This window comes from Zingiber officinale, chromosome 8A (genome assembly GCF_018446385.1).
Source record: "Zingiber officinale cultivar Zhangliang chromosome 8A, Zo_v1.1, whole genome shotgun sequence".
In the NCBI taxonomy this organism is placed as follows: Eukaryota; Viridiplantae; Streptophyta; class Magnoliopsida; order Zingiberales; family Zingiberaceae; genus Zingiber; species Zingiber officinale.
In genome coordinates this window covers 124,094,534-124,166,622 of record NC_056000.1, presented here as the reverse complement: position 1 = coordinate 124,166,622, position 72,089 = coordinate 124,094,534, and the positions used below count along the sequence as shown (strand labels likewise).

Below are 72,089 nucleotides of genomic sequence, written 5' to 3'. Positions count from 1 at the left end.
ATCAGATAGGGGCAATAGTAAGTCTACATCAGGCTATGTATTTACTTTAGGAGGTGGAGTCATTGCATGGAGGAGTGTTAAGCAGAAATACGTTTCAGACTCAACCATGGAAGCTGAGTATGTGGCAACCTCTAAGACAGCCAAAGAAACAGTATGGATTAGGAACTTCCTAGTGGACTTAGATGTGATTCCTCCTTTGCCCAAAATCATCACAATTTATTGTGATAATAGCGGTGCAGTTGCAAACTCGAAAGAACCACGAGCCCATAAGGCGAGTAAACATATAGAGTGCAAGTACCACCTGATACGAGACATCGTGAAGCGAGGAGAAGTTGTCGTCGCCAAGATTGTATCAACAGATAACCTGGCAGATCCTTTCACTAAGGCCCTTCCGGCGAAAGCTTTTGATCGATATGTGGAGGGGATGAGAATCAGATGTATGGCAGCAGATATGGCAGCTTAGACTTTTAGTATAAGTGGGAGATTGTTAGAGTGTATACTAAAAGTCTAGCTTTTGTAAACATTTATTTTGAAATAAAGAATCACATTGGTCAAAAATGTCTACATTTATATGCAGTTGTTCAATTAATTTATATTGTAGATAACATGGTATGTGGCGTCACACATAGAAAATTATGTTATCAGTTCTTTATAAATTATAAACAGTAGCTCACAACTACGATGGAGAGGAACAAACAATTGGAATAGTCGTAGTGTAATTAGATATTAGTTTATCTTGACTAATAAATTATACTAGTACACTCTGAGTGTATTGAGCAGGATCATTTAAGGTAAGTTCTTTTTGTACTGACTTTATAAAAGAACAAGACCTTAGTTATTATGGAAGTGTGTGCTCTTAATCCTAATATAATAACAAGCACATATATTTAGTATTTATTTCTTTGACTTATCAAAGGGTGAGATTTAGTTCGATAAATCAAAAGACCCGATAAGTTGGGAAATGATATTACTTATAGTGTGTGTTGTTGATTATAAAAGGAAACTGTGTCCTAGTAATCTAGGTTGATAATGCCCCCAAGAGGAGCTCATAAGGATTGTTATGTTAAATCCTGCAGGTGGACTTAGTCCGACATGACGATAAGGTTGAGTGGTACTACTCTTGGACTAAGATATTAATTAAAGAGAGTTGTCAGTAACTCATTTAATTAGTGGGCATTCGACATCTTAAACACGGGGAGAATAACACACTCATGATAAGAAGGAACCCATAATATAATTTGGGATTTGTGCGGTAGTGCAATAATAACTCTCTAGTGAAATGAGTTATTATTGATGAACTTGAGTTGTGTGTTCGGGGTGAACATGGGATACTCGAGTTCGTCAGAAGATCAAAACCAATTTCTCCTCTAGGTCCCTGTCGTAACCTCATTAATGCCTCATATTCACCCATATAAAGTTCATCTTGGTGTCTAAGAAGGGGTCGGCCCATGGCTTGGTGACCAAGCCAAAGGGGTCGGTCATGTTCTCCTTAAGGTGGCCGACAATATGCTTCATGAAGGGGTCGGCAACATAATTCAAATTAAGAGGGATGTTTTGAATTTTTTAAATCTTCTCTTTGTAGACATCTACAAGTTTTTAAAAGATAGATTTTAAAATTATAAAACTTTCTTTATTTGAATTAGGCCACATGGTTTAAAAGTTAGTTTTAAAAGTTTTAAAACTTTCTTTTTTTAACCATCCTCATGGTTTTTAAATGAGAGTTTTAAATTTTGAAACATTCCTTTTTTGTAATCATGTTAAAAAAGAAAATTTTAGAAAAGATGTTTTAAATTTTAAAACTTAGTTTTAATTTTTAGAACTTTCCTTTTTTAAAATCCACATTAGAAAATTAGAAGAGAGTTTGTAAAAGTTTTTAAGAGCTTTCTTTCTTTGCTTATAAAATTTTTACAAAATATTTCTTTCTTCTTTTAAGGGTCGGCCACCCTTGCTTGGTGCCCAAGCAAGGGGGCTGGCCATTCAATCAATTATAAGGAGAAAAGGAAAACAAGAGAAAGATTTTAATTTTTGTAAAAAATCTATCTTTATTTGCCTTGGGCAAGTATTATAAAAGAAGGAGAGGAGAGACCTCATGAGGTATCAATTCTTATTTTATTGCTTGTGCTCTCTCTTGTGCCTGGACCTCTCCCTTTTCCTTTCCCCTTGCTCTCTTTTTCCTTGGTGGTGGTGGTGGCCGAATATTAGAGAAAAGGAAAGAGCTTTTGGGTGGTGTTTATCTTGGAGAATCGTCGCCAACATGATGTCCAAGAGGAGGCGAAGAATACGGCAGAAGACCTCGAGCTTATTAGCATACAAAGAAAATGTATAACTAGTAATTATTTTCCGTATCATGCTAGTTTTTCTTTATATGAATTCCAAACACAAGAGGCATATGATTCTAGAGTTTCAAATTTGTGATTCGAGTTTGTGTTTTTTCTGTTTTTCGAATTTGTGATTCGATTGTTTTTTTTTTGTTAAACCTAGAGTTATATAAGGAAATTAAATATTAGTTTTCCTTAAAAGGCTTTGTCTAGGCGGTGGTGGATGATCTCATACCCAAGAAGGATTAGTGCCTCGCCATGCAGTCCTGGAAGCCAATTTTAGAAATTAATATTTAATTAAATTTATAACATAGGTGGATTTGAATCAATAATGTTAAGCATCATTTGTGATCCAAATCTAAACCATTAAGAACAGATAAGTTAAATTTGGAATCAATAATGTTAATTTCCGTTTGTGATTCCTAATATAATTTCGAAAGAACACAATAGGTTGTTTAGGAAAGGTTCAACACTTGTACAAAATTTTTGTACAGTGGAGCCGGTTTGCCTCTGTGTGTTTGGTTTTCAATTTAATTATGCACATGTCATACATAATTTAGGCAGGGTAATAGTAGGATGTGCTAACTCTGTGGTTGCAGACTCCAACTATTATGGCTTACAGATATTGTGTGTGATTGGACCCTTGGACATGTCAATGTATTTTTGTGTGTGCATGATTGTATATATTAAATACAGCAGGAGCTGTATTAGTTTTAGGATTTTACATTTTTGTTTCGATCTAGATTACATGTACATTCCTTTATGGAATATAGGATCGATATATGTAAAATTCTATTTTTTGTTGCGGATAGTATCCTTGCAAGGCATGATACTATTGGAGGACCAGAAGTGCAGCGGAAAAAGGAAGCTCGATGGACCCGACAGCATGAACACTAGGGTTGGCAGCACGTAAAGGACAGTGATGGAAAAGGCCATAATAGTTGGAAAATAATTTCCATATTTATTGTTTTTATTTACTGTTATGTGTGTGATGTGTGCTTACTAGGTCAAAATTCTTCACTTTAAATAACTAAGTGGGAAAGAGATTTTTTAATAAATTCCACATTCTCCATTACTGGTTTGTAAGTGATGCAAACAAACTTGCGCGTTGGCTCTGAGTGCCTTCCTCCATATCGGATGAGTTTGTTTGTGGATCACTATATCAAACTTTCATTTTGGATGACTATAGGAAATTAATTAGGAGTGTGTGATCTTCCCCATCGGAAGAGGTACAAGCTTATTTAATGGACTAAGTGTCAAGTAATGGTATACACTTAGGCACACCTAATAGTATCCTCCTCATCGGAGTCACTGCTATTATTTGTGTGACTAAAGGAAAAGCAACTATTAATTTTATTTGTCATAAAGTTAGGTTGACAAGAATAAAATTAATAGGTAAAACCTCCTCTTACAAATGTTTGATTTTGTATGCGTCCACACTATCGTGGCATGCAAAATTCACGGTGATTTGAAGTGTTGGTTAATTTAAATACTATTGTTTGAGGAATCAATATTATTTTAAATTTAGAGTCTTGACCAAAGTTTATTTTGTGATTCTTAGGATGACTTTCAACCCACTGGCCATCATACTGAAAGAGAACAAACTTACTGGTCCCAATTATATAGATTGGAAAAGAAACCTGGACATTGTCCTAACTGCTGAGGGTTATAAGTTTGTACTGTCATATGAGTGCCCTAATGTGCCTAATGGTGAGTCTACCCAAGAGGAGATTGAGAATCATAGGAAATGGGTAAAGGCAGATGAGATGGAGCGGTGTTACTTTTTGGCTTCAATGTCAAATGTACTGCAACATCAGCATCAGGATTTATGAACAGCTTATGATATAATGAACAATTTCAAGGATCTCTTTGGTCACCAGGATCGGGCCGCTAGGCAAGAAGCTATGAGAAAGTTAATGACAGCCACCATGACAGAGGGGACTCCCGTAAGAGATTATATCCTAAATATGATGGCTTATTTGAACGAAATACAAATCCTTGGAGGAGAAATCGATGGAGAAACCCAGATCGATATCATTCTCTAAATGCTACCTAGAAGTTTTGAGCATTTCCGCCTGAACTATAATATGAATAAAAGGATGTATTCATTGGCGGAACTGCTGACAGAACTTCAGGCAGCAGAAGGGCTATTTCGTCACAATTCTCGGATTAATTATGCTGAAAATTGTTCTATTTCTAAGTCGAAAGGCAAGAAGAAGAAGAAACAGATTGTTTCAGCAAAGAAGGTGAATAAACCTCAAGGTACAGGACAAAAAGCTGGAATAAATAAGTCGAAGGGCAAGTGTTTCATCTGCAAGCAGTCAGGACATTGGAAGGCAGACTGTCCTTGTAGAAAAGAGAACAATAAAGGTATATCTCATTCTCTAGTTGTTGAAACATGTTTGGCGGTGTTATCTACCAGCACCTGGTGTGTAGATATGGGAGCCACTGATCATGTCTGCAACTCTTTGCAGGGGCTCCAGGAAACCCGACGACTATTTGAAGGAGAAATAACTGTCTACATGGGCAATACTACTAAGGTGGTGGTTGTTGCAGTGTGAGACGTCTACTTATCTTTTGATAGGAATAGAAATTTGGTTTTAAGAAATTGTCTTTATGTACCCAGTTTTAGAAAGAATTTAATTTCAGTTTCTAAACTGTATTTGGATGGATATTTTGTTTCTTTTAATAACAATATGGTTATAATGAGAAATAGGGTTATTATCTGTTCTGGTGCATTAGTTGGCAATTTATATACTTTAAATCCAATTTCTTCCACAAAGCAAAAATGAAAATTAATAACACATCTTCTAATTCCAATAAGAGAAAGGAACCTTCGGAGATGAACCAAACATATCTTTGACATCTAAGGCTTGGTCATATTAACTTAAGTAGGATTCAAAGGCTTATAGCTGATGGACTCTTGGGTTCATTAGTGGTGGAAAATTTTTCAACCTGTGAATCTTGCTTAGAAGGTAAAATGACCAAGAGACCTTTTAAGGTCAAGGGGTATAGAGCCAAAGATATGTTAGAACTGGTTCATTCTGATTTGTGTGGTCCTCCAGGCAAGAGGCGGTTTCGAATATTTTGTCTCCTTTATAGACAATTATTCGAGATACGGATACATTTACTTGATGCGCCGCAAGTCTGAGTGCTTTGATAAGTTCAAAGAGTACAAGTCTGATGTGGAGAAACGTCTTGGTAAAAATATCAAAACTCTACGGTCTGATCGTGGTGGCGAATACCTCTTAGGAGAGTTTAGGAATTATTTATCAGAGGTCGGGATTCAATCCCAGTTGTCCACACCTAGTACACTCTAACATAATGGTGTGGCAGAATGAAGGAATATGACTCTTATAGAGATGGTTAGGTCGATGATGAGTTATTCAGAATTACCAAATTCGTTTTGGGGATACACTCTGGAAACAACAACGCACATTCTGAACCTGGTACCTTTTAAATCAGTACTCTCTACTCCCACAGAATTATAGAATGAGCATAAGTCCAATCTAAGACATATTCTGATTTGGGGTAGTCCAGCACATGTGCTGAAAGTAGATGCTGATAAGTTAGAATCTCGTATAGAAGTTCGCGTGTTTGTGGTTTATCCTAGAGAAATGAAAGGTGGTTTATTTTACAGTCTTAAAGACCAGAAGGTCATTGTTAGCACCAATGCCCAATTTTTAGAAGAAGACTATGTAATGGATCACAAGCCCAAAAGTAAAATTGTTCTAGAAGAAATGAGAGAGAACACGTATACTTTAGTACCAACAGTACAAGATGAAGTACCACAAGAAACTGTAACACGTGTTACAAATAATGCACAGTTACAGACAATGTCTCGTCGTAGTGGGAAGGTTGTTAGGCAACCTGAGATATTCATGTTTTTGGGAGAATCTTCGGACTATCTCCTGCTCGGTCGATAACACACGACTATCTCCCGCCCGTCTAAACAGCAAAACAATGGACAGAATCTAGTCTAATCAGTCAGTCACGAGCCTTCTTCAACTAGATTTGAATGAGAGGTTTGTGATACAGGGAATACCGAGTGACCCCAGAAATAGTGCGGGGAGGACAGTCAAAGATGACAGGGCAATCCAAAGTCAAGAGCAGGTGGCAGTCAAATTCAGGGACTACACGTCCAAGCAAGCCACTCCCATTCTCCCAGCCAGCTCCAAGCCATTCGGACCCCGAGGGTTTAGTCCCCTCATGGCATGGTTTCCAGTTTTCTCCTGGCCAGATATACGTCGATCGCACACTAAGGCCTCAGTCCTCTCATGGCATGGTTCCCAGTTTTCTCCTAGTCAAATATATGTCGATCGAACACTAAGGGCTCAATCCCCTCATAGCATGTTTCCCAGTTTTCTCTCGACCGACTATACGTCGATCGGACCTAATGGCTCAATCCTCACATTTCTCCTGAGCATATCTTCCTGCCTAAGCCCGATCAACTCCACGTCGGATAGACATTATTCTACTTTGCATAGCTCCCAGTTTATGTCTAGCCAGCACAATTCCGGATGGACTATTGCTAGGAGACAACATTGTCAGGGAATCGCAACCATTTGTCAGAGAATAACGACTGTTCGTCAGGGAATATTCTGAGGCTCTATTGTCTGTATCAAACTGAACCTTTCTCCACCTAATGGGAGTTCCTCGTACATCTTCTATTACCCGACATACCCTGACACTCGACATTCTCTGATGTCTAATGATTGTTGAAGTTACCAAAGACAGGATAAAAAGGGAGGTCCTCTCCGTTGGTCAGGTACACGTACACGCTCGCTCATACACACGTATTACTATCATTCCACTTTCATACTTTTTCTGCTTGACTTCTTTCTAACTTGAGTGTCAGAATACCTGTGCCAGGACTTCTTCCCTAATTCTTACTCTAATGCTTTGAGTGTTTGATCTGTGGTATTTGTAGGATCGTGAATATCATTAACTATCATCCCCCTCTTACCTTCGTCGATCCAAGGCCTAGGTTTTCTCCTGTCAACGCTCTCACCCTCATCATCTCCATCCGCCTCAACTTTCAGATGGAATCAGATTATATTAGTAGATGTTTGTAAATTCTGTAATCAAGATAGGTATAAGACAATCAGAAGGAGTCAACAACGACGTAAATCATACAGCCAGTTGTTTTATTTACCTTTAACTCCTAGATTACAAAGACTGTATGCATCAAAGGCAACAGCAGAACACATGACTTGGCATGCAACTCATAAAACAGAAGAGGGGCTCATGTGTCATCCATCAGATGCAGATGCGTGGAAAAATTTTGATAGAACATATCTAGATTTTGCAAAGGAGACTCGAAACATTAGATTATGTCTATGTGCTGATGGATTTGCTCCATTTGGTAAATCAGGAAGAAATTATTCTTGTTGGCCAGTTATCTTAACGCCATATAATCTTCCACCTGGGATGTGCATGAAAACACCTTATATGTTTTTAACATTGGTTGTACCTGGGCCGCAAAATCCAAAGAAGTTGATAGATATTTATATGCAACCCCTGATAGCAGAACTTAAACAACTATGGGATGAAGGTGTTCCTACATACGATGTTAATTCTAACCAGATGTTTATAATGAAGGATGCTCTTCTTTGGACCATAAATGACTTTCCAGCCTACGGTATGCTATCAGGTTGGAGTACTGCTGGGATCTTGGGATGCCCCATATGTATGGAGAGATCAAAGTCAATCAGATTGAAACATGGGAAGAAACCGAGTTATTTTGATTGTCATAGGCAATTTTTACCAACAAATCATAATTTCAGAAGGAATAAAGATGAATTCACTAAAAATAGGATTGAACGAACACTTCCGCCTTTGAGATTAACAGGTCTAGATATTTGGTACAGAGTGCTTCACTTTCCATCTGTTATTGAAAACCCTCATGGTACAACATATGATTATGGGCATACACATAAATGGACTAAACGGAGTATATTTTGGGATTTGCCATATTGGTTTAGTCATTTGATACATCATAATCTCGATGTAATGCATATTGAGAAGAATGTTTTTGATAATATGATAAATACAGTGATGGATATCAATGGAAAAACAAAAGACAATCTCAATGCAAGAAAAGATATGCGACTCATTTGTAAAAGACCCACTCTTGATGTCAATGAAAATAGTAGGGGTCCAAAGCCAAAGGTAGTTTATACATTAAATAAGGATCAACGACGTGTCCTATGTGAATGGTTGAAATCTTTGAAATTTCCAGATGGGTATGTCTCTAATCTTGGAAGATGTGTTGATATCAAAGAATGCAAATTATTTGGCTTGAAAAGTCATGATAGTCATATAATAATGCAAAGATTGATTCCTATTGCTTTTAAGGAACTCTTACCACAATTTGTATGGGGAGCGATTACGGAGTTAAGTATTTTCCTACATGATATTTGCTCAACAGTTTTGAGACGTTCACACATGGAGAAGTTAGAGAGAGACATTCCAATCATTTTGTGCAATTTGGAAAAGATATTTCCACCCTCTTTTTTTTATTCCATGGAACATCTTTTGGTTCACTTGCCATATGAGGCTAAAGTTGGAGGACCCGTCCATTTTCGGTGGATGTATCCATTTGAAAGGTAGAATTTCTTTTTTCCTATACTTTAACTCTTTGAATGGAAAAATATTACTAATTATGCTGGATTATGTATTAATAGTTAACATAATTTATTAAATTTTCAACAGATTCTTATATCATTTGAAGAAAAAAGTGAAAAATAAAGCATGTGTTGAAGCCTCTATTGTTAATGCATACATTGTGGAGGAAGTAACAACTTTTGCATCATATTATTTTGAATCTCATGTCCCTAGCAAAAAGCGAAAAGCGGGCAGAAATGATGAGGGTCCTATTGATCCAAATGTCAATTCATTTTCAATCTTTAACTACCTTGGTCGACCAAGTGGACCATGTAAACAAAGATATTTAACTGGTAAAGAATGGCGGGCAGCCCAAACCTATATTTTACTAAATTGTCCAGAAGTATCGTCGTATTACGAGTAAGTATATATTTATATTTTAATTCTTTTTATGTCGTAAATTGGTTGTGTAATAATATGTTTTTTTTTAAGTAGGATATTTCAAAACTTATATTCTGAATTGTCGCCGCAAGAGTTCGATAGATTTTGTGAAGAAGAATTTGCTGCATGGTTCAAATCATATGTAAGTAAATAATATCTATTTGGTTGAATCATATGCATATGTTTAACAATTGGTGTTTTGACCTTAGGTTCAAGGTAATCAAGCTCACCTTGAGCAAGAATGGTTAATACATCTGTCATGGGGTCCAAAATCATTCGTAAGCACTTTGGCCAGCATATTTCATAAATGGATATAATTTTCATACTCAAGAATATGGAATGGGAAAGAATACCATGAATAGTGGGGTGTGTGTATCGTCATCTAATGAAGGAGGTTCAAGCAATGATTTTTATGGTTTGTTGGATGAAATTATAGAAGTAGAATACCCAGGGGCACAAATGCAAGTTATATTATTTATGTGTCGCTGGTTTGACCCTGTTAGAGGGATGAAGGTGCATCCACATTATAATTTGGTTGAAATAAATCATAAGAGATTTTATAAGAGATATAAACCATTTGTATTGGCACAACAAGCAATCCAAGTATTTTATTCTGCATACCCGAGTTTAAAACATGATAAGATTGATTGGTGGGTTGTTTGTAAAACCAAAGCACGAAAAAAAATTGAGGCACGTTGGGAAAACATTGCATATCAACAAGAGGAAGTTGCAAACACCTTTCAGACTGAGGAATTTATTATTCCAACTTTACGAGATCCCAGCGGTGTAGTGATAAACGTGGATAGAAGTGAAATTGATGATGTTGACGATGATGATGAGGAGGAAGAGGAGTCGGAGGAGGAGGAGGAGGGGGAGGATGATGATAACGATAATGATGACTTTGATTTTTGATGATGGGTAAGTTTTGTTAGATTATTTAAAGAAATTTACCATATTTTTTTTATAGTGTCTCATTTATAATTTTAATTATTTTATTTGTTAATACATTGTATTTGTTCCTACAGGTCATTAGAGGTGACTATCTCATATTTTTTCCTCCTTATTCTATAAACTTTACGTAAAAATTGTAAGGTTTTTAAATGTCCTTTTTTTATGTATCATATCTATAATTTACTTTATCCTATATTGTTGGAATTTTCAGCATATATTTTGACGTGGTGGGCGTAGACGGAGCTCACAGGACCAAACAAATTCATCACCTGCCAGTGTACCTATGCCACCCCCTGATCAGGCAGGACCATCACATGTACCATCTCCACCGACTTCAAATTCGCCGCCACCATTACCATCCCCAGCGCATTTACCAGCCCCCACAAATCTTCCTGACTCTGCAAGAAGCTCATTTGCTGAGTTTAGAAATGATAGAGAATTTTTAGTCCCCATCGGAGATTCGTAAGTACTATAAAATATTTTATTTTTTTATTTATCTTAATTATTTAACATAATTTGTTTGTAATTTAATGCAGATTTGAAAATCCTGTACAAGTTGTTCGCGAGATTAATAGAATTGTGAATAACCATTGGGGAGGAGAGTCGATGACATATTCAAGCACCCCACCAGCCACAAAACAACTATGGTGGAGCGAGTTCAAGGTATATTTTCTTGAATTTAATTCAAATTTAAAAATAATATATAATTAAAAAAAAATTCATTTCAGCGGCTAAATAATTGGGACCCTAATGATGAAATGGAGATCCGTAGAATATTTTAAAAAAATGTGGCGATCACATCAGACATGTATTAAGCCACGCCAAGCATCGGGGGAAAAACCAAACTTCATCACCGAAGAAAATTGGGAGAGGATCACCCAGTTTTGGGCAACAGAGGAGAGTAAGCAAAGGAGTGACCTGAATAGAATGAATCAATCTCACAATTCTGGTGACTCATCTGCTATATATGTGGGAGGCTCCATTAACATAGATGAGCATAGACGGAGATTGATAATTTTTTAACTCTTCCACAAATTAATTATTTATATCAAATTATTTCATTATTTGTAATTATGTTTTTTTAGACCAAGGAGCTAGGGAAGGAGCCCTCTTTCATTGATACTTTCACCCGCACTTTTTAAAAAAAAATAACACTTGGAGTGGGGCGAGAGCAAAAGCAGTCAATGTTTGAATAAATATTTATTTTACTTAATTGTACTCTAGGTAGATGTCTTAATATTATATGTGTTTCTATTATATCGAATCAATATCTTTATGTTTTTTAAAAAATAGGACAAATATGATGAACTCGAGCTAGCCCAATCATGCTCACAAGCTGGTGTCGATAGTCAGGGGTCTGAGGAGTCTGTTGGCAATAATTTGAGTTTATGGTTGGAGGCTAGTGGAGGACCAAAAGGGAGAAGGATTTTGGGAATGGGTTCCTTGAGCAAAACCCAAAGAATAGTTGGATCATCTTCCTCCTCAACAACACTTAGGACCCAAGTAAATACCTTGACTGATGAGGTTAGCAATCTGAAGGAAATAATATCACAAAGAGACCAAGAAAGGGTGCAAAGAGACCTAGAAAGGGCGAAAATGGAGCAAGATATGAGAGCATTGCGCCAACAGCAAGAATTTATCATGCGACACCTTCCGTTGACCTCCGCTCAAAGTCAGGTTCCTTCCAATGACGACGATGATGATGGCTATGATGATAACGATGATGGTGGTGATGGTTGTTCCTGATTTTAATTATGTATGCTGATTAAATGTCTCCTAATTAGTGTTTTCAACATTAATTAATGGCTTCTTAACTTCTCTAATTTTTATTTTAATTAATATGATTGATTTGTTTTTAACAGGGCTGGTGAGATGAAATGTATGCTGGAGAAAAAAGTAAGTATTATGTAATCTAATTTTATTGATTTATTTATATTTTTCAGTTGCATTTGAAAAGTTAAATAAGGGTATCATTCTTTTTAAAAATTTATTAAAATTTGCTACTACTGCATTATTAGTTCACATAGGAGGGAATCAATTAAAATTAGGTCAGCACGAATAAAGAATGAAATCATTTAAAATTTTATCAAATTAGATTAATATAGACGGATTTGCTACTACTGCATTATATATTGACGGATTTGTCAACCATATCTTCTGGAGATCATTTGATTGATTATATTTGAAACAAACTAATTCAGTGATGTCTTTAATCAATGAGGGAGGTGTTTGAAACCAATTTGATATTAACTAGTTTGTGTTTTATTCATTTGAGATATTTTCATATGTTAGGATTTTTAAGAATACATCTCATGCTATTCATGCCAAATGGAAATAGGATATTTGTAGCTTTTATTTGCTATGGTGAAATAGGATGTATTATATTTAAGAAACTGTTAGCTAGCTTCAAGATACTTCTTATATTTTAATTTACCGTTGCTATGAAATGGATAGTTGATACCGTTGATAAATAGGGCCTTTTTTTTTAATGTTCAAGGAATTTCTGATTGCTTGTATAAAGGTGTTTAAGAGTAATTGTCTTGAGTTTGCTAACTTCAGTCCATGGGCAATTAAAAGTTTTTGACCTATCTTAATTTTGACTTGTCTTCTTATTAGTTTGAAATATCAAACCAAGCTTTACTCCTCTCTATCAATTTGTAGCTACAAGATCTCTGATTCATTTCTGTACATTCTGTCGGGCTTCACTTATTCTGCATACAATTGATCTTTTACCTAGGGAATCTATGGTAGTCTCAGTAACAGTGTGTTAACTCTACTGTATAACAATTAATACCAAACTCATATCATTCATGTTTCCTCAATTTGTTACTTTTTTTCTCTGATAAAGCACAGCAGGACTGTGAACTTATATATTGGCATCACATAATACAACATTGCTTTACAAGTTCCTACTTGTCACATCCCATTAAAATGAGCATCTCATGGTTGGGTTTGTAAGATTCAGGTTCCAACTTATAAGAAGAATTTCTGATCGATTGTTTCCCTTTTGTTACACTACTCAATATAATTCGGATTAATACTTTCTCCCTCTACATCTTTTATGTGCGTTTGACATCTTCAAATACTAGGGCTACTGGTTGGATCTGTTTTATGCCAACAATACAAGTTATATAACATCCTCAAGCACCAAGCCTCAAACCAAGTTTGTGATGTCACACTCCCATGCAAGCAAACTAATTATGATACTGTTACATTTTAAGTAATTAATTAGCTTTTTGGTTACATATGATCGAGTTTATTTGTTTGTTTTTATGTAGGAAAAGAAGACTTGATGGGGATGAAAGCTTTTGTGGAATAAGAAGATAACTTGATGTATCTTAGTTTGTTTAACTTCTTGGATTGATGGACTTGTATGGAAACTTGTTGGAGTATTGAACTTGTGAAATATTTTTGAGTAGCTTAAAGAACAAATTATGATATTGTATGACTTGTTGAGTTTGAATGAATAGATGTATGTGAATTAATTAAGATGTGTTAATGTTAATTAGGATGTGTTGAATGTGTTATTTGAATTTGTTGCATATGTATGTATGGATTGAATTATAGAAATCGGCTATATCTGTAATGTAGGTTTGATAGTAGGAACGAATTTGGCAACAAATAATTTTTGTTGTCAATCTATCGTCACTTCCCAACAAAAGATTTTTTGTTGCAAATTTCGTCCCAGATTCTGGGATGAATCTGTGGATTCGTCCCAGAATCCCATTTATAAAAAGCAACGGATTTTGCAACGAAAATTTAATTCGTTGCCAAATTTTGTTGCCAAAATCGTTGCCAAATTTGAAACAAACATCTTATTCGTTGCAAAATTAGGGACTAATTTAGCAACAAAAATTAATTCGTCACTGAATTTGTCCACAAATTCGTTGCAAAGTTTGCAACAAAAAAATTTTCGTCCCAAAATTGTATGAATATTGCAACAAGTAAGGGTTTTTGTTGCAAATTTGGCGACAGCTTTGGCAACGAAAATAAAATTCGTTGCTAAATTTTGTTGCCAAATTCGTTGCCGATTTTGCAACAAAATTACTATTCGTTGGAAAATCATACGAAAAATTTGGGACAAAATTAGCAACAAAAAAAAATTCGACAAAATTTTTTGACCCCAAATTCGTTGCTAAGTTTGTAACAAAAAAAATTTTCGTCCCAAAATTGTATGAAATATTGCAACAAGTAAGGGTTTTTGTTGCAAATTTGGCGACGACTTTGGCAACGAAAATAAAATTCGTTGCTAAATTTTGTTGCCAAATTCGTTGCCGATTTTGTAACAAAATTACTATTGTTGGAAAATCATACGCAAAATTTGGGACAAAATTAGCAACAAAAAAAAATTCAACAAAATTTTTTGACCCCAAATTCGTTGCTAAGTTTGCAACAAAAAAATTTTCGGCCCAAAATTCTATAAACTTCTGCGACGAAAGAATAAATTTGTTACAAATTTTGCGACGAATTTGGGGACGAAAATTATTTTCGTTCCTAATTTCGTCCCCAATTTCGTTGCCAATTTTGCAACAAACATAAATTTGTTCCAAAAGTTAGCATCAACCTGTTTGGGACGAAAAATTTTTCATCCCAAATTTTGTCCCCAAATCTTTTGCAACAAATTTTTTTTTGTAAATTCGTCCCAAAATACAGTAATTATTGTAGTGTAATGCAATAATATTTTATGTATAGTAATTTTATTTAAAATGAAATAATTAATCTATGATGATTATTGAACATTATAACAATTACTAAATAACTACTACATATTATAAGTGAAAAAAGAAATAATTTTGATATAAAACATGTAGTAGGAAGTCTTTTGACCCCTTTTTTTAATTAAAGACGTCCATTTGATTATTTGTTAAATGTATATATATAATGACAGCCATGCTCTTAGCAAAACTGAAAGCTGAGACACTGAACAACCTTTTAATTAATCTCCAGACTTGAATCATAGAGTGCACAGCGATTTTCTTTAGGATTGCAAACAAGATAGAGAAAGTAAAATTGATCTGTACATAATTTCACAGAAACCAGTATGATGACAAATACAGTGGATCAATCACAACTTTAGTTGGTCACATTGTTAATTAAACTGGAGCAATTGCTCTGATGTCCAACTTTACATTGGGAGATCTCAGCTTATGGCTTAAATATATTTATAACGTTAGCTAAGATCTTTACAGCATGGTAAATAAACTTATTTATGCTCTCCAGCAAACTACATTCCGGCAGTCATCAATCAGGGAACCGATAAAATTCCAAGGGGCTGGTTACACTATACAAATACCTCAACTCACCCAAAACAAATAAAACAAAAAAAGAAAGGTGTTAGTGGTTAGAATCAAGTGAAGCACCAGATCTTGCCTGAGAAATTCTGTTTGCGTAGATGGTCACCAACCGAAGCTGTGTACTACTTAGACCCTCCAGATAAGGTAAAAATGACTTCCCCAATATGATATAGATTTCCACCAAACAGAAAACAACAGCCTGAAAAGTAGTTAATAGAGAAACATGTTACATAATCATCAAGAAAAGTATAATATCAAACATAGGGTATTATTTCTACCCTATTTCCAAACATAACTCTAGAAAACAGCAATGAAAAAATTTATCAAACTCGAAAGTTGTTATGTGAAACTTGAAAATAAAGCAACGATTCAATAGCATTTGATTTGTTTTACTCGGTGCACTGCCTTCTCAGTAGTGTTCTATAAAGAACTCAAGCAAATTCAAAGAATCAGACATTTATACATAAGATCAATTACTAATGAGATTGCCTGTGTACTATTTTATTCCAAGCAGGAACAAAACGAATGGAATTCCAATTTGCCACCTAAAATTCACCTAGCATCACATTTCTATCCCAGAGAAATCATGGTGGCTCAAATCAAGCTTATTTGAACTTTCCTAGCACAAAAGATAACCGTGGTTTAACAGGATAAGCATAAGAACATACCCTTGACATTTTCAAATATTCATAAAGTGCAAATTAAACAATTGTGAAAAATGAAAAGTTTTTGGATAACACTAGGTGATCACTAGATATATAAATAACATGTGAAACGCTTAGAATTTGATAATTCATTACTACAGAATGGATTACAAAATAAGTGCCAACAAAGACTGATAGAATGGTACAATTTAAGATAAGCATGTACCTATACTATAACATAAATCTTTCACTTTCAAATACAATGTCATTTTTGTAAGCAACAAATAGTCATCAGGTTAAAAAGACAAAGTGCAGGTTATATTTTGTTCAGTTTTAACAGTAGGAATATTAGCAGAAGTATTTTTATGCTTTATGGACCCTATTAATTGCATTATTTTTTTTCTTGAAATGTTTTGCTAAGCTGGCCCCACCTAGTGGGAAAAGGTTGGTCGTTGTTGTAGTAGTAAATGTTTTGCTAGCATAGGCATATAGCATAGAAAGGATCATAATTGGCATCAAAAAGAAGGTACACGCAATACACAAGTGGGAAAACCAACCTTTCTCACATCTGGACTTTGGTTTCCGAATGAATCAAATAATGCTGGCAAACATGAAGGCAAATGCTTCATCAAATCTTCTTGAGGAAGCCGCCCAACAAGCTGCAACAGAAAAGACCTGAGTCATTCCTTTGCATTGTTAATTAAATCACTAAAAACAAGAGAGTCAAGCCAGTTAACTTGATCTTATCCTATTACTGAACTATACGGAAGGTAAGTTTGGAAATTGCACCATTAGGTGTGTAATTGCACCAGGACATATGCACAATCACTGTCCCTACCACGATAACTGTGGTATACTTTCTCCTCAAGGCATATTGTTAGTATGCCATGGTCTACAAGATTCCATTAACTATGTGAATACAATTTTCAAGTAGATATCCCTTTTAGCCTAATCGATTCAACTTGTCTACTCATAAAATCTAACATAAGTTTTAAACAAGCTAGCAATATTTTTTGTTGCTCATATTCATCAATGCTAAATAATTGTTTCTAGCTAATGAGTTTATTTCATTTAGTTAGAAATGAATAGAATACAATTTGAGCTGTTACTATAGTATTTTTACACCTAATAAGCTACTTATAAAATAGATCAGCTATTTTGCTAAAATTCTTGGTGATGGAATGACACTGATCAGCTATTTCTTGGACACTGGAATGACACCAGAATAGAACAGAGATTAAAACAAAAAAAATAATGGAATATGATTGGTTTAGATCAGAATAAAAATCTAAACAAAAGGGAAGAAAAGAAAGAAATGCATTTGTGGAGCAGCAGCGAAATATGTTCAGGCGTCAAATATAGGGAGGGATGAGTTAGTCTGACAGATAGGGGGCTAGCAAGTGACTTTATGACATGCACGATTAGTGGGGATGGGGATTAATTAATATGCTATTAATAAAATAACATGCAACACTTTTTCCCTAATACTCTTTAATATAAAAATATGAAATTAAACAATTTACTAATGATACTTAAGTCCATGGGGCTACGGTGCAGTGGAAGGGCATCAAATTGTCACCCAAGCACCAGTAGTTCAATCCCTTGCGCGTTTGTAGGGATTTTTTCTTCAAATGAAACGCACAACCATAGGATGTTGAACTTCTAGACCGCGTGAAGGGCAGGTTGAAAACTTCCATGGGGTCAAGCCCAAGCCGGTCGCCCCAGGTTTGGTGTTACATGGTTGATGGTTCATCATGTTTTTTTCCAATCACTAATAAAAAGTGGGCTCAATGATGTAAAACAGATTGCGTATAATTAAATATTACATAATGATAATGTTATTATAATGAGATTCTTTCTGAGATATTAAAAATTTTCAATTCTGTTTTATTGATGGGAACAAGGGCAATCAGAGAAGGAAAATGAAAAAAGAAGGAAATGAAGTTGAAGAAATGAGCAAAATAATGGAAAAAAAAAAAGAGGAAAAGCTATATTTATTGCATATCGTAACTTTTATATTTTTAGAAAATATGAAATAGTTCATACCACCTTAATTTTTTTAATTGTTTATTAAACTTGAACTGAGGTAGACCACTCAGATCATATCACCGATACAAGTGGCATTCATTGAGTCGATTTACAATTAATCTTGATATTAACAGAAAAATAATATAAAGCATCTTGTATAATTGTTCCCCCAAAGTGGAGTAACATTGCTGCTATTCATGTAGACTACAACATGTTGGTATAGTTGCTTCCTAATGGTGGAGTAACATTGCTGCTATTCATGTAGACTACAACATGTTGGTATAGTTGCTTCCTAATGGTGGAGTAACATTGTTGCTATTCACATAGAATACCAAAAGCAGTCCACGAAGCAAATATTAAGTTGTGGCAAGGAAACAAATAGTTTTATATCAAGATGCTGAGAAGAATGCAATGGAAAGCCAAAACTTAGGTCATAAGATACCTTGGTTAAACAGTTGATACAAATAACAAGACTTTTTTCATCATCGCTGACTAATAGAGGAACTATAACCTGCAGAAAAAGATAAAAGTTGAAAGAAAATGTCTAAACATAGTGATTACTTTACTAGGAAAAATAGTTTCCAAACAAAAATTGTCTAACTTGGTAGTTCATACACTTAGGAATCTGTATGGATCAAAGTGCGTCAAGATAATATTCAGGCATTGGTTTGCTTCATTTGAAACCTGTAAGAAAGCAAAAGGTAAAGCAAAGACAATAAGCTATCGTTTTGTAGAAACTGTTAAGAATAAAATATACATGTATATATATTTAGCCCCTTGCTAATGCTCATGCTACAAGTGGTAAGTTAATCAGACTTGGCACTAAAACGTCTGTACTCAAATTGTAGTAGCACCAACATAAAATATAATCCAGTCACAGTTGATTGGTGAGGCTTGAGCAAGTTTAACAGTCAGCTAGAGCAGGGTCAGTGTTAAGAATGTTGATAGTAGTAACTAGCAATGTTTAAAGTGTCGAGCTATGCCGCTCGAAACCACCGGAATTTACCGTTCTAGTGCGGAAGCAGCACTGCACACGAAATCGACAGTTGCGGGACGCCTCCGCGCCGCCAGAAGCGTCGCAAGACACTTTTGGCGCCACGGGAGGCACCGCCGAAAGCGTTCTGCGATGCTTCCAACGGCGCCGACGCCGACGGAAGCTTCCCGCGACACTTTCGACGCATCTGGAAGCATCCCGAGACGCTTCTGCTAGCATCGAAAGTGTCGCACGATGCCTGCACCAACGTTAGAAGGGTCGCGCGACACCTCCGCCGGCGCCAGAAGTGTTGCGCGATGCCTCGGCCTGCGCGAAAGTGTTGCGCGACGCCTCCGCCACAGCCGAAAGTGTCGCAGGACACTTCTCGCATTGCCTCGTGCCGGTCGTGCGATGATGCCTATTGTTACCGAAAAAGAAAAAAGATTTAATTAATTTAAACAATTCTCAACTGAGGTGTGATATTTTGAATAAACTTTCATAAACCCTAATTAAATTATCACTATAAAATATATTTAAAATTTTTAAAAATATTAATTGATATTATAAAATTCCTTTTTTTACTGTTTTAAATTTTATTTAAAAATTCTAACTCTAAAAAATTCTAATAAATCATATTTATATTCTGATAATTTTTTATTATTATTTTATATTTTTTTAACTGTCTAATTGATATTTTGATTTTTTTTTACAATTTTAAATATATATTATTTAAACTAATAATTAATTAAATGAATAAACAATTAATTTATATAATTATGATGTCTCAATTTTAATTTGAGTTATTAATACATCTTCAAAGAAAACTATATTTAATTATTTTTCCTAACAATATTAAGTTGTTCAAATAACTTATATAAAATCAATATACAATTTATTTTTAAATTATACATAATAAACATATGTATCTAATAATTACTATATATAAATAAAAAATACGAAAACCATATTGGCACGGCGCTATACGATACCGAAACTGTATCGTTCCGATCTGGGACCGAAACCTCGGCACGGGTCGATATTTTAAACCATGGTAACTAGCAAGTATTATTCAATCACTTAACAAGGAACATCTAAAGAAGGAACTAAGGAAGCAGTCATACCTTCACAACATCATCTTTAGACACATGAATCAACTTCTCAGTGACAATATCAATCGAATCTTCCATTTCACTTTTCTGTGAGTGAAAAATGAACAAAGAACAGAAAGAGCAGTTAGATATACAGTTCTTCAATATGAATATATGAAGAATGAAATAGAAAAGGCAAGACCTGGTTGTCAAGCATTCTAACTATCACAGAAAGAGCCAGCTCCTGCACTGAAGGATCTGAATCGTCCAACACATCAAGCACAGCTGCCAAGATCTGATTGAAATACTGCAAGATATGGCATTACACCAAATCTTAAAATGCATATAAACATATCATATTTATTAACAAAAGGAAAATCCATAACAATACTATATTAAATATCATAATACTCAAAACTGCTAAAAAGAACATAGCTAGAATAAAAATCACAAAAAAAAAAAAATCAGCTATTTTGTTTCAATTGTAATCAGAATGATTGGAGTCAGTTGTATTTTTTTCTTGTATGTCATGCAACTAGAAATATCATTACTGTCTCCAAGTCCCACATTAGAGTGTCATTTGAGGGAAGATTTCCTTTGGCATGTAATCCAACAACGATAAAAGTTCCCTAGGCAAAGGTGCACAAGGCACACCACTTCTGCCATGAATAAAAGTCAATGCAGAACAGTCATGTTCATGTCCATTAGCCACCATACCAAAAAGTTACAGTTTAGGGCTTTTTTCAGCTAGGAAGTTTAGTTAGGATGAGGTAATGATGGCATATACATAAATGTTTTATTACAATTTTTTTTCGAAAACATTAAATCCAACATTGATAAAATAAACTACTGTGGTTATTGCAATCTTCATTCTCCACCAATTTATCTCATTTCTAGAGGATTTTGGAAGATTATGAATTCAAAATAAAACAATATGCAGTACATATGGACAAAATGAACACAGAAAAACAGAAAATACATGTCATCCCACCATCATAGTAACATCTAGATGCAAGAAGGCATGATTGGGATTCTTAGTTCAAGTTCCCAGAAAGAGAATCATCAGATCCATGTAGATTGATATTTCTTTGTCTAACACTAGAAAAAAAAAATTTAAGAGCATGGGAACCAGAATCTGTGCAATAAATTACAAGAAATTCCAGAGCATGGTTAACAATATCAGTGCAAGTAGAGGTGTCAATGGCTTAGAAGAAAGGTATGATTTGGTGCCAAATCAGCATACCATGTGTCAGTACAAGGAGGTGTAAGTCATCACCAACAAGAAGGAAGAGAGGAGAATAAGGGAAGAAGACTTAATTAGCTGCCTAGGGTTTTCTTTCTCCCTCCACTCTGGGAGCTTTGCTGTCCACCTCAAGCCTTGTGTCAAAGCTTCATCACAGCCTCCCTCACAAGTTCATTTGCAGATGGAGGTTCATCATGTGATTGAGCAGAGGATTTGACGCTGTTCCAAAGTAGGCATCTCAACAGAACAAGAAGATGAATGAAATTTAAAAAAGTATTGTGCAAAATTTTCTGTCTGCATTATAGACAACGGGAATTGCCCAAAGGGCACCACACCCAAAGTCTGGAATTGACCAAAAGGCACCCCAAAGTTTGAAAATACCCAAAAAGTGTACTTTTTCGCTGTTTTATCCTCTGCTAAATCTGACTCTTGCTCACTTCTCTCCTCTGCATGCAACCTCTCTTCTCTCTTTTGCATGCATGCAATAACTATTGTGGTGCTGATTTTTATTTTTAAAAATCAGCACCACAGCTTAATTACATTAGCACCGTTGATGGTGCTGGTATGCACTATCACAGGCCTGGTTTGATTCAGATCAGGCCCAACGTGGGCCTGATTTCTCAGAGACCAAGACACGTTATAGCTGAAAGTTAGAATAACATTGTAGCACCTCCGGAGAGACCAAAATAAGCAGAGTCCAATTGAAGACAAGTCCGATTGGATCCATGAGGCTGCAAGAAGTTCGACGTTGCCCTCCATTGCTTATTTCGGCGGCCTCTTCAGAGGTGCTACAATGTTATGCTAACTTTCAGCTAGAACGTGGTCCTCGTCTCTGGGAAATCAAGCCCAACGTGGGCATGATCAGAATCAAATCAGTCCCGTGGTAGTGTTGATTCAAATCGTCCGGGCCTGATTTGATTCAGATCAAGCCTTAACAGAGACCAAGACCACATGTGCATCTAATAGTTTTATTACAAATTCTATTAAAGAAAACAAAAAAGATTCTGATTTGATGGGTTGCTGTTGTGGGTGTGGTCGTTCAGTCAGTGAGGAGTTTTCCTTAGGGCAAATATATAAAAAAACTTACCTAAAATTAAGAACATAATTGATGTTCTTGCATGCGTTCTTGATTAGATAACCCTACAATTCTGACTCTGTAATGAAACTATCAAATGCACGTGTGGTCTTGGTCTCCGATTCAGATCAGGACCCCGATTTGAATCAAACCAGGCACGGAGGATCTGAATCAGCAGTACCACGGGCAGATCATGCCCCAACGTGGAGCTCATTTCCCTGAGACCCAGACCACATTCTAGCTGAAAGTTAAAAAAACATTATAACACCTCCGAAGATGCCGAAATAAGCAATGGAGGACACTGTTGGACTCCTTACAGCCTCAAAACCCACAGGACCTGAAATGAATCCAATCAGACCTATCTAGATCCATCAGTGGGTTCTGACCGGAACTGTCTAGATCCATCGGTGGGCTAAGACCGCAAGAAGTCTAACGGTGCCCTCCATTGCTTATTTCGGCATCTCCGAAAGTGTTACAATGTTATACTAACTTTCAGCTAAAATGTGGTCCTGATCTCAGAGAAATCAAGCCCACGTTGGGCATGATCTAAATTAGACCAAGCTCGTGATAGTGCAAACCAGCATGATCAACGGTGCTAATCTAATTAAGTTGTGGTGCTGATTTTTAAAAATTGACACCATAAGAGTTATTGCATGCATGCAAAAGAGAGACAACAAGAGGATAGAGAAAAGAGGTTGCATGCATAGGAGAGAAAAAAGAGGAAAGAAAAGAGAGAAAAAGAAAAGGTCAGATTTGACAGAGGGGTAAAATGGGAAAAAAAGTACTCCTTTTGAGCATTTTCAAACTTTGGGATGTCTTTTGGTCAATTCCAGACTTTGGGTGCGCCCTTTGGGCAATTCCCGTATAGACAAAGGTGTGACCTATTCATGTAAGACTAAAAGCAGAAAGTACACACGCACATAGTTGCTCTGTGGAATTCCCAGAGCAAGCATATTGGTAAGTTAAAGAAATTGTCAACTTTTTACAGAGAATTATATTTCTCTTCCTCCTTAATTTAAAGCTTTATATCTGAAAAGCACAATGGTTGGGGAAAAGATCGGTATTGCAAGAATAAAAATTTCCAACTCTCATAGAAACGTGTATGGTTGTTTGAACAAAAATTACTTCAATCTTAGGATTGACAAATTGGCTTAGTAAATAGCAAAAAAATAAATGGAAAAAAAAATAAAAAAGCTTAATCTCAGTTACTTCATAATCCCCTCTAGACCAGTGCATCAACCTTTCCTCTTCACCTGAAATCATCCTCTTATTTGTCACTTCTCCCTAAAGATTACCTTTCAGGACTCAAAGATCGCGTATACAAGGACAACACGAGGGAACATAAATGGTAAAGAAACATATGCATGTTTTTACCAAAATATTTTATGATATTGGTCATCACACATACCATATAGGTCCATCAGCCAGTGGAAATTCTAAAAATTTGAAAGCACCTTCTTAATCTGAATTCATATTGTTCCTATAACATCTTTCACGTATTACATATCATTAACCTCTATGAATTAACAACCCTGAAATCGCATGCCATTAGGATTTTACTTTCCTAAGTATGGTACACAATTTGAGCAAAAAAAAAAAAATCACCTGATAGGGAGAAATAATTTGTATGGACCCAGTTCAGAATAATTGTAGGGGATGGGAAACAAGAACTATCAGAATATAGAACAACAGTATCTACCTTTGCCCAGACAGAACTATCATTCTTTAATGAAACTTCAGCCAGCTGTTGCAAGGTGTCACGTTTCTCTGAACTTGAGTTCGCATCATTTACATTGCAAATCTTGAGACAAAAAGGAAGTTAAATTGACCTAAATTAGATATCGCAGATGCATATATTAATCGCCCTAAGTTGCAGTTTTGCTCAAGTTTTAATGATAAGACCAAAAAGAAGGGAAAAACATGAAAATTACAACATCATCTATGCATACCTGATGAAGAAGTTGTGGAATGCTAGGTCCCATATCTCCTTCTATGTTAGATTTTAAAAAATTAAGATTATTATGATTCAGTTCAGGATCTCCATAAATTTCACTTCCACCATTCATATCAATGGCTTTGTGTTCATCAGAACTGGCTAGTTCACTCATGTCTAGATGCAGAGTTAACAGAGAACTTTCATGCTCAATATTATAATTTGTTTTCTGTGAGGAATTAGTCACCAACCCATCTTGAGATGAAGGATCACAAGCACAAGCATCAACATTCTGAGAAGGATGATGAGACTCATCAGAAGTTGCATGAATGGTGTAAGTATCAAACTGCATCGATTGCTGGGTTGAACTCAACTTCTTCCCAACCTCACCATCAACTGAACTAGTTGAGTAATTTGCACAATAAAAACCTTTCTTTGAAGCTCCAACATAGTCTTCCTCAGCAGAAGTTCCAACATTTGACTGGTCATGGAAAGATTTTGGACGCTGACGTTCTTTCTTATTCTGCAAGTAGTTCATTAACTCGACCTCTATACGAGGTGTATATTGCTTAAGTTTTCGTCTTAACAAGTTCTGTTCTTCAACAGAAAGACTCAAAATGAAATTCAAGACTCCAATTGCATCAAAATGGGAATAAACTGATATGATGCAAGATGTGGATGTTTCCTTCAATCTTACATTTTTGTCATTTGCCAAAGGCAATAACTTAGCAAGCCATAGCTTAAGAAATCCATTGTTACTATAACCATCAGAGTTTATTGTATGTTTATTAAAGGAATTATTTGCAAACTGAATGACAGCCAATTTTGCTTTAGGAGATCTCTGCTCATCAAGAGAGCGGACAAGAGCAGGAAGAAGAGAATCCATATTGTATGTCTTGCCAATTATCTCAATTGTTGCAGAACATGGTTGCCTTACAAGTTCCTTTGGATCAATTAATCTAGCAAAAATATGGGGCAAGGTTCTTTCAAGATAATTCTCAAAAGGCTTTTTGCAAGCTGGAATAATTTCAGCAAGGGTGATAAATGCTGCCTGTGCAACTTTATGGTGAGGGTCATCTAAATATCGAAAAAATAACTTCATAACCTTCTCAAAATTCTGTGTGACTTCCAAAACACCTTTTGGGCCTTGCTGCAACAAACTCCAGAGGTAATTGAATGCAGAAACCCTTGCTACCCAATCTGAACTGGGGTTTAGTCCCTCATTAAGTGTCTCACCAAGGGTGGTTGGACCATCTATATAGCTAGGCATTTCACTTGCTAGGATTTGACCATCATCCAAACTATTTCTAGCATTTGCCACGGCCTTTCCAGTCACCTGCTTTCTTAGAAGAGGCCGCTGAAAGTTGGGGACATAAGGATTCTGTGAATCCCTATAGCTAGAATCCTTAGATGGTGTCTCCAGATAATGTTTATCAGTTTGGATACTTGGAAGTCGCCTAGATAACCTGTGATCAACATTATTTTCGCTACCACTTCCATCTTGCAACCTTTCAGATGACCATTTCAAATGTGATGAAGACAAAGAAGTCAGGGAAGCAGGTGTTGCATGACTGAGGAAAGAGAGTTTTGATGGATCTCTAGATAATTGAACCTGACTGACTAAGTCAGACATATTTAAACCACCGTTCCTGTTACTAGCTTTTCTAATGCTTGCAATGGTTGAATCACCCAATAGCGAACTTTGCACAGAAAAAGAACTTGAGGAAACACTAGTAGCAAGTGGTGTATCCCGGGTAGATAGAGTATTAACACCTGCACTAGGGGGAAGATGAGGTAAGATAACTCAGCTTTTGCAATTTTGACAAACAGAGAAAAGTTAAACAAAGTGAATCTAGATCTCACTAAAAGTAAACTATAAACCATTATGCAATAGTTAAATTCAAAGGTCAGCATCTCAAGGATACCTAGGTCCAAGCTTGTGGAGCGTGCAGTAGCAAAATTTTGCTTGTCAGACATGCCAATACCTTTCAGTAAACTCTCAATAGCTAGCACCTTCTGTTTGCTTGCATGAAGCACACTTTCTAGGCTTCTCTCTGAATTTTTACCAAGTGATTTGGATTTTGGCACAAGGCTAGTCCCTGAAGAAATAACTGAACTCTTATCCATTGCAACAATTGCAGAGGTACCATATCCAGGCATGCATATACTCGTGGATTGAGATGGAGCACGAGAAAATTGCGCTCCCCTTTCACGAAGGGAAGGAGAAGAATATCGTTTGTGCATTCCTCCATTCTCTTCATTCAATAACTGGAAATTGTTACAGTGTGCAGAAATCAGATATGCCAAAAATAAGTTTGTTACTAAATATCGCAATCAGATAGTACTAAAAAAACAGTCACAAAATGAAAAGAGAACTCGCACCCTCTGTATGACAGGATCAAATGATACGAAAAGGCACCTAGACCTCTCTGGCCAAGTTTTTGTAAACATCCGGTAGCATGTTCGAGCAGTTGATCGCACCTAGAGGGAGAGATAATGGAAGCCAGTCAAGGAACCACATCAAAGGGCGAATTGTAAAGTGCCAACAACCATAACTAGTGCAGTAACTAGTAACTGATGACATGAAGCTTGTTGCAAACTAATTGCAATAGATCTCCAAACTAGACAAATATAACCTAGGGTGTGAAGTTCAAAGTTTATCTGTCTAGAATCTGATTAATTCATCAACAAAAGAGAAATTCAGTTAGGCCGGGAAGTTTAATTTGGGTCTCCAATAGGTCCATGAAGTCCCAATGATGGTGTAACTGTTAGTCTTAAACTTTAGCAAGCCATCACAAACTCGTCCAGTGTTGTTAAAAGAACAATGCATAAGCCTAGAGGCTCACCTGTGTGAAGCAAGCAGTTTATAATCTATGAATTATAAATTCATTTAATGTTTCATTCTCATCATGTAAAACGTAAAGCTCCAGAACAAGGAGACCGATGTATAAAAATTTATGGATAGAGCCTTCAACCTATTAGGATGATCTCTAGAACATTTTAGCAATTATATTGGTCTTTCACCTTTGGTCATGCATTAACCACTTCAATGAGTGTTATATGTTAGACCCAAAAAGTTTGAGCAACCTTTGGCAGTCGTGCATGTGTTAGAGCATGTACACAAGCAAGTCTCTTTATCACAGAATAGGAAAGTGCAAGAGTGAGCAATTAGAGGATGGGTCCAACCATGCTCATTGATTGGTGTTCACATGTTACCAGTAGCATGTGGATTCTGGTTACGAGTTGTTCATTTCATTTCTTGCAGCAGATATAATAGAATCTTTTTGGCTTCTTGTCATAATTTTTCCTCTTCTATCTTATTATGTTAAGCTTATGATCATTAAATTATTTTTTAGGAAAGTAGTCAGTGAACACAATAACTGCTGGACAATAGAGTTGCTCCCACTTGGTATGGTTGAAGCAGACAACTTTATTGCTTGATATGTGTGATATAAGGCTGATTTCAAGAGATTTTCCATCTCAATTCCCTGTCGGAACTGTGCATATTGCCTCTATGGAAATACCTACCTTCAACTGAGAGGTCATTCCGAGCAAGGGATTACTCTAAGGATGTGTTTGGTTGGGAGTTATCCTTGATAATCTTGGTTATCCATCTAAGGTTATCAACAAAAACTCAATTTGGTTTAGGTAATCGATGATTCTCAAGTAATGTTTCATGCCCGACACGTCAGTAACAGGGGCATGCAACCCGGAATCTGAAAATCTTGGAAAATTGAAGTTTTTCTTAATTCCGAGGTTAACAATTTTTTTTTATTAAAAATACCCTCCGATAAAATAAAAACATAAAAAAATAGAACAAAATAGAAAAAAAATGTAAAAAAAAATAATAATAAACATAAAGTTATTTAAAAAATAAAAAAATAAAAAATGTTAAAAAATTAGAAAAAAATGTAAAAAAATAAACAAACGTACAAAATTGAAAAAAATAGAAAAATGTAAAAACAATATTGAAAAAATTAAATAAAACCTAAAAAATTAAAAAACATAAAAAATAAAAAATAGAAATAATATTAAAAAAATAAAAAACTTAAAAAACTTAAAAAATAAAAAAATAGAAAAAACGTCAAAAAATTTAAAAATATATAAAAATTTTAAAAACTATTTTTTAAAATATATATATATATAAATATAAAAACTTAAAAAATAATAAAAATAAAAATATAAAAAATAAAAAAAAAACGTAAAAAAAAAAAAAAAGTAAAAATATTAAGATAGGTTATTGATTAAAACATTCAAACAATTACATTTTTGTTGCATTACCTAGGTTGAACCAAACAACATTTGGTTATGTTTTATTCCCCATAACCTTGGTTATGTGATTACCTGGTAATCATATAACCAAGGTTATATATGATAACTTGAACCAAACACACACTAAAGGCTTTTGTATGACTGTGGAATGACTGTTTTACCACTTAACAAAGCCAGTTGAAAAATCAAATACAATAATTTACCTCACTCATTGCATCTGCTATACAACACTTGATTAGATCTTCATATAAATCAGCAGAACGTTGAATTTCTGGAGCATCAGCCCAGTACTCCAGTATCAGAAGTGCATATTCACAACACCTAGTAAAGAAAAACATGAAATTTCAAAGAACAAAAAGGTACATACAGGCAGTCTGCGATCGCTACTCACCTGGCCCGAAGAACAGCACTCTTGTCATTCTTTGCAGCATCAGCTATCCGAGGGAGAACACGGGCAACTTTGCAGTTTCGCAACATCTGAGGCAATCACATATTAGCAGGAGTATAAATGAAGAATCAGTCTCCTAGTTAAACTGGTCATATATGAAAATTTTAATCATGCATCATACTGTTTTAATGCAATTATCTGCAGACTCTGCAATCACAAGAACAGTTATCACAACAAGCTTCATAAGTGCCTGAAATGATTCATTAAGCAATAGTCACATCTGTTATAAAGCCAACTCTATGGTACACCAAGGGAATTACCGGAATGAAGATCTCAGCACAATATTCAAAATCACCCAGTAGCTCTTTTGATAGTAAGCTCAACAAATGGCATGCCTAGATAAGAAATAAAATGAGAAAATTATCTTATCCGATCTTTGGCTTGATGTAGCAAAATTTCAATAACGAGCACAAACTATCGATTTATGGTTTAACAATTTAAGTCAAGTCAAACTGCGGATGAATCATCATCAAACAATTGCAAGAAAGTGCAAGCCAAAGAAACATGGAATTTGGCTATGCTGTGTTCACATGGAGAAATGGGAGGAAATTGAAGTGGCGTAAAGTTTAGTTGGCCGAGAGAAATGAATTTAACACAATTAGGATTTTCAAATCTAATTGAAATTTTTAATATTGTCTAAGTCATTTAAAATTTTATAATTTGTTACTATTTCTAGAAAAGTATTTGGAATTTTGTAAAAAGTTATTTAGTCTTTAGGAAAATTCAAATTTTTATTGACATATACTAAGTTTGATTTTACGAAAATTGAGTCATTGCCATTTTAGAAAAATGAGGATCCCATGTATGATGATAGTTTTTGAATTAATAATATTTACTTTTTGATTCTCTTTGTGTGAGTTTTTTTTCTCTTGCTGAGAGTTTATTCTCATGGTGGGCTTTTATTTTCCCTTTGTAAGATATTTTTCCCCTTTCATTTCATCAATTTCATCTCATTTTGGGTGGTATGCCAGTTTGATTTTGGTGTTGCATCAATTGGTATCAGAGTCCTAGTGATTCAATCTTGTTACTAGTTACCTTACCCTTTAAGTCTCCTTCATCTTTAAGTTTCAATATCACTCTCATCCACACTCTTTCCACTACTATTCTCCTTTGATTAGATTCTAACAAGACTCTCACATCCTCACCTTATCTTCTTGCATTGTTAACCTCCCAACCAAAAAACAAAAAAACCTGAAAAAAAAAAATAAAAATTATTGTAATTGTGCTATTAAAAAAATAAAAAACATAGTTGCAAAAACAAACTCTTGCGTGTCACCCCCTTCCCTCCACCACTCTTCTACGTCACCCATCATCTCCACCTTCCAGCTGACACCTCCTTTACTAGCTAAATTCTCGATCAATGCTCTCATCGCCACTAACATCTTCCTTGTTTTCTACTTCAACAACCTCATCTTCACCCACTATCCATCTATCCTATAACCATGTCTCTACTTCCCTTGCAATTCTCAATGCCCTTGATTACGCATAGGATTCACTATCATTGTCATTCCCTTCCAAACAACAATGATGCCATTGAGAGCTAAGCCTTTTGTCCGCATACATAAAACTTGGCTCCTTTCTGATGCCTTCTCTATTAGCGACGACTATCGCAGCTACCACAACAGCCACCTCCAGCGCAAAGGTTGCTTTGCAAGCATCATTAAACTGCGAGAGAGGGATTGTTGAAGACCATCTCTATAGAGTATCAATTCTACCTCAAAGTTAATCTCTTGCATCCACTGCTCTTAAAGCCCACCAACCTCACCAAATACCTTATCGGAGTACTCATCAGAGCATGCCATCTCCAAATGTGGCATTGCATGCTGCCATTGTACCCACATATCACTTAGTGCCTTTGTCAAACTAGAAGAGGTTTCAGGTTCTAATTTGACTATTTTGGACCTTAGCCTAATTTTTTTATAAATTTACATTTTAGTCCTAAGATAAGAAACAGTAATAAACAACAATAACAAAGGGGAAAAAAGAAAGTTGTGTTGGGATCTATTTTGAGACTTGAATCTAATTCAAAGGTTTTAATCCAACACAAGTTTGTGAAAAAAAAACAAAGAGAACACTAAGCATTATCTACTAATCATCATTAGACTAGGCTCGCTTCACTTTTATATAATTGCTATCTCTCTTTAAAAAATATTTTGATTATTTAATTTCAGTAAACTCTCAATAGCTAGCACCTTCTGTTTGCTTGCATGAAGCACACTTTCTAGGCTTCTCTCTGAATTTTTACCAAGTGATTTGGATTTTGGCACAAGGCTAGTCCCTGAAGAAATAACTGAACTCTTATCCATTGCAACAATTGCAGAGGTACCATATCCAGGCATGCATATACTCGTGGATTGAGATGGAGCACGAGAAAATTGCGCTCCCCTTTCACGAAGGGAAGGAGAAGAATATCGTTTGTGCATTCCTCCATTCTCTTCATTCAATAACTGGAAATTGTTACAGTGTGCAGAAATCAGATATGCCAAAAATAAGTTTGTTACTAAATATCACAATCAGATAGTACTAAAAAAACAGTCACAAAATGAAAAGAGAACTCGCACCCTCTGTATGACAGGATCAAATGATACGAAAAGGCACCTAGACCTCTCTGGCCAAGTTTTTGTAAACATCCGGTAGCATGTTCGAGCAGTTGATCGCACCTAGAGGGAGAGATAATGGAAGCCAGTCAAGGAACCACATCAAAGGGCGAATTGTAAAGTGCCAACAACCATAACTAGTGCAGTAACTAGTAACTGATGACATGAAGCTTGTTGCAAACTAATTGCAATAGATCTCCAAACTAGACAAATATAACCTAGGGTGTGAAGTTCAAAGTTTATCTGTCTAGAATCTGATTAATTCATCAACAAAAGAGAAATTCAGTTAGGCCGGGAAGTTTAATTTGGGTCTCCAATAGGTCCATGAAGTCCCAATGATGGTGTAACTGTTAGTCTTAAACTTTAGCAAGCCATCACAAACTCGTCCAGTGTTGTTAAAAGAACAATGCATAAGCCTAGAGGCTCACCTGTGTGAAGCAAGCAGTTTATAATCTATGAATTATAAATTCATTTAATGTTTCATTCTCATCATGTAAAACGTAAAGCTCCAGAACAAGGAGACCGATGTATAAAAATTTATGGATAGGGCCTTCAACCTATTAGGATGATCTCTAGAACATTTTAGCAATTATATTGGTCTTTCACCTTTGGTCATGCATTAACCACTTCAATGAGTGTTATATGTTAGACCCAAAAAGTTTGAGCAACCTTTGGCAGTCGTGCATGTGTTAGAGCATGTACACAAGCAAGTCTCTTTATCACAGAATAGGAAAGTGCAAGAGTGAGCAATTAGAGGATGGGTCCAACCATGCTCATTGATTGGTGTTCACATGTTACCAGTAGCATGTGGATTCTGGTTACGAGTTGTTCATTTCATTTCTTGCAGCAGATATAATAGAATCTTTTTGGCTTCTTGTCATAATTTTTCCTCTTCTATCTTATTATGTTAAGCTTATGATCATTAAATTATTTTTTAGGAAAGTAGTCAGTGAACACAATAACTGCTGGACAATAGAGTTGCTCCCACTTGGTATGGTTGAAGCAGACAACTTTATTGCTTGATATGTGTGATATAAGGCTGATTTCAAGAGATTTTCCATCTCAATTCCCTGTCGGAACTGTGCATATTGCCTCTATGGAAATACCTACCTTCAACTGAGAGGTCATTCCGAGCAAGGGATTACTCTAAGGATGTGTTTGGTTGGGAGTTATCCTTGATAATCTTGGTTATCCATCTAAGGTTATCAACAAAAACTCAATTTGGTTTAGGTAATCGATGATTCTCAAGTAATGTTTCATGCCCGACACGTCAGTAACAGGGGCATGCAACCCGGAATCTGAAAATCTTGGAAAATTGAAGTTTTTCTTAATTCCGAGGTTAACAATTTTTTTTTATTAAAAATACCCTCCGATAAAATAAAAACATAAAAAAATAGAACAAAATAGAAAAAAAATGTAAAAAAAAATAATAATAAACATAAAGTTATTTAAAAAATAAAAAAATAAAAAATGTTAAAAAATTAGAAAAAAATGTAAAAAAATAAACAAACGTACAAAATTGAAAAAAATAGAAAAATGTAAAAACAATATTGAAAAAATTAAATAAAACCTAAAAAATTAAAAAACATAAAAAATAAAAAATAGAAATAATATTAAAAAAATAAAAAACTTAAAAAACTTAAAAAATAAAAAAATAGAAAAAACGTCAAAAAATTTAAAAATATATAAAAATTTTAAAAACTATTTTTTAAAATATATATATATATAAATATAAAAACTTAAAAAATAATAAAAATAAAAATATAAAAAATAAAAAAAAAACGTAAAAAAAGAAAAAATAAAAAAAAAAAAAAAAAACACATAAACAATAAAGAAAAAGTTATTATTATGTATAGTTGATTTTGTAACTCAGGGTAACACAGTAAAAATATTAAGATAGGTTATTCATTAAAACTTTCAAACAAATAAATTTTTGTTGCATTACCTAGGTTGAACCAAACAACATTTGGTTATGTTTTATTCCCCATAACCTTGGTTATGTGATTACCTGGTAATCATATAACCAAGGTTATATATGATAACTTGAACCAAACACACACTAAAGGCTTTTGTATGACTGTGGAATGACTGTTTTACCACTTAACAAAGCCAGTTGAAAAATCAAATACAATAATTTACCTCACTCATTGCATCTGCTATACAACACTTGATTAGATCTTCATATAAATCAGCAGAACGTTGAATTTCTGGAGCATCAGCCCAGTACTCCAGTATCAGAAGTGCATATTCACAACACCTAGTAAAGAAAAACATGAAATTTCAAAGAACAAAAAGGTACATACAGGCAGTCTGCGATCGCTACTCACCTGGCCCGAAGAACAGCACTCTTGTCATTCTTTGCAGCATCAGCTATCCGAGGGAGAACACGGGCAACTTTGCAGTTTCGCAACATCTGAGGCAATCACATATTAGCAGGAGTATAAATGAAGAATCAGTCTCCTAGTTAAACTGGTCATATATGAAAATTTTAATCATGCATCATACTGTTTTAATGCAATTATCTGCAGACTCTGCAATCACAAGAACAGTTATCACAACAAGCTTCATAAGTGCCTGAAATGATTCATTAAGCAATAGTCACATCTGTTATAAAGCCAACTCTATGGTACACCAAGGGAATTACCGGAATGAAGATCTCAGCACAATATTCAAAATCACCCAGTAGCTCTTTTGATAGTAAGCTCAACAAATGGCATGCCTAGATAAGAAATAAAATGAGAAAATTATCTTATCCGATCTTTGGCTTGATGTAGCAAAATTTCAATAACGAGCACAAACTATCGATTTATGGTTTAACAATTTAAGTCAAGTCAAACTGCGGATGAATCATCATCAAACAATTGCAAGAAAGTGCAAGCCAAAGAAACATGGAATTTGGCTATGCTGTGTTCACATGGAGAAATGGGAGGAAATTGAAGTGGCGTAAAGTTTAGTTGGCCGAGAGAAATGAATTTAACACAATTAGGATTTCCAAATCTAATTGAAATTTTTAATATTGTCTAAGTCATTTAAAATTTTATAATTTGTTACTATTTCTAGAAAAGTATTTGGAATTTTGTAAAAAGTTATTTAGTCTTTAGGAAAATTCAAATTTTTATTGACATATACTAAGTTTGATTTTACGAAAATTGAGTCATTGCCATTTTAGAAAAATGAGGATCCCATGTATGATGATAGTTTTTGAATTAATAATATTTACTTTTTGATTCTCTTTGTGTGAGTTTTTTTTCTCTTGCTGAGAGTTTATTCTCATGGTGGGCTTTTATTTTCCCTTTGTAAGATATTTTTCCCCTTTCATTTCATCAATTTCATCTCATTTTGGGTGGTATGCCAGTTTGATTTTGGTGTTGCATCAATTGGTATCAGAGTCCTAGTGATTCAATCTTGTTACTAGTTACCTTACCCTTTAAGTCTCCTTCATCTTTAAGTTTCAATATCACTCTCATCCACACTCTTTCCACTACTATTCTCCTTTGATTAGATTCTATCAAGACTCTCACATCCTCACCTTATCTTCTTGCATTGTTAACCTCCCAACCAAAAAACAAAAAAACCTGAAAATAAAAAATAAAAAATATTGTAATTGTGCTATTAAAAAAATAAAAAACATAGTTGCAAAAAGCCAAAAACAAACTCTTGCGTGTCACCCCCTTCCCTCCACCACTCTTCTACGTCACCCACCATCTCCACCTTCCAGCTGACACCTCCTTTACTAGCTAAATTCTCGATCAATGCTCTCATCGCCACTAACATCTTCCTTGTTTTCTACTTCAACAACCTCATCTTCGCCCACTATCCATCTATCCTATAACCATGTCTCTACTTCCCTTGCAATTCTCAATGCCCTTGATTACGCATAGGATTCACTATCATTGTCATTCCCTTCCAAACAACAATGATGCCATTGAGAGCTAAGCCTTTTGTCCGCATACATAAAACTTGGCTCCTTTCTGATGCCTTCTCTATTAGCGACGACTATCGCAGCTACCACAACAGCCACCTCCAGCGCAAAGGTTGCTTTGCAAGCATCATTAAACTGCGAGAGAGGGATTGTTGAAGACCATCTCTATAGAGTATCAATTCTACCTCAAAGTTAATCTCTTGCATCCACTGCTCTTAAAGCCCACCAACCTCACCAAATACCTTATCGGAGTACTCATCAGAGCATGCCATCTCCAAATGTGGCATTGCATGCTGCCATTGTACCCACATATCACTTAGTGCCTTTGTCAAACTAGAAGAGGTTTCAGGTTCTAATTTGACTATTTTGGACCTTAGCCTAATTTTTTTATAAATTTACATTTTAGTCCTAAGATAAGAAACAGTAATAAACAACAATAACAAAGGGGAAAAAAGAAAGTTGTGTTGGGATCTATTTTGAGACTTGAATCTAATTCAAAGGTTTTAATCCAACACAAGTTTGTGAAAAAAAAACAAAGAGAACACTAAGCATTATCTACTAATCATCATTAGACTAGGCTCGCTTCACTTTTATATAATTGCTATCTCTCTTTAAAAAATATTTTGATTATTTAATTGGTAATTTTAAATTACTCACATTTATTTTTATTACTATTTTCACATATTATAACTGATATGTTGCGCACAGCACACTGCGTGACAGTGCGCGCACAGCATATCAAGTGTGTTTTTCTTTCTTTTTTTTTTTAATCTTTCAACTGTTTTTTTTTTGTATTTTTGGATTTAGGATTTGGGGTATAGTATTAGGCTAAAAAAAATATTTTTATTTTATTTTTTTTAAGCTTTGAGTTTACGGTATAGTATTTAGGATAAAAAAAACATTTTTAAAAATTTTATTTTAAGCTTTGGGTTTAATGTTTAGAGTTTGGTATAGTATTTAAGTTAAAAAATATATATATTTTTTAACCTTTGGGTTTAGGATTTAAGATATAGTATTTAGGATGTTTTTTTTTTGGGTTTTTTAGCCCAAAGCTTTAAAAAAACACAGATGATATGCAGCGCACGCTGTGGCAAGCAGCATATCAACATTACACACACACACACTAAAGAAAAATATTTATTTTTTAGTTTAGTTATCATCCATAAAAATAATAGATCAATCATTAGCATCCTATTTTACTTCCATTTTAATTTGTTTATCATCCATCATCATCCATAACAAAATATATCATCATTAGTATCCTCTTTTACTTGCATTTTAATTTGTTTATCATCCATCATATTATCTTGCATAATATTTATCATATTATTTTATAAACTCATCAATACTTGGATGATATCAGAAGAAGAATTACCTCAATTACCAGTAAATACAAAAAAATATATACAATTATAAAAGTCAGAGATATTTAACCAAACTATACTCATGCAAATAACGAGTTATGACATTACAAGAAGAATTACCTCAATTACCACTAAAATATATATATATATATATAGACACACACACACACAATTCTAGAAGTAAGAAACATCTAACCAAACTATACTCATGCAAATAATGAGCTATGACATTGCAAGAAGAGTTACCTCAATTACCACTAAATATATAAAATATATATACATATATACAATTTTAGAAGTGAGAGATATTAACCAAACTATATTCATGCAAATAACAAGCTTAGTTTTATAAGAACTACAACAAAAAAATACAAATAATTATTCCTTACACTTGTAAATTTATGAAAAAACATGCAATCTCATATACAAACTTTTACTCAGTCAAATTATTTCATGTCTACAGAAATATTAAAATATTTTTTAAAAAAAAAATAATAATTGTTGTACAGTGTTAGAATAGATGTGCTGTTTTTATGATAGAAAGGAAAAAATACAATTTGTCAAATTCACTAAATGGATCTAATATAAAATATTAGCAACTTATCTGGACCATTAGAAACCAAGACGAACAAAAACCCCATCCCACATTAGCATGGAATGAAAAGCCCATACATGAAAATTTATGTCCCGCCAAATTTTTAAAAAAAAAAAAAATCTTAACAAATATGTAAACATTATAGGCTTTCTAAGTGAAGTAACCTCAAAGACAACATCCACAGACCTCAGCTCACTCAATGGACTTTTAGCTAAAACAAAAAACTTAAGCTAAAATAAAACACTTGATAACTAAACCTTAATAGAAGAACACTTTAATAAATAATAATTTAAAAAATCTTTTAATGACACCTTAGATGAGCTGGCTAACGATGCAATCTTAGGAGAATTTATGATTTGACCTCTTTAGAAACTAATCAATCCAATAGTAATTATGACTTAAGCATGCAGATCATAACTCATTCATATTATTCAAAGAAACCAAATGACGAAACTAAACATAACAAGAATCATGAAAGATATCAACTAAAAATTTGCAAGTCATTTAGAATGACTTCTTCTATAGTTAGTTATGACTTTAATGTTAGTCAACCAGTTAAGTTCTTTATTTGCTTCTATCTATCAAAATAGAGATGCTCTTTGCATATAAGAGATATAGAATTTGTACTGAGTAGTGAGTAATGATTATTATAGTGTCTAATGATACAGTAGTTTTTCATATTGCATTAATGAATATATTTTTCCTTTGTTTCTAAAAGGCACAGGAATCAAGGGAAATTAATGTTCCACTCCCTCAATTGCTTACACAGAAGTTAGGAAGAGATTCAAACTCCTTTCCTCAAAAAGATTTTTTAGCCTAAACTATTCAACCGAAAGTGGTAAGAAACAAACTCCATATACAAATAAGGGAAATGTCATTTTTGCCCTTCTCAAACAACCTTCGTCTTCCTTTCTTAGCACTAATCTCAACAAAGCATCTTCTTGAGCCAGCTCTCATCTCCACTCCAATTGATGGCACTTGGAGGACAACAGCAGTGGAGGCAGTGTCAATGTAGTTGGCATCATCAGTCTAGGAGGCTCGACAACAACGCCATCAAAAAACATCATCAATTTGGTTGGTACTGTAGTCAAGTCTGAAAGGCTCAGCTACAACATTGGAGGCAACGACATCAATCCAGCAGGCCTTATTGCCAAGTTTAGGAGGTTAATCAAGTAGTGGGGAGGAGTTTGTTCTAGTGACCAAGTAGGTTGATCAAGGTCAAGCCTTCAGAATCGATGGCAACAATTAAGCATTTCCATGGGAGAGATTCAGGAAGATGGACGTATCCAAGCAATTTCCTATTCTTCTTACCTCTTTATCGTTCCTATATGTCAAAGAAGCAGTCAAGGATAATATAAACAAGATTCCATCCAATTTACTCTCTCTCTCTACATTTGCACTAGAAATTCCTTTCCACTTCCTCTCCTTCACATGAGGTAAACAGTGCCTAAGTGAAGGCAAAAAGAAATAAAATATATTATCTTACTTCCTATTGTATTTCTTGTTATGTGAACAAAACCCGGAGGAAAGAAATGAAATCGCATATTATATGTTTATTAGACGCCTAAACTTTATTTCCTCCATTTTGTCCCAATCTAGCAGAAACAAAATAAGAGAAACCAGATGGAAGTAAATTCCATAGTTATCTTTACTTTGTTCCAAGTAAACAGGACAAAATGATAATATTATTTCTTTTCTTTTCCTACTATTTCTGTCTTAAGAAAACATCATAAAACCCATCATCAGCAATAGACATATAACCAAAGAATAAGAAAAGGAAAATTTGAAATTCAACTCATGGCTGTCTCCCACATTAAAGATTTGATTAAATAGCCGCTTATACTGAAGATGTTAAATTTGCTGAAAAATTAAAACTTCAACCAAAGAAATAAGAGAAATGCTGAAAGGTTTACATTGTAATAGATGATCAAAAATCGCTGAAATATAAAACTCTTAAAAGAGAAACGATATAATACATTTTTTTTCAAGTTACCCTCATTCAAGGGAAAATAAATGCAATAGCACTAGACCAAGAAAGACACTAAACCGAGGATGATTGCTTCATAGTATGCATACAGAACAAGAATGGTATTCAAAGAACATGTATGTATATATACATGTATTGAAAACAGAGGAAACAGCATCTGCAATGAGATGCATTGATGAAAGGCTTGAAGCGAGATGGTCAAAGACCTAAAACAGGTTTGAGTCCCAATATACCTGATAGATATGTCGTAAAAGGAACGATGGTGACTTGTGAGGCGAGCTGCACTCATGCACAGTGGTACAGAGAATAAGGGTTTGCTTACCAAACAAATCTCAAACATCAAACTAAATGAAAAATTGGACAAGGAAAAGAACAGCGAGATAAGTACTACAAAAGACTGCAAGCAAGAGTTCAATAAAAGATGATATAAAAATGCCTTATTTTAACTAAGATAAAACATCAAAACTCAACCGTGCTGTAGTATTCATTGGAAATATGAATTGCATTGCTTTATTTGATTAGAAATGTAAAATAGGGTTGACATCAGTCACAATAAATTGTTAATTTATACAAGTTAAAAGACAGGATACAACATCCTCAAATGGGCAGCTAATCAGTCCATAATTTGTATATAGTTGTTGGTCATTATAAGAGGTCAACAATAAATAGTTGCAATTTAGGAAAATAGTTTAATTTTATAATTTAGGTTTCAAATTGATTCAAATTCTATTATCAACCTCAACAATTATTGTTATGGATTATCAAGCATATTTTCTCAAAATTGTGTGGTTCCTTTTAGAGAGAAAAAATGGTTTCCTTTTGGTATTTGACCAACGAGGATTGCCCACTTGATGATTCAGAAAAGGAAGTGCCATTTTGATTTATATAGCTACAAGTGGTAGCAAACAACTAGATATCATTCTGATTGTTTATTGATATGATTTAATTATATAGCATCTTCTCACTCCTGCCACCAACGAACCAAAATGAATAGAAAATTATATATAAAACTTTATATGATTCAGCTGAGATCATAATATCAGTAGACTACAGTTATAAAAATTACAGGAGTAATGAACCTGTTTCACAATGCTAGAACGCCGATCCAATAGCTGAGTATTAAGGGGAGCAATTAGTTGCTTTAGGAGTGTAGGAAAGGATTTGTAATCTATAGCACCTGATAGAATATCAAAATGTTTAGTTCAGTGATAATGAGAAAAAAGTCAAAGGGAACTCCGATGAACAAAAAGAGAAAAGTTAGAGCATGGATCTTCTAATAAAAAAAAAGAAAAAATAAAGATGAAAAACCTAACCAGATAATAGATCCAAAATTTGCAGCATTAGTTGTTCCAAATTGTCCAACAGACAAGGTCCACAACTATAAAATATTAAAATTGATCCATTTCTTAATAGCATAAGCTTATAGAATGACCAGTTAGTGCTGAAGGTCCTATATCCAATACTGGCAAAATCAGTATGCAAGGAAATAGATATCCAGGTTGATTCACTCCAGGTGTTGGACATAGGCAAGGATCAGTGCAGTCCAGTCAACCCACCCACAGGGGAGGTGGGTGTGTTAAAAATATAAATATGCAACCAGATCCTTTCAATGCAGGCTCAAAATTCTAGGAAAATGGTTAGCCAATCAACTCAAACAAATAAACTCGTCACATATGAGCAAAAGCTGTACGTAAGGCATTAAATTATCAAGACATGGCAAGACATGGCTGTACGGATGGCAAGACATGGTCATGAATTTGTCTTGCCCAATACCAAGCAAGACAAACCATTCCAAGGAGATATTGACAGTGAAAAGTTATCAAAACCTCAGAACAAATGGACAACAAACCTCTGGCACCAGATACAAGTAGCTCCCACAAAAGAACAAATTAGCCTCAAGCAAGTCTACCTGCCTCTCTTTTCCTCTTCTTCCTCCTCTACCTCTTCCTCCACTGATTCCTTTTCCTTCTAATAATTAACAATTGCTAATCAGCACCATCTTAGACTCAAGTATGTCAGTCGGCACCAGAATCCAAATATACAACCATGTCACAGGAACCACTTTAAACCATGACCCAAGCTATGTTTGGTAAATTACACAAGCCAACACACATACTATGACCAAGGGATTAGCATCCTGGAAGATATAAGAATCAGTAGTGCTAAAACCACAAATAGACCTAACAAAATCTTTTGAAAAAGGGGTCATTCCTTGCTTCTAGTTTCATGAGGGAGCTCTTGACCAGTTAATAGAAACTTAAGACTCATCGAGTTGGAGTTGCTTGTCGATCATTTATTCATTTTCTGCCTTCCTGGTTCAATTTTATTTAAATCCGTGTTACCTGCAGCAACAAAGGCCACTGTTTTTCAATTTTCAAAGGATTAGTGTGCACAGAAGCGTGAACCTCCGTAGATAATCATCAATTGTAGTACTTGTTATGTCTCAATCAACATGTTTGATTAAAAAAATTTACATCAACAAAAATTCAGAAATTGGAGTTTTCTTGTATCCCTGGTAATATCAACCTTCTGTTTCTTCTCAAGTTCATCCATCCCTCTAGTTTTGAACTCCAAAAATGAAATCATTGAAAATCTGGTATTGTTTCTCCTGAACCTCTTGGTAGTATATTGAGAAAAAGTGGAAGATGGAAGAAGGGTAGAATCAATAGAATAATTTGAAGCTCGACGTGGAGAAAACCATTAGAAAGGCTTTAAACTGACTATATGAAATGTGAATTTAAAAATAAGAAAAAACATTTACATACATGGACATAAAATTCAAGTAAAAAATTTTGAATATCTTGAACTCTGTTATGATATTAGTAAAATGAAAAAAAACCTTTGGAGTATTATGTATCACTGTGTGTTCTTTAAGATAAAAAAAATTTATAAAATTGTGGTACCACCTGGATCAAAGTAACCAACATGTTCAAAAAATTGATGTAGCAGAGATGAAAATATTAAAGATGGATATGCAAAGATAGTAGAAAGGACAAAATAAAAACTAGTGTCTATAGGGAGCAATTAGGTGTTGCTCCAAAAAAAATAAAATGAACAAAAATATGTATGGTAATATGGATAAAATAGAGTGGATGATGGAAGGAGTAGAGAAAGGCCAAAGAAAACTTAAATTGATTCATTGTTTGAAGTGGCATTCCGTACGGGGTACAGTCGAAACGTATTGTTCTGATAAATTACCAAAGCTCGATACTACTCAGCACAGATAAAGTCTTTTATGTCGTTATATCAATCGTGTTGATCATGTCATGCCAACACTCAACGCCTCTTAGCATATTACAACACAAGTCAAAATGAATTAAGATAATGTTGCTATCTTCTTTTTATTCTTCTTTATCTCTTTTAGTGTTCTAAATGGCAGTCGAGGCGGCCGCCTAGGCGAGAGGCGGGCATCAACCGCACCGCCTCAAGCTGAGGCTTTTAGGTAGTAACTCACCTTCTTCCGCCACCACCGTGCCTAGAGTTGCCGCTACTGTCGTTTCGCCACCGCAACACGCCCGGATGCATGGCTTGGGCCCGACGATGAGTTCGGATGCGTCGCACGAGCTCGGACACGATGTTCGAACCCTGTGATGAGTCTAGAGGCATCGCACAAGCCCGAATGCATCGCGCAAGACTAGATGCGTCACCCGAGCTCGGCGACAGGCTCGGAGGTGTCGCCTGGACCCGACGAAAGGCCTCGACAAGTTGCTCAAGCCTAGTAACGCATCCAAACTCATTGCGCGTTCTCGGCAATGTGTCAAACTTGTCGCCCGACTGAAACAAAGTACGTGATTAAGTTGTAAGTTAAGGTTTAATTAAATTACTTTGTGTTAATAATTTTAATCAACTCCTAACTATGATTAGAATAATTTAAATAGACTTAATTAAAACCTAATAAAATTATCCTATTAATTTAATATAAATATATATATAATATTTTTTATTTTTAAATATTTAGATTAAATATTTAATTTTAATTAATATATTTGATAAAAGTAAATATTATAGAAAATAATGATTATTTATAATATTATGTATAAAAAAAAATAAAAAATATTCAACCACCTAAGCACTACCTAGGCACCGCTTAGGCGGCCGAGGCGTTAGGCGATACTACCGCCCCGCCACCGTCTACCGCCATTTACAACACTGATCTCTTTCCTCCTTTCATCTACAATTCACCGCTAGTACAATACATTGAAATGTCAACACAATATCAAAATAGTATTGTTGTAGTCAAAGATTGAAATTTTAGCACGACTTGAAATTTTATACATTCAATTGATAAAATAGTAAATAATTTATGCAATTAAAATACTATTAAGGAAAATTTTAAATACCCCCAAAAGTTTAGTTTTTTTTTCAAAAAAAATCTATAATTTGGATTTATAAAAACACCCTCCCAAAGTTTCCAATCTATCATCAAAATGCCTCCTCTCAATTACTTGATGTTGGTTTTTTTTTTCAAAATACCCTACAATTTGGAATTGTAAAAACACCCTCCCAAAGTTTCCAATCTATCATCAAAATGCATCCTCTCAATTACTTGACTAAATAAAAGGCAAAATGTGGTGTGGATGTTGAGGGCAAAGTCACTATTTAGTATTACCTATTTATTACCTACTCTCTTCATTGCTCAATCCGCACAAACAACATAGGATCTCTAATTTCCTCTTTATTCTCCAACAATACATTCAACAACGAACCTACCAGTACAAACAATAACAACGCCCGCCACCATCATATGGCACTCAAGATTCCTCCAACAACATCTTGTATCAAGCTCATTAATGAACATATCGCTTTGACAGCCATGGCTACTACACCAAGCTCCACGGTCAAGGACTTCAACTAACACCAAATTGAAATTCCCCAAGACAACATTTATTAGCATATAGCACCCTTGGAAGAATCACATCAACACTCTCTACCCACTACTTTAGATACATTGCTTGGCAATGGGACCTCCTTCAAGGTCGACCAAGTCAACAAGAAGTTTATATTTAACATAAATTTGCCAAGACTTATTGCCTCCAATCCTCCACCTTGATACATTGCCTCAAGTGCGCGTCACTGAGTTGTTCATCACCATCGTCACTGTCACTCTCAACCGTATGTTGGGTTAAGGTTCTCAAGTACCTTATCTCGCTCCCTACTAACTGTTGGTGCAACATCCCTCAGGTCAAGGTTGACCTGGGTGACCAAGCTGAGTCTTGGTTTGAGTTTAGATGTTTGACAATAAGAAATTGATTGAAGAAGAGTCAAGTAGGTCAAAGTCGATCGGATACTTGATTGGGAGAAGGAAAACCCAGTGAGTGAAGCTGGGTGAAAGTCCTAGTGAGTGAAGCTAGGTGAAAGTCCCGTGAGTGAAACCGGTGAAACCCTAGTGAGTGAAGCTAGTGAAAGTCCCGGTGAGTGAAACCGGTGAAAACCCTAGTGAGTGAAGCTAGGTGAAAGTCCCAGTTGGAAGCCAGTGAGTGAAGATGGGTGAGTGAAGCTAAGTCAGTGGAAAAGTCCTAGTGGTGAAGCTAGGCAGTTGGAAAGCCCTAGTGAGTGAAGCTAGGCGGGTGAAAGTCCCGGTGAGTGAAGCCCATGAGTGAAGTGAGCTAGGCGGTGAAAGTCCCGGTAGTGAAGTCGAGCCCCAGTGAGGAAGCTAGGTGGTGGGTGAAAAGTCCTAGTGAGGCTAGGCGGTGAAAGTCCCGTGAGTGAAAAGTCCCGTGATCCGGATGGATCGAGGACGATCGACATCCGGTGGAAGTCCGTAGACAAGAGAGTGGCCTGGCACGACGAGTAAAGTCCAGTGGGTCGAAGGATCACCGACACTTGGGAAGTCTGGCAGTCAAAGGAGTGACCGATGCTACGACGATGTATCAACAGTCGAGGTTGACCGGATGTTGGTTCGAGAGGCTTGGGACTTGGTTTCGGCAAAAATCATCGGATCGATCGATGGATCGATCAGAGGCTGAATCGATCGGTCGATCGTGCCTTCCTGGCCGGTCAGAGCCTCGGATCGATTCGTGGATCGATCAGATGTCCAAATCGATCGTGGATCGATTGGGGCTTTTCGGCAGCTACCGGATCAATCCGTGGATCGATCCGCATTAGCACAGAGGCGCCCTGGATCGATCCGTGGATCGATCCAAAGCCTCCCGATCGATCGGGAATATTCGAATCGATCGGGATCCGACCGTCGCGTCGTATTTGAGCGTGGCTGCGGCATATCTTCTCCGATTCACTCCAGTTTCTCGCCAGCTCCTCCACATCACAAAGCTCGGATCGCTGGTTCCAAGGATCTTGGAAGTTTTCCAAGTCAAGAGGCGGATCAAGCGAAGAGAAGCTAGGGTTAGGGTTTATACTCACTTGTAAGCTTGTATTTCTTATATCCTTTCCTCTCTTCTTGTATTGAGTCTTGTAGGGCTTCTCCCCTGGTAGTTACCGTAAAGGAGAGTTTTATTTAGTGGAGGGTGTGTGTCTTGGTGGATTAGTCACCTCTTGTGAGGTGGATACCAAGTAAACCAACCGTGTTAGCGTTGTGTGATTGTTTCTGTTTTCCGTGCGTATTCTTGAAGAAACAAGCAACGCCAAGCAACGCCGAGCAACGCTAAGCACCGAAACGCGACGAGCTATTCACCCCACTTTTTTTGTCCTAACAAGTGGTATCAGGGTGAGAATCACCGTCGGAAGGGGCAAACATATCAAGAAAAGCTAGAGGTGAAGAAGTTGGAGCAAATTCTTGAAGTTCAAGACTTTATCAAGCTCAACTTCAAGACGCAATTCCAAGATGGGCTTGGATTTGACACAAGGGTGGCTCCACCATACACTTCTACGAGTTCGATTCTTGGAAATCAAGAATCGAAAATTTTCTTATGATGGAGATAGAGCAATGGTTTGCTCTAATGGAAGGCTTCAAGGCTCCAAGAAATTGAAAGGGCAAAGTTCTAAAGAAAAGCAAATGGAGCCGGAGCAAGTCCAAAGGTGCGAGGCAATGACAGTGACCAAGCTGGTCAATTTATCACACCATTCTTTCAAATCGAGAATTCAAGACGAAAGGAACTTTGAGCAAATGCTAAGCTTCGAAGAAATCCCTCCACTGAAGATGTGAAGAATCCGAGGGTGACTCTTTGAGCAAGACCAAGAGGAGGACTGAGGTTGAGAGATGCTCGACCTCAGGAAGAAGAAGCTTCATCCTCAAGGGAATGCATCAAGGGAACAAGGAGGAGCGTACTCCTTGTTTCATATTCAAGATGATGAAGCCTCCACAGGATTGAGGGGAGCAATCCTTGGTGACGCCAAGAAGAAGGAGAAGCTTCTACGTCCGGGTCAAGAGAAGATTGAAGAAGCTTCTACCTCCACGAGTCAAGAAAAATCAAATGGAGGAGAATCAAGATCGGATCAAGAGGAAGCTTCTACCTCCGGATCCAAAGGAAAGATGTCACCCTACAAGCAAAGGTATAAATATTTCAATTAAAAATAAAATCATATTATATGCTTTGAGTGTAGGGAACATGGGCACTATAAGAGCAAGTGCCCTAAATTGGCCAAGAAGAAGGGCCAAGTGGCACAAAAGGGTAAGGGAGTCCGGTCGGATCGCCCTTAAAAGGCGAGCAATTATACGCTTTGACCTCCCCTCAGCGTTGACGCCCCAGGGGGTTCAGGAGTTTCACCGCCGGATCCAAGGTAAAGAAGAAGGTATCTTTTATCGAGCCTACCCCTTACATTATGGTGAAAAGCATGATAGTTCTAACTTTTATCATTTTAATGCAATTTACTATAAGAATAGAAAGCATGAGGGCTTTAAGGAAAATATGTGGCCCTACATGCCAAAACTACCCAACCTAAGGTTAGGAAGGTAGATAGACACTTGGGCGGGAACACTAAGGAAAATAGATACATGCCCAAGATCAAAATGCTCATCGACCAAAACCTAAGGATTTAATGATAGAAAATCAAGTCTTGAGGTCAAGACTGACAAACTAGAAAAGACCCTAAAAGGATGGAGAATATCCTTAAAGGGCAAAACGAGCAAAGGAGCTAGACAAAGGTCATCCAACGGCTATAGAGGTTTGGGATCAAACCCAAAGCTAAAAAGGATGTTAGTTATCATAAGGTTCTATATAGCTATGGAACAAACCCTAAGTCTAGAGGTCAAGTCAAAGATACAAGGAAGATATCCCTGAAGTATCTTTGCAACCACAGTGACTAAGACTTCTAGTCCAAGAAAGTCACTAACAAGGTCACAAGGGAGTAATCCTAGAGTTGACCTAGAAAATGTGACCAAGGCTTCTAAGAAGCCCAACAAGGTCACTAGGAAGGTATCTAGGGAAGTTATCCCTAGTGAGTACCTAGAGCATCCAAGGAGCACCAATAGGTGTTGGGTTCCTAGGAGCATCTTCTCTACCCCATAGATGGGTTAGAGAGTGTCAACTCCGATTAGAAGGGTAGTTAACCCAACTTTGAGGAAATTGACACTCAAGGAGCATTTTCAAGGTTTTAGTTAACCTTTGAAAATGAAATGGACCTATTGATTACTTCTTGAAAGAGTAACATGTGTCTATTGGTGGAAAAATTGATTTTATCTTAAAAAGGCACAAATTAGAAAAATATAAGAAATACCAAGTTGGGACTTTGGTATTTTCTTAGTGCTACTCTTGTGGAAAAATGAAATATGTCAACATTTGAGGATATGTTTAATTATTAAGTGGCATAAACAAATCAAGAGAAATAAGAAATGTCAATTTAGGTTTTGGCATTTCTTTGAAGTAGTTAGGGCAATCTAGGTTTAATGTTTTAAATTAAAACAAGTGGTATCGTTTTAAGTTAAAACAAGTGGTATATTTTGAGTTTAGCTAAGTGATTAAGGATATTTAGATAGGTAATCTAGGTATATTTTATTTATGCTAAATATTGCCATGATTGCTTGCCCATCATATGCCATGACATCATGTCTATTTTTGAATTCATTGTTTTATTATGAAAACTCCAAAAATACCATGTCATGACATTCATACATCATGTAGTAATAGGATATTTTCTTTTGAAAATTATTTTCTTTTGATGTATGCCATAACATAATCATGCATTAAGTTTAATTCCTTGTAATTAAGGACGAATGGCATTTAACAACAATTATTGACAAGTGACATCCTAGGTGGATGTCTAATATCTCTAGAATGCCTAGATAGATATACATGATCCCTAGATTAGGGAAAAATCAAAATCCCACATCTCACAAGGACTATAAGGTGACTTGTCCGTGTTTTAGTGTACATTAGATACAAGTGAGATGTTAGGAAGATGAACAAAACTCAAGATGTTGATTTAGTGCATTCTTTTGAGTTTTAGGTTCATCAAAACACATAGTTATGTGTTTTCCCATCATTGGGAAAGCTAATGTACAAGTCATGTGCATTATGCCCAAGGAACATGATGGTATATTGGTTTTGAAAATGTTTTTAAAAATGTTTTTGGAAAACCTTGGTGAAGGCTATCTTTTGATAGTAATCACCATTGAATAGTTAGACACAAACTTGAAGAAAAACACTAAAGTTTTTGCAAGTTTTCAAGTTTGTGTCAATCTTTGAAAATATGATGTATTTTCATAGAAAGCTATTTTTCCATGATTAAGTATTCCCTAACTAATGTCTACACGAAATCTCATGATTTTTGGATTTTTGGATTTTTAGGGGTTTCGAAGTTGACTGAAATGGAATTTCAGCAACTATCGAGCTCTGATCGATCCATGGATCGATTGAGGTGCTGAATCGATCCGTGGATCGATTCGTGGAAGTCTCCAGGTGGTGCTCTGGATCGATCACCGATCGATCCGTAGTCTGAATCGATCGGTGGATCGATTCAGAAAGGTTCAATCGATTGGAACCCAACTCCAATCGATCCAAGTTGCTGATTTTGGCCGGGAAGGCTTGATTTCAGCATCTTTGAACCTCTTTGAGTCTAGATAACCATTCCAAACCCCTAAAATACATTTGTATACATATAAAGGGTGTTTTCATGTGAAAACAAGGATGGATTGGTTAAGGAAGGCTTCATTGAAGTTTAGGTTGAGGTTTGTTTCAAATTTTGAGTATTTGAACCTCAAAACTTCTAAATTGGGTTTCCTAAAGGTTTAGGGATTCCAAGTCATTGTTGGTCAGAAGTCACCACCATGTCTTTAGGGAGGGACTTTTAAAGACATGAAAAATTACTTTTCATGAACCTTGGAAGGTGGTTAACCTTCTTTAAAGAAAATGCTCATGTATGAGCTTTTGAACTTGAAATGGGAGTGGATATCCTCATTATTTCAAGTGGGAACTCAAGTGGTTAGATAATGCTCAAGGTTGGGTATTTCTACATTGAGGAGAAGTTAAGGATAAATGAAGGGTATGGGACCTTCATTATCGTGTCGATCACAACGAGTGATGTTGTGAACAATGATGAGTAACTCTTCGGGGGAGAGTCGCCAACAAATGGATTTGTTGATGTGTACCCAAAATTGGGGCATGGGTTGATGTGTGCCCAAAGATGGGTTGATGTGTGCCAATAGGGGAGAATGAAAGGACCTATGAATGGGTGTAAATTAGGCTTTCATTACCTAGAGGGTGCCCTCGTAGGGGAGAATGAAGAGCTTAATTTATATGTTCATTACCTAGTGGCATGAAGATCGAGGCTATAGGATTAGCCTAACTTACATGTGGTATTGTAAGTGTTATTGTGGTATTGTCAAACATCAAAAGGGGGAGATTGTTTGTACATCCCTCGGTCAAGGTTGACCTGGGTGACCAAGCCGAGTCTTGGTTTGAGTTTAGATGTTTGACAATAAGAAATTGATTGAAGAAGAGTCAGTCAGGTCGAATGCTTGACAGGGAAGTCCCGTGAGTGAAGCCGGAAGGAAAACCCAGTGAGTGAAGCTAGTGAAAGTCCCAGTGAAGCTAGGTGAAAGTCCCGGTGAGTGAAGCTAGGCGGTTGGAAAGCCCTAGTGAGCTAGGCAGGTGAAAGTCCCGTGAGTGAAGCCGGGAAGTGGAGTGAAGCTAGGCAGATTGGAAAGCCCTAGTGAGTGAAGCTAGGCGGTGAAAGTCCCGAGTGAAGCCGGTGAAAGTCCTAGTGAGTGAAGCAGGTTGGAAAGTCCCGTGAGTGAAGTCGGGGAAAGCCCCAGTGAGCGGTGAAAGTCCGTGAGTGAAGCGGTGAAAGTCCTGAGTGGTGAAGCTGGCAGTGGTGAGTGAAGCCGGTGAAAGTCCTAGTGAGTGAAGTTAGGCAGATTGGAAATCCCGGTGAGCTAGCCGGTGAAAGTCCTAGTGAGTGAAGCTAGCAGGTGAAAGTCCCGGTGAGCCAGGCGAGGAAAATCCAGATGGATCAAGGATGATCGACATCTGGTGTCCGTAGGGAGTGACCGGATACTTGGCACGACGAGTAAAGTCCAAGTGGGTCAAAGGGATTGACCGGACACTTGGTGGGAAGTCCTAGCAGGTCGAAGGAGTGACCAGATGCTACGATGTATCAACAGTCAAGGTTGACCGGATGTTGGTTCGAGAGGCTTGGGACTTGTTTGCGGGCAATACCGGATCGATCGATGGATCGATCCAGCCTTTCAATTGAGCCGCTGTCGATCGATTCGTGGATCGATCCAGATGTCCAAATCGATCGATGGATCGATTGACGCCTGCGCGATAAGCGCCGGATCGATCCGTGGATCGATCCGCGGTTTTCGATTGAAAGGCCGGATCGATCCGTGGATCGATCCAAAGCCTCCCGATCGATTGGGAATATTCGAATCGATCGGGATCCGGCCGTTGGCGTCGATGGCGTGCGTTGGCTGCAGAATCTCTTCTCCGATTCACTCCGATTTCGCCACCTCCTCCACAAGACTCACAAAGCTCGGATCGCTTCTTGAAGGATCTTGGAAGTTTTCCAAGTCAAGAGGCGGATCAAAACCAAGAAGAGAAGCTAGGGTTAGGGTTTATACTCATTGCAAGCTTGTAAGCTTGTATTTCTTGTATCCTTTCCCTCTCTTCTTGTATTGAGTCTTGTAGGGCTTCTCCGCTCTTGGTAGTTACCATAAAGGAGAGTTTTATTTAGTGGAGGGTGTGTGTGTTGGTGTGGATCCTTGGATTAGTCACCTCTTGTGAGGTGGATACCAAGTAAACCAACCGTGTTAGCGTTGTGTGATTGTTTCTTTGTATTTCCGCTGCATATTCTTGAAGAAACAAGCAACGCCAAGCAACGCCGAGCAACGCCAAACACCGAGCGAACGCGACGAGCTATTCCCCCCCCCCCCCCCCCCCCTCTAGCTACTTTTGGTCCTAACACTAACAGGGATCCCAAAGGTGATGTGAGTTGACAACATGGGCAATAGTTGACAGCAATTCAACAAGATGTCTTAGAGTCTTGCTGTTCGTGAACCACTCACATGTAAGACAAAAGCATGTCATGATCCAATCATCTTTGCCCAAAAATTTAGCTCTCTGACTTTATATGTCTACATCATGCTAATAGGTAGGCAAAAGCATATGCAAAGCTTTGAACAGAGTAAGGACAACGACAATGTAATCAGCATTGGAAAGACTCCCAACAACTGGATTAGTAAGAGTTCTGTGTATTCTGCTTCCTCTTGGCAATAGTCCAGCACTTGAAATCTCTCATGCTGGATGTGAAGAAACAAGGAACCAAAGTACATCTGCGTACAATAAACTTTTGCAGTAACTATTTTGAATTTTGCATTTAAATGGCAAGATTGTTCCTTCAAATAGTAAATTAACATATTTTGCAAGTGAAATAAGTTCTTTTAACCCAAAAAATGAAATAAGTACGATTGATAACAAGTTGCAAGACGAATGAAGCAGTCAATATGTTTGCTCTACGCCTTCATGTCGATGAGATAATGCACCAGATCCATACTTTAGTTTATTTCTATTTTTTCCCAACAGAGTCAATAATGTTGGCAAGTTCTAAAATTTATTAGGTGCTAGTCGGGAGTTAGACTAGCGCCTAGTGCCAAGGCCATCTAAGCGGGGATTAGGCGCCGCTAGACGGATTCCATGGTATCAACATAAATTACAGAATAAATCACATACTATAACTCCAACACAATAATATCAAATTTAAAATGAGCTCAAAATTATACAACTAATAAAATATCACATTTATTCTACTTCTCCATAATTTTCAACAACTTATTCTTCATCGGACACAAACTAAATATCATCATTGTGATCCTCCTCTTCTTCTTCGGATGCAAAATCATTTTCGTGAAATTCTCTCACTCTAGAGCTTCTTCAGGATTGTAGATTTTCATCTGCTCCACTTGCTTCATCAACCATGTGCCAAGTGAGCTCGGAACCTAGTTTAACTTCATCATCTTCCCCCACCATCCACAATCCAATCTTATGCATTTGAAACATCTTTTGCAAGAAGGACATCGACATTCCTTTCTTTTTCTCTTTTTTATTTGTTCAACAATCTAGCATTAAATTGGACAAATACTATACTGTTCAACTTGTTGACATCCAACATACTTCTTTTCTTTGTATCAATCTAAATAAATAAATATTATAGTTAATAACATGAATATAACTTCTTTTCTTTGTATCAATCTAAATAAATAAATATTATAGTTAATAACATGAATATAAACTTTAAAAATTAATACTTTACTTTAAAGTTTAAAGCTTACTACTTCAAATGCACTTCAATTTCTTTCACACTCAGATGAACTCGTAGTTAATGAAAGTATTCTCAATGTCACTCTTAGCAAGTTGAGTGTGTAAGCACCGTATGTACTCCACCATGTACATGGATCAAATGTATCATCATTTTTTCTAGCCAATATTTTTCCAAATAACCCAGTCTTATCTCTAGATTTTGCAAATTCCTGGTTAATAATTGTATCTTGTAGATCAAACTTATTGGCATGCAAAATTTTTATGCATTCAAAAATCCCCGTCGCGTCCTCCTCATAAAGAGCAATAGAACTATCTTTATAATAAAAATAAAGATTCAATAAAAAGGTAGTGGTATGCAATGATGTATCAAGTCTATCCTTCATTTTTGACTCAATAATCAATATAATAGGCTGATAATTTGATTCCACATTGTTCAGGGCAAGTTTGATAGCTTCTTTAGGTTGAAGAAGCTCCCCATATAGAAGCCCCAAGGATGACTTTCTATCTCCATATACCAATCGAAGAACTTTTATCAAAGGAGCAAATATTTTCAAACAAAATGTCACACCATTTCAAAAACTCGTGCTTATAACAGTAGAGTAAGCCAATTCCCTTTGTAGAGTAAACTAAATTGATGAGAGAAAAGTGACCTAAGATCTTTTGGAGTTCATGTGCAACTCACACTGCTAATCTCATGCTTGAAAGTATTGGCAAGCTTCCACGATATTAAAAGGTAATTGAGCATGCTAAGTCTTTTACCATTTTCATTTATGCTCACCGTAAAACTATCATTGATGAGAAGAGACATATAGTCTAGCCACGAATTACCAGGTTTGCATCAAATTTCCTCATATTACAAAGTTTGATTGAAAAAAAATCTAGTTTAAGGGTCATGTTTACAAGTGATACGCGGAAGAAATGTAAATGGTCAAAAACCAAACAAAGGGAATTGGCTTACTCTACTGTTATAAGCATGAGTTTTTGAAATGGTATGACACTTTGTTTGAAAATATTTACTCCTTTGGTAAGAGTTCTTCGATGGTAGATGGAGATAGAAAGTCATCCTTGGGGCTTCTATATGGGGAGCTTCTTCAAGCTAAAGAAGATATCAAGTTGGCCCTGAACAATGTGGAATCAAATTATCAGCCCATTATATTAATTATTGAGTCAAAAATGAAGGATAGACTTGATACATCATTGCATACCACTGCCTTTTTATTGAATCCATATTTTTACTATAAAGATAGTTCTATTGCTCTTTATTAGGAGGTCACGACGGGAATTTTTGAATGCAGGAAAATTTTACATGTCAATAAATTTGATCTACAAGATACAGTTATTAACAAGGAATTTGCAAAATATAGAGACAAGACTGATTATTTGGAAAAACATTGGCTAGAAAAAAATGATGACACATTTGATCCATGTGCATGGTGAGTACATACGGTACTCACACACCCAACTTGCTAAGAGTGGCATTGAGAATACTTTCATTAACTACAAGTTCATCTGGGTGTGAAAAAAATTGAAATGCATTTGAATGAGTAAGCTTTAAACTAAGCTTTAAACTTTAAGTCTTTAATTAAAGTAAAGTATTAATTTTTAAAGTTTATATTCATGTTATTAACTATAATATTTTTTTTAGATTGATACAAAGAAAAAAATAGGTTGGATGTCAACAAATTGAACAATATAGTATTTGTCCAATTTAATGCTAGATTGTTGAACAAACAAAAAAGAAAAAAAGAAAGGAATGTCGATGTCCTTGCAAAAGATGCTTCAAATGCACAAGGTTGGATTGTGGACGGTAGGGAAGATGATGAAGTTGAACTAGGTTCCGAGCTCACTTGGCAAATGGTTGATGAAGCAAGTGAAGCATATGAAAATCTATAACCCGAAGAAGCTCTAGAGTGAGAGAACTTCACAAGGATGATTTTGCATTCGAAGAAAAAGAGCAGGATCATAATGATGATATTGAGTTTGTGTCCGATGAAAAACAAGTTGTTGAAAATTATGGAGAAAAAGTAAAATATGTGATATTTTATTAGTTGTGTGTAATTTTGAACTCATTTAAATTTGATGTTGTGTTAGAGTTATAGTATGTGATTTATTATGTAATTTATGTTGATACCGTGGAATCGGCCTAGCGACACTTAGTCCCCACCTAGGCGGCCTACGCACTAGGTGAGGTTCTGGCGCCTAGCGAATTTTAGAACCTTGATGGGAGACTGTCAAGAGAAAAATGGATAAAAATGCCTTGGTGAACAAAGATGAAGGGCAAGATGTGATTAAAAGAAAATATGTATCCAATAGTCAAAATAAGTCATTACTCATTACTAATTAGATCACGGGATAATTTCAAGCCATATATTGTCAGATAATTCATACACAAAATCTAAATTTATGCAAAAAAAAATGGTTAGATCAACAATTACTAAAATGATGAGGGTATTTTTTGCACATTGGCTTGACCTATGGGCCATCAAGGGATTATCCCTCTTGAAAACAAGGCCCTATTGACTTTGCCCTTCCTTGAAATTCGCCTTTAGGGGATAGGAATATCTTATTAGTTTGCCAATGCAGGAATAGAACCCTCCTCATCAGAGTTCTAAAGGGAAATTAAAAAAAATCCTAGATGTTCCCACAATTAACACCATCTGACAAGAACATTTTTTAACAAGAACTTAAACCATGTGAGTCACACAAGAGACTGTCTATCAATAAGATATGTGGCCATGAGGTGAAGGCTAAGCATTTCATTGAGCCTTATTAAGCCTAAGATCCTATTCCTGGCCCATATGAGATTAGAACTTCTAAAAAATATTCAAAGGCACGAGGTTAAGTTAAGTTTACAGAATGGTTTAAGCTATACAAAATTTGGTTAGATTTGACCAAGAGTCGTTCCATTTGACCATACAATCGCACAAAAGTACCCTAGTAAAAGAAATAGCAACAATTTTGATAAGAAACTAAGTATGGGTGACAAGAAATGAAGTATGGGTGTAATTAGATCATAACATAATAAATAGCACATGAACCTCCGAAGATAAGGCCTTCAACTCTTTGCATGGCAGCAATGCGAAGTGACCAATCTTTCTCTGGAACAAGCATAGAAGCAATATTTTCAAATTCCTTAATGAGTTCCTTCTCTGAAAACACGTTAATAGGAACCGGAGGCTTTTCAGCAGACTCATTGTCACCTAAAAATTCATTCAAGATTAATGGTTAATAAGAACCAAAACTAATGGGCAATAAACTCTTAGGCGCATATTCAAATGTGCAAACTCACATTTCATTCATACTGGTAGAAACATTAACAATGTATCCTGGTTTTTTTCTACAATCAATAATATGATGCAAGCAAGGGCAAGCAATTACATTAAGCATACCAAACAAGTACCGTCATGTCAATGTTGGAATAGGGGCAATTGCTTAAGTGTATGGTCAACCAGGTTGAAAATGAATATTGGAGTTGTGCTATTGCTTGCTCTGAAAACAGTGCAAAGTACAGGAAGAAAAAAAAAAGGGAAGAATCACAAAGAAAGTCTACTTATTCACTAGAACCTGTTATTGAGCATTTATTATTTTTGTACTGCCACTTGGGTGATATGACCCCTAAAAAAGAGGACCAATTAAAAGACTGCTCCAATTGCACATTCAATTGAAAATTAGTTACTTTTATCTCCATTAGAATAAGTCACTCCCTTTAGAATTAATTCTTTCCTCTATTTTTTCTAAAATAAATCAACTTCCTCATTGACAAAACACCTTCTATACTCTGATAAATTATTACCATATGAGCCTTTCGTATCAATCAAATTAATGAATACCATTTGGAATTTATAGGTTGATCGCCTAAGAGTGATCATTCCCATGAAGTAAATAAAAAGAGGATGTTCTCAAGAGGATCGACCTCCAAACATCAAATGATATTGTTTCATTACTTATATCATAGAGTGAAAACGTAATGGAATCCAATACATTTTGTCTACACGGAATTAGATTTTTCTCTAGAGGAAATAAAAGAAGTAACTTATTCAAGAAAGAAGATAAATTGGCTCTAAATTGATGGGCAATCAAAGGGTTCTTTAAATTGATCCATTTTTCCAAAAAAAATCAATTCTAAAAACATAATTGTTGGCTATTCCTTCCCATGAAAACAAACAAAATCTTAACAGGTATATATATAATATTTGGAAAACAAATGGATGATTTAAGGTGAAGATCAACACTAACCACTAGAAAATGAGGTTTCTCTTTGAGCTATCTTCGCCTTTGGACTGTTCTTCTTATGGTTTGCAAATGATGGCCTCATTTCAGCTGAAATATAAGAAATTCCAACTCCATCTGACAGCTGAGGCTTTGGTTGTATTTTTTCTAACCTGGTATTGATTTCCTTTATCTGCAAGAATAAACAAATGTTTTGAAAGAAGCTCCTTCAAATCTAATAGCATAAAAAATCCTCTCACAAGTTAACCCTCATAACCTTAAATTGTAAACACGAAAATCAGAAAACTTCATTCCGATCAAGAAATCAAGCTTAAATTGTGTTCAAAGCCTTTGAAAATTACCATTGAGGAAGGAAGATGATGACGGTGTAATTCATCACAAAATTGAGGTCCAACTTGGGCATACATCTCCTACAAGAAAGCCACCACAACATCAGATGTTCATATTATAAATTGTATGTGATCATACCTACACTTAGGAAGAGTGTAAATTTCAGGTGGTGTCACAATAATTTATTACAACCCTTTTCTCATCAAAAATTTACTAATCGCCAAGCATTACTTGTCCAGTGTAATAAGAACATAAGCACACAGTTATCCCATGGTTTATAAAACCATACAATACCACCATTATAGTTGGTATTTACCAGACATGAATTGATAGTGTAACCACCCTACTTATGGTACTCTACCTTTGTACGTGCACATTAGGGAGTTTGTGGAGTATGTGCAATATATCATAGGTATTGGTATATTGCCTGTACCAAGCTGCACTAACTTTTAATTGCTAAACATAATCAATGATATTTAATGATTATGTAGATATTTTTCCCATTTTCATGTTGGTTTCACTGTATATACTCCAAGCCACCTCATTTAACTTGCTTTTTTTTTCATATTCCCTCTACATCTACCCTTTTCTACTTGACTTCATTCAGGGTGCCAAAAGTTATCAATCCTGCTTGTTAGCTTAGTACAAGGATAGAGAGACGTAACCAGTAAAAGTGAATCAGTGAGTATATGCATTCTGCAATGCAGACATACTGCAAACAAGGCAATATTTGGCAGATGCTACCGCAAGGCCATCAAATGTTCTAAGATTGGCAACGAGTTTGTTCTTCTTTTGCAAATAAGCTTGTTGCCTTCTTGCTATTACTATATTTCATAACATAATCAGCCACAAATTTAAGTGACAAAAACCGACACTGTGTTTTTGTCTCATATTAGATTATAGATTATAAAGTGGTTAACAGCAGTGCCTAACCTCGATACATGAAGTAGCAGCTTCTCTTACACCTTGGTTAGAATCAGTTAACAACTGCAAAACCTGCAAACGGACAGGAAACAATCGGTTTGTTAAATTAATTAACCTCTGAGATCCAATGTGAAGATACAAGCACTGACAATAGAGAATGCCTTTCAAAATAAAAAATAACTCATACGTGAGGTAGAAGAACTCGCTGAAGGGGTAGCTCAGTTGAAGCAAAAAGTCCAATGGCTGCAGTGACAGTCCATGCAAATTCTTCCCTCACTCTCCAACTTCTGTGTGTCCAGGCATAACTACCAGCTCTTTCAACTATGATAGTTGGTGATGATACCTAACTTGCATGTGAATTTAACCATGTTAGTCATTTCATCCCAAACAAAAAATGGGAAGCAGCAGCAGCAGCATTAACAGTTTTGGATCAACAATATTATTTATACTAAGAAAAAACTAACAGGTATTTTTTTTTTTTTTGATATAACAAGGAACCGGATATAACAATAAAAAAAAAGGGTTATCTGACATATACAAGAAGATGCACCAAGCAAAATCAGAATGAAAATAGAGAATTGAATATTCTAGTCCATCAAGTAAAATGTACTAAAACGGATTCAACATCCTTGAAGTTCAAACAAAAAATGAGCTCCTTTAAGAGGCAGCATTAAAATCATGGCTAAAAGCCACAAACCCTATGCCATCAATGCATAAACAAAAGAAACTAATTCTCTCAAAAGAAGAAGAATACTCAATGATCAGACTAAAATAGCTGCAAAAGTATTAACTTGCTATTCATGTGGAGAACAAATAGATTCAATCATAAATTTAACACACACTTTCAACTATTCAAACACCATAAGCATGTACATGCCGATACAATGCACAAGCCAATACAACCAACACTTCCCGGCAGTTGATACCATATAGCAACCAAAGAAGAAAAGGAAGCTTCCAACGCAATAAAAAGAAGGGTTGTACAAAGAATCCCAACCTCCATAAGAGTAATCAAAAGCTGTCTGGCCGCGTCACGCACGGGCTGTTTTCCATCCCCTAGCCTCTCCACGACAGCCGGAACAAGTCCATTGAAATGAAGCTTCAAATTCTCTCCAGACAGCACGGCGGCGGCGGACAGCCCCTGGAGCGCGCCCTGCGAAACACGGAAGTTGCTGTCCTTGAGGAGATCCATGCAGGAATCGACGAGCGCAGTGACCTCGGCCGCGGAGAGGCTCCTGGTTGTAGCCTCCAGGACCTGGCGGAGCCGCTCCACCCCGGCCATCCGCTCCTTGGTGTCCTTGACCCGCACCATCTCCAGCGCCTCCTCCATCGGAACCCCGTCGAGAAGGATGCAGATCTCGAGCGACACGGCGGCCGGATCTGGTGAAATCTCGGGTCAAAACTTTTTCCCACCGTACCGGCCGACCGTTCCGGAGCGAGCGATGAAAAGCGAGTCGGTGAACAAAAAGAAAAAGGCGACGTTTGGTGCTTCAGTGTTTTAGTACGCAGAGCCTTTCCAGCGAAGATCACTTTTATAATTGCTATATCCGGGCAAAATTAATCTGGCCTCACGATTTATTCCTCATATATCTGTTTAAATCTAACGGCCATAAAATCACTTAAATATATTTTCAAGAGCTGCAGAATCTCTAGATATTTATTTTCTTAAATTTAATATATTTTTATTTTCTAATTTTAAAAATATAAAAAAAATGGCAATAGAAATATAGAATGTCGTTCTTTATAATACTAACATTCTTTAAATTACTAATATAAAAAGTACACATATAGATAAATAAAATATGATATTTGGCATTATGTGGATGCATGTGTATTTAATTTAATGTGTAACTATAATAAAGATGATGTAGATTATTTAAAAAAAAAAAAGCATCAAACTAAGTTTTAAAAAGATAAATTCTTTATTTAATTATTTTAAATGACATGAGATTTTAATAATGGCAAAACGCTCTTTAGTGTTAAATTATTTTTTAACTGATAATTTAAATGACATAAATAACAATTAAAAATAAATGAATTTTAAAATTAATAAGATTTTTAATAAAAACTTTATAAAAGCTATTTTAATTTTTGTTAATAGCAAAATGAAATGGTTGGATCGAGAAATTCACTAGGAAGGGTGAATAGCGATTTAAAAATTTTAATAAGTATATAGCTGAAAAATAAGAACACAATAATGCTAACACAAAACTAATTTACTTGGTTCGACTCCTACTCCAAGGTCTGCACTCGTTGAGTGCTTTTGTTGGACAATCCACTAGCAATTCGAAATATTATAAGTGAAATTACAATTGCTTTAAAGGAAAAATGCCGACAACAATAAGGAACGAAAAAGAAGCGCGTTGTCGAAGGAGTTTCGTAGCGTTGCTGGAGCACGGCACGGCACGGCACGGCAGAGCAAGCGTTGGAAGATCTTGTCGTGAATTATTCTTTGTTTCAGGGTGCATCCTCCTTATATAGGAGGCTCCGGGCGCCCGAATCCCTTCCGGGCATCTGGAGTGTGACGTAGTCCAGCCAACCATGAAGTTCCACATGGCGAAGTGGCGACGAGGATAAACTTTGCATTCCGGGCGCCCGGACCTTTGTTTTTTCAGCAACCTACAAAAAACATTAGTCTAAGGTAAAATGCAAAACTACCCTACAAAACAAAGTGTTAGCATAGTTAAATTATAATAGTAATAAAAGTAGTAATTAATTTCGTCTTCTCGAGACCGGAATCTAGTCACGATCTCAACTTAGATTTCCGAAATAGATCTAAGTTGAGTCGACGTCTAATGTTCCCTTCCCGGGAACACGTCCTCACAGTCACTCCTCTCCAATAACTTAGCTTAACTTACCTGTCAGATGTCCGGTCAGCCCTTCGACCCGTCTGGACTTCGTGCCAGCTATTAGGTTAGCCCGTCGACCTAGCTGGATTTTGTGTCAGACATCCGATCAGGCTGTCAACCGTCTGAGCTTCGTGCCAGCTATCAAGTCGACCTGTTGACCTAGTTGGACTTCGTGTCAGACATTTGGTCAGCCCGTTGACCAATCTGAGCTTTGTGCCAGCTATCAGGTCGACTCGTTGACTTAACTGGACTTCTCTTGCACACTTCGTCAAAGTGTTAAATCAATATGAAACTAACTTAACCTACTTTATCATTCATCAAAACTTGAATTAGATCGTTAGTTCTAACTGCACTAATAAAAATATCTCAAAAAATTAAATAAGTAAATAAATCATGTACACGTGACCAAGTGAGTATGTGAACCACATTTGACACTCGAGGATATTCCGAGTCAACTCGATACAATCCAGCCATCCAGGTAATTCTAGATTATATTAGACACGATTCAAATCTTGTCACATTATCGAATCATAGGTGGCTCAACTCGTTTTACACCACAGAACAGCCAAGAATTGGGTTCGTTGCGACGCAAGCATCAAGTTTGGTTGGTGAGGAGGTCTACTCATCGAGGTGGTCGTGGGGCCTTATGCAATAAAATTGAATGGACTTTTAAATTAATTCATATCTGAAATTAATTATCTCCAAAAATTAGTATCATCTTTTACTAGAAGTTAGCAATGATTTTTTTTTCCCACGATACGTATATTTAATTAATTTTCGAGTCCATGAGTTCCCATTTATATTTTTAAATAAAATCAGGCAATTTTTGTTTTTAAAAACTAAATTTTATCATTTAAGTTGTCAATATTTTAAAAACAAATATGTTTTTGATATTTGAAAACTTAAACAACTTAGACACGAGTTGAGTTGATGATTGAGTCGACTCACCAACCATTTCTTTATCTCGAAGTTGTTATATATCTTGAAGGATAAGCAACGAGAATTATTTCTAACAGTGTAGGTAAAGGTGAAATTTGTTACTCTAACATTAAACGTCGAATTTACAGTCATCTTATGAATCGAAAAGCTATAATTAATTATTGTGAAAAAATATTTCTTTCAACTTTATCAAGATTTAATCTTATCCAATATAGTAATATATGTCGTAGTAGCCAACTCAATTGTGTCAAGGGCAAATTGCTATTTTATAATATTTCTATAAAAGGTGAAGTTTGTCATTCTGATAATCCCCGTGATTACCTGATATTATTGGCAAAGAATAAATCAGAAAATTAAAGTTAGCCATTATATAAAAAGATAATTTCTTTATTTTTATCAGGATTCGATTTTTACTCAATTCTATAAATTTACTATATGATAACTAATTCGGTTATATCATGTTAAATTGTAGCTTATAACAGCATAATAGAATAGAAGTGACAAAAAAACATAGATTAATGGGATCAAGCACGATATAATTTATAAGTCCAATGAGCAAGCTCGATTATCACTTCTATTTCAAAACTCATAAATTTTATGTTTTACCAATTTTATTAATACATGATGAACAAGGTTTAAATTTGTATGAGATCGATGATGGTCATTGTTTAAAAAAAAGTAGTATATTGTCTAATTGTTAGAGGTTTGTTAGAGGTCTCTTTATATAAGTAATGAACATTTTTTTGTTTTAGAAATACTGCACAAAATTTATACCTAATTTGTAGCAAAAAAAAACACACAATGGTTCATGTCTGAGATCGTGCTTTGATGAATCAGTGGCAAAAAAAAACTATCTTGGGGAAGGCAGTAGGGGATAATGAGGAAGACCCACGAGATTCCTATAAACACTCAGAAAAAGGTTAAAATTGGTAATAAGGATGAATTTGACATAACTACTTTGACGATCAAGTTAGCACATGGGCTATGGAAGAGCAAGGAATAAAAATAGTAGAGAACTATCGAAGGTTATGTATGCATATCTATGCTAGCGAGGGTGGGCCTCCTTTATAGAGTTGTAGCCATTTCTTAACATTTCTCCCGTGCTCCAAGATGGACACACATGTTGCTTATACTGTTGGTGTAATCGACCTCTAGAATTTTGATATTTATTTGACAATATATTTAATGAAGTTTGGTCAAGGTTGACATAGTTAATTGAGAGTCTAGTCAGGTCAAAGTTGACCAGATGACTAGCAAATGATAGTAGTCTACCGAGTGACTATTAAGTCTATACAGATCAAGATGACCTGATGATTAGCAAGAAGAAAACCCTAGGGGGAGTTAACCCTAGATATCTAGGGGAAGGTACCCCTAAGTAAAGAGGAAAATTCTAGGGGGAGGTACCCCTAGATACCTAGTGGGATGTAACCCTAGATAATGAAAAGTCTTAGAGGAGTGAACTCTAAGCAAAGTAAAAGTCCTAGTGAATGAAGTTATATCATAGTAAGTAAAGCAAGGTGGTGAAAGTTATGATGAGTAAAACCAGACAATGGAACCATAGGGGGAGATAACCTTAGGTAGTGAGAAGTCTTGGAGGAGTGGACTTCAAGCATGTGTGACCAGATGGTTTCTAGTCCACCGTGCACAGTCGATCAGACCAGCAGATTTTAATAAACCTAAGTATAGTTTTACCAACACTATTTAACATTACTATTATTATTGTTGTGCTAATTTAGTATTACAAGAAAAGTCTTAGTGGATCAGGCGATTAGACATTGAGTAGAGAAAGTTTAAACAGGTCTCGAGGACCCGATATTTGACAGGTAAGTTGAAGTAAGCTACTGGAGGTAGTACGGTGAGATTGTGTCCTAATAAGGACAAGCCTTAAGCACTATCCAACTGAAAAAACCAACGAAAATTTCTAAGTTAAGATCAAGACAACCCTAACTGTCTCATTCATGTACTTATATATCTATCTAACTCTTTTTTGTAGGACTATTATTATATTATTAGTACGCTAACTTTGTTTTACAGATTTAATAAAGTTTGAGTTGATTGAGGATTCGGTCGATTGAATAGAAGGTTCGATCGATCGATCCAGCCAGTGTGACACAAATACGATCAAGTTCTGTAAACTTGGAGACATAGACTTATTGGTCGACTGAATAGGCGGTTCAGTCGATCGGTCCAATTTTGGTAAACAACAGCGATCATATCGAATCGACACAGAAGTGGCAAGATTCAGGTTCGATCGACCGATCAGCTGGATTAGTCGACCGAACAACATGATTTGCAGGATCAAATGGATCGGATCGAGGCAAACAAAGAAGGGCGCAGAGTTCAGTCAATCAATAGGAGGTTCTGTGGAATGATAGGTTTAATCAATCAAACGATTTTTCAATCGACTGAATGATACCTATAAAAGAAGGCCTTGGGATTTGAGCCAAGAACAACTCTTTCTCCACTCTAATCTACTCCTACTATGACTGCTCATGCAAGCTTTGACAATTCTGATCTGAGAAGTTCTCCAACAACTGTACTACATCTTTTATTAATTGTTGTTGTTCTTTTTTACTTTGTTTGCACATTATATTCATACTTGTACTATTTCATTATTTAGTGGATTATCTAGCGAAAGCAATCAAAGATCACAGGCCTTGGAGTAGGAGTTGCCCGGACTCCGAATCAAGTAAAAAAAGACTTATCTTTTGTCTTTATTTGTTTTTACTACCACTGCTTAACTCTTTAGTTTTTACGTTATAATAAGAATTTTAATCGAACGAAATTCACCCCCCCCCCTCCCGCCCTCTCTTATCTTTCACGATCTAACATATGTTACCCGAGTGAAATAGATAAATGGCTACATTACCCTCGTCCTTTAGGAGAGAACAACTACATTGTCCACGTTTGTCGAGAGTGGCGGCTCAACAAACCACACAAGAGACAAATCCCGAATGAGCTAGAGGAGTCAAGCAACTGAGCTGGAAGAATCGGATGATTGAGCCAGAGGAATTGAGTGGTTGAGCTGAGGAGTCAAGCAACTGAGCTGGAGGAGTCAAGCGACTGAGCCGGAAGAGTCGAGTGGCTGAGCTAAGGGAGTCGAGCAGTTAATCTAAAGGAGTCGAGCGACTGTGGCAAAGGAATTAGTGATCCTTTTGACTTCCACCTTCACATAACTATTTACCTAGACGAGCCAAGCCAAGCTAAATTTTGTGGTATTCAAGCATGTTTGATAAGATAACTGAGTCAAGTCGAGCCAAGCCCAAAATGAACCATGCCATTGAAATGATTATTCAAGCTTAGCTCGGTTCATTTTTTATGAGCTTAAGCTTAAGTTTAATTCAAGCTTGGCTTGATCTTGGTTAATTTAGATGTTATCGAACTCTTAATTCAAGTTTATTTGATTGTTTGAAACTTTTATATTTTAAGCTTGTTTGGTTTGTTATTGAGGTTGATAATATCAACTTATTTATTCATTTTAAAACTTTATTTTCCTTTATTTAGCATATTGATAGGAGTTTTATTGATAAATATTATTCACGAATGTTGTTTATAAACACGTTCATGAATATTGATGAGTTAAATACGTGTTCAACCTTGTTTGTTTAGTTTAATGAGTTGTTCAAACTTGTTCTTTTAATCGATCTTGTATATATTGAACGAACATAAATAAGCTTTTATTAAGCTAAATACCAAGTTTATTCATAAATATTTGGTTCATTTGCAATCATATTGACCCCAACCTTTGACTGGGTCATGTCGCACCTAGTTCCATATTCTCACATCAACAATAAAGGATGCTAGAAGGCTTTTTCTACCAATTCAATAATATTTTCTAGTTGTATTTAAATTTCTCATTTTATAAAAGAAGATATACTCTCATACAAGATTTTCTCGCCTTATGTAAAGAAACTTTTATAGTAGGATTGTGAATGTGATGGACCTAACAGATCACATATAAGATTTGTGTTGTCTTGTATTTGTTTATTATTCATTTGTGCTTATTTTGATGTGAACGACTTATAAATTTATTTGGTCTTGCACTTGAGTAAGCAAAAACATTTATGCAGATATTCACCCTACCTCCTAACCACCAAAACTCTAATCCTAATCACAATAAAAATGATGAACTAAGTAATACCAAAATTAAGACTATCAATCCCGCCTCAAGGAAGTTTTCCATCCACTGCTAAGGTTAATCCTAACAATAATAGACATAATAGATCAGTGCTATTAAAGTTTTGCTCATTACAATTAGGGTTACCATGCATTCAATTATTATAATATATGTGATGTGTGCCCCCATAGGCTAGCGTAGTTGGTTTATGTAAGGGTATTGTTGTCAACAGGTCTAGAGTCGATTCCCAGTGGGTGCGGAATGCCCTGCTGCTATTACTGGATGAAGCTCCTCGTAATTTACCTTCCTCCCAGACAATAAGGGGGCCACCTTGGAGGGTTCGTCGAGGTTAAGGTTTCACCTTTTTGTTACCAATAATATATGTGATGTGGTATAGGAAACTGTACCACGTGACATGGTCCATAACTCAATTAATGTAGTCCACTTCATGGCTTGCTCAGCATAACCCTCAATCTTCTGATTTAGGATAGGATTTAGATCGAGCTAGTCAATTCATGCTTAAACTCAGGTTGGGTCATTCGGCTCTTGGCTGTGTTAGTTGGTCATAGGAAGATCGTATCGGTTCCACTATATAAAAATTTTGTACAAGTGTCGAACCTATCCTAAACAACCTATTGTGTTCTTTAGAAATTAAATTAGGAATCACAAACGGAACTTAACATTATTGATTCCAAAATTCATTTATCTGTTCTTAATGGTTTAGATTTGGATCGCAAACGATGCTTAATATTATTGATCCAAATCCACCTATGTTATAAATTCAATTAAATATTTATTTCAAAAATTGACTCCCAGGACAAACATGGCGAGGCACATGACCTTCTTGGGTATGTGAGCATCCACCATTGTCTCGACAAAGCCTCTTAACGAAATTCAATATTTAATTTTCTAAAATAACATTAAGTTTAACCAAAAAGAACAATCGAATCACAAGATCGAAAAACAACAAAAAAACACAAACTCGAATATCTAATCCGAAAATCTAGAATCATATGCCTCTTGTGTTTGGAATTCATACAAATAAAAACTAGTATAATATGGAAAATAATTACTAATTATACCTTTCTTTATATGCAACGACCTCTTGATCTTCTACCGTATTCCTCTTCTTATCTCAGACGTTGTGTAGGCAACGATCTACCGAGATGAGAACCACCCAAGACCTTCTTCTTCCTCACCAAGTTTCGGCCACCACCGCCAAGCTCTAAGGGATGCAAGAAACAAAGTATCCTTTCTCTCCTTCTTCTCCCAGCAATATCCGGCCACCTTCCAAGCTCCAAAGGATGAAGAGTTTCGGCCAAGGAGAAGAAAGAAAAAGGAGAAGGGAGAACTAGAAGGGTCGGCCACACCACCAAGGAAGAGAGGAGGAGAATAAAATAGAGTTGTTAGCCATGAAGGCACCTCTACCCCTCTTTTATAATCCTTGGTCTTGGCAAATAAGGAAAATTTAAATAAAAAACTTCCTTATTACTTTACCATGAAAAGGAAAATTTAATTAATTAAAACTTATTTCCTTTTCTTAAAACAATATGGTCGGCCACCTCATAATCCCAAACAAAGAAAGTTTTAACAAGAATTAAAACTTCCTAATATGTTTCCGAAAATTTTAAAATAAAAATTTCTATAATAATTTATCCCTTCATGGTTGGTTATAAAAGGAAATATATAAATTAAAATTTCTCTATTAAAATATGTGGATGATTTTCAAAAAGAAAAGTTATCTTTAAAATTAAAATCTCCTTACAATCTACAAATAAGGAAAAATATCAAATCTTTTCTTAATCTTTTGTAGAAACTTATAAAAGGAAATATTTAATTTTAAATTCTCTTTTTAAATCATGAATATGGTTACAAAAAAGGAAAGTTTTATCAAAATTAAAATCTTCCTTTCAATCTACAAATAAGGAAAGATATCAAACATTTTCTTAATCTTTTGTAGAAAGCTATAAAAGAAAAGATTTAAATTTTACTCTCTTTTAAAACCATGGAATCCATATAAGAAATTTTTAAAAATAAAAATCCTTTTAATTTTCTTAGGGTCAGTCACACCATGTTTGGGCTCCAAGCATTGGTCGACCACCTACTTGGCTCATCCTATTGGTCTTGGCCGACCCCTAGCTTGGGTTCCAAGCTAGCTTGGCCGGCCCCATTAGAATGGGTATAAAGATGGGTAAAATACTTTATAAACAAGAGGCTACGATTGGGACCGATAGGAGGAATTGGTTTTGATCTCCCGATGAAATTAAGCTTCCCGTGTTCGCCCCGAACACCCAACTTAATTTCATCAATAATAATTCATACCACTAAAAAATTATTATTGAACTACCGCACCAATCCCAAATTACGTTTTGGACTCCTTCTTATTATGAGTGTGTTAATCTCCCCGTGTTTAAGATGTCGAATGTCCACTAATTAAATGAGTTACTGACAACTCACTTTAATTAATTTCTTAGTCCAAGAGTAGTACCACTCAACCTTATCGTCATGTCAGACTAAGTCCACCTGCAGGGTTTAACATGACAATCCTTATGAGCTCTTCTTAGGGACATTATCAACCTAGATTACTAGGACATAATTTCCTTCTATAATCAACAACATACGCTATAAGTAATTTCATTTCTTAACTTATCGAGCATATTGATTTACCGAACTAAATTGCACCCTTTGATAAATCAAAGAAATAAATATTAAGTATATGTGCTTGTTATCATATTAGGATTAAGAGCACACACTTCCAAAATAACAGAGGTATTGTTCTTTTATTTAGTCAGTATAAAAAAAACTACCTCAAATGGTCCTGCTCAATACACTCATAGTGTACTAGTATAATTTATCAGTCAAGATAAACTAATACTTAATTACACTACGACTATTCTAATGGTTTGTTCCTTTCCATCTCAGTCGCGAGATGCTGTTTATAATTTATAAGGAATTGATAACATGATCTTCTGTGTGTGACACCACACACCATGTTATCTACAATATAAATTAATTGAACAACTACATTTAGCATGTAAATGTAGATATTGATCAATATAATTTTTATTTCTAAGTAAATTTTATACAAAAAACTAGGCTTTTAGTATATATTCCAACAGGCTGAGCCCGACCCGGATTAATCTGAGTCACATTTAAGTAAGCCTAATTAACCTGTCAGAATTCCAAGGGATGCGATAGTTATGCAAGTATCCAACAACCCCAAAGAATGTGACCATTATGCAAGCCACCAGCAGCCCTAAGGGACACAACGATTATGCAAGCCGTTAATAGCCCCAAGGGACGCGATAGTTATAGAAGGTCGCAAGTAGCCCTAAAGGATGTGATAGTTATAACATGCTGTATGCAACCCTAAGAGATGCAACTATTATACATGCCATCAACAACCCCAAGGGGCACGATAGTTATAGTAGGTCACTAGTAGCCTAAAGGGACATGATCGTTATGCAGGCTGTCAGCAACTCTAAGAGACACAACAGTTATGCAAGCAGATCACGCCTTCTGAGAGAGAGGAATGAGGTTTCTCTTTTAAGATTCGCTTGAGGTTAAGTCACCCCTATTTAAAGCAATGATGATGGCAAAGGACGGAGGAGGTTAAATAAGATATCAAAGTTTACTACTTTTTCACTTTGGCGTTGTCTTTCCTCTCCAACTCTCTCTCTCTCTCTCTCTCTCTCTCTCTCTCTCTCTCTTATAGTCTAACTTGAGCATCGGAGGAGTCACACTAAGGCATGCATTGGCCTGCTTCTAGCCTCCTTTTAGTCTTTTGAGTAGCTAGTGCTGGAGATATTCGCCTAAGTCCTTATGTTACTCAGCATAGTAGTTGATCCGACAAAGGTCGACTCGATAACAACCCATCTGATATAGACTAACCCGGTAATAGCTGACTTGACCAAAGTAGACTTGATAAAGGGCCACCCCATAGAAGATGACTTGTGAGGAACCGATTCAACGCACATCTGACGAGCTCAACCTCAAATATGATAAAGAGTTTGCCCATCCCCTGATCTCAGATCGGATTAATATGTGATTAAGGTGATAGCATACTCTTTTTGCCTTCACCCCCATGTTCTTTTTCTATTCTTCACTCAGTAAAAACATAAACTTTTATCAATCCATAATGTGTTATACGGATTGAAACTCTTGTACATTAAACTTCATTATCACCAGACTAAGTAACCATTGACAATGGGAGTATAATCGAGCTAAGAAAAGTTTATTTATTTATGGAACTTGTTCAAGTTTCTTTATTATTAGAAATTTTATTAAAGATTTTTTTATTGAATTAAACTATAATAATATTTTTATCCTTATATATCAATGAAATATTTATCTAATTCATAAAATTTATTAAATAAAAGATATAAAAATAAATTTATAATTTAATTTTATTTAAAGTTAACAAATAGGTTTATTCATAAATTAATGAACATTAATGAACTAAGTTTACTTATATTCACTACTAGAAATATAACTTATTTCATGTGGTAAAAGGTGATTCGCTCGCCCCCAGTGCCTCCATCAACTCATGTCTACGCCAACACGGAGGAGGAAATCATAGATGACTACTAGTCATTAGTACAGATGGCCAAAATATAGAGGAAGACATGCTAAAACACAAAATATAGCTTATTACATGTGGCAAATAAAGACATTAAAATGTCATTATAAATAATGTTTAACTACACTTATTAAAAGGGTTATTTTTAAAAATAAAATGTCATGTTAGACTATTTATCATGATAAACTTTATAAATTTCACTATATTTTATAACAACCTAATAATCTAATTATCCATCCGTTGTTTTTTTACTGTGTCGAATTTGTAACCCTATGTGGCACGATCACAACCTAATAAAGGAAATATACCCTGAGTAATCTGTACGACAAAAGCTTCTACCCTATAAAGCATAAAAATGATAGGTCTATTTTAGAAAAGCCTACAGTGTATCAGATTTATAGGTCATATTTTAGAAATACATTGATATTCATGCAGAGAGAAAATAGAAGTATATAAGGGGTCTCCACCTACAGGCGCATGTAAGCTTCTCTATCAGAGTTAATTTCTCATCATCCCTGTTATTCATTTCTTTTGTCTAACTTGAATGTCGGAGTGTCTCCGTCATGACCCTTCCCTGGCCCGATCACTGACGTCTTCTTCTAGCTCTTCTCTTTGACATGCAAGCTCAATCACGACACCAAATCCCTCCTACTCGGAATCTTATCGTGGACCTCGATGCCACCTAGCTAG

The 72,089-nt window shown here is 35.8% G+C and overlaps 1 protein-coding gene across 1 annotated transcript; it reads right to left on the bottom strand.

The window, feature by feature from the left end:
• Positions 1–15,312: 15,312 nt before the first annotated feature.
• On the bottom strand, positions 15,313–60,434 carry LOC122010103 (CLIP-associated protein-like). Its single transcript, XM_042566506.1, has 21 exons — positions 59,913–60,434; positions 59,103–59,258; positions 58,925–58,987; positions 58,003–58,071; positions 57,668–57,833; positions 56,470–56,631; positions 40,859–40,956; positions 34,556–34,630; positions 34,417–34,485; positions 34,239–34,324; positions 34,051–34,168; positions 31,876–31,974; positions 26,520–26,862; positions 24,611–26,367; positions 24,361–24,462; positions 20,546–20,650; positions 20,377–20,451; positions 18,898–18,966; positions 18,725–18,793; positions 16,812–16,913; positions 15,313–15,809 (listed from the first exon to the last, which is right to left on the bottom strand). Exons 1-21 carry the CDS (start codon positions 60,243–60,245, stop codon positions 15,651–15,653), a joined length of 4,275 nt encoding a protein of 1,424 aa, XP_042422440.1. The 5' UTR covers positions 60,246–60,434; the 3' UTR covers positions 15,313–15,650.
• Positions 60,435–72,089: the final 11,655 nt, after the last annotated feature.

Coding starts and splice junctions, on each gene's coding strand:
- LOC122010103 (XM_042566506.1), bottom strand. CDS start 60,245: ATGGAGGAGGCGCTGGAGATGGTGCGGGTCAAGGACACCAAGGAGCGG. Junction 34,325..34,416: donor CAGATAATTGCATTAAAACA/GTATGATGCATG, acceptor TGATTGCCTCAG/ATGTTGCGAAACTGCAAAGT. Junction 18,794..18,897: donor ATCCATACAGATTCCTAAGT/GTATGAACTACC, acceptor CTTTTTCTGCAG/GTTATAGTTCCTCTATTAGT.